General features: G+C 42.6%; 7 protein-coding genes across 9 annotated transcripts in view; 3 read left to right on the plus strand and 4 right to left on the minus strand.

The window, feature by feature from the left end:
* Positions 1 to 9,203, minus strand: part of mylk4a (myosin light chain kinase family, member 4a) — a 16,423-nt gene extending 7,220 nt beyond the window's left edge. The window contains exons 1-5 of one of the 3 annotated variants that reach the window (XM_080837197.1): positions 7,722 to 9,202; positions 4,280 to 6,699; positions 1,232 to 1,369; positions 522 to 618; positions 1 to 189 (exon numbers count right to left, since the gene is read on the minus strand). The exon at positions 1 to 189 is cut by the window's left edge and continues 295 nt beyond it. In XM_080837197.1, the coding sequence (XP_080693323.1) occupies positions 1 to 189; positions 522 to 618; positions 1,232 to 1,369; positions 4,280 to 4,780 (925 nt within the window). In that variant the 5' untranslated portion in view covers positions 4,781 to 6,699; positions 7,722 to 9,202. Of the gene's footprint in view, positions 190 to 521; positions 619 to 1,231; positions 1,370 to 4,279 lie in introns of all 3 variants that reach the window. The other 2 variants (XM_080837198.1, XM_080837199.1) reach the window with 2 other exon arrangements.
* Positions 9,204 to 18,952: 9,749 nt separating this feature from the next.
* On the plus strand, positions 18,953 to 30,201 carry wrnip1 (WRN helicase interacting protein 1; the record flags this gene model as incomplete). Its single annotated transcript, XM_080837201.1, has 7 exons — positions 18,953 to 19,492; positions 20,895 to 21,089; positions 22,893 to 23,134; positions 27,580 to 27,803; positions 29,118 to 29,273; positions 29,641 to 29,720; positions 29,912 to 30,201. The coding sequence occupies 7 exons, from the start codon at positions 18,953 to 18,955 to the stop codon at positions 30,191 to 30,193; spliced, it is 1,719 nt and encodes a 572-aa protein (XP_080693327.1). The 3' UTR covers positions 30,194 to 30,201.
* Positions 30,202 to 30,419: 218 nt separating this feature from the next.
* On the minus strand, positions 30,420 to 33,613 carry LOC308364187 (chymotrypsin-like elastase family member 3B; the record flags this gene model as incomplete). The annotated part of the gene is made up of 7 exons (XM_080837209.1): positions 30,420 to 30,804; positions 31,019 to 31,161; positions 31,564 to 31,700; positions 32,013 to 32,138; positions 32,385 to 32,467; positions 33,226 to 33,314; positions 33,577 to 33,613. The coding sequence occupies 7 exons, from the start codon at positions 33,611 to 33,613 to the stop codon at positions 30,457 to 30,459; spliced, it is 963 nt and encodes a 320-aa protein (XP_080693335.1). The 3' UTR covers positions 30,420 to 30,456.
* An 860-nt stretch (positions 33,614 to 34,473) lies between these two features.
* dhx30 (DEAH (Asp-Glu-Ala-His) box helicase 30) lies at positions 34,474 to 43,343 on the plus strand (the record flags this gene model as incomplete). The annotated part of the gene is made up of 20 exons (XM_080837211.1): positions 34,474 to 34,642; positions 34,968 to 35,095; positions 35,271 to 35,381; positions 35,510 to 35,682; positions 35,794 to 35,902; positions 36,207 to 36,356; positions 36,676 to 36,828; positions 36,967 to 37,449; positions 38,008 to 38,388; positions 38,921 to 39,005; positions 39,176 to 39,280; positions 39,558 to 39,733; positions 40,399 to 40,605; positions 40,743 to 40,824; positions 40,998 to 41,191; positions 41,389 to 41,539; positions 41,672 to 41,829; positions 41,975 to 42,075; positions 42,179 to 42,318; positions 42,538 to 43,343. The coding sequence occupies 20 exons, from the start codon at positions 34,474 to 34,476 to the stop codon at positions 42,777 to 42,779; spliced, it is 3,498 nt and encodes a 1,165-aa protein (XP_080693337.1). The 3' UTR covers positions 42,780 to 43,343.
* Positions 43,344 to 43,615: 272 nt separating this feature from the next.
* LOC308364183 (alanine aminotransferase 2) lies at positions 43,616 to 48,579 on the minus strand (the record flags this gene model as incomplete). Its single annotated transcript, XM_080837205.1, has 11 exons — positions 43,616 to 43,706; positions 43,999 to 44,111; positions 44,382 to 44,537; positions 44,722 to 44,896; positions 45,073 to 45,209; positions 45,413 to 45,492; positions 46,800 to 47,043; positions 47,392 to 47,525; positions 47,635 to 47,743; positions 48,295 to 48,384; positions 48,475 to 48,579. The coding sequence occupies 11 exons, from the start codon at positions 48,577 to 48,579 to the stop codon at positions 43,616 to 43,618; spliced, it is 1,434 nt and encodes a 477-aa protein (XP_080693331.1).
* A 2,443-nt stretch (positions 48,580 to 51,022) lies between these two features.
* On the plus strand, positions 51,023 to 60,178 carry LOC308364180 (uncharacterized protein). Its single transcript, XM_080837202.1, has 12 exons — positions 51,023 to 51,305; positions 52,271 to 52,404; positions 54,896 to 55,005; positions 55,195 to 55,281; positions 55,369 to 55,418; positions 55,522 to 55,676; positions 55,786 to 55,870; positions 55,997 to 56,116; positions 56,335 to 56,424; positions 57,691 to 57,762; positions 58,100 to 58,301; positions 59,116 to 60,178. The coding sequence occupies exons 1-12, from the start codon at positions 51,184 to 51,186 to the stop codon at positions 59,350 to 59,352; spliced, it is 1,464 nt and encodes a 487-aa protein (XP_080693328.1). The 5' UTR covers positions 51,023 to 51,183; the 3' UTR covers positions 59,353 to 60,178.
* Positions 60,179 to 61,861: 1,683 nt separating this feature from the next.
* Positions 61,862 to 64,693, minus strand: part of LOC308363907 (ankyrin repeat domain-containing protein 13C-like) — a 9,461-nt gene continuing 6,629 nt past the window's right edge. Inside the window, exons 6-13 of the mRNA XM_080836818.1 lie at positions 64,401 to 64,467; positions 64,153 to 64,297; positions 63,841 to 63,972; positions 63,214 to 63,375; positions 62,929 to 63,008; positions 62,398 to 62,496; positions 62,187 to 62,287; positions 61,862 to 62,021 (exon numbers count right to left, since the gene is read on the minus strand). Of these exons, the coding sequence (XP_080692944.1) occupies positions 61,891 to 62,021; positions 62,187 to 62,287; positions 62,398 to 62,496; positions 62,929 to 63,008; positions 63,214 to 63,375; positions 63,841 to 63,972; positions 64,153 to 64,297; positions 64,401 to 64,467 (917 nt within the window). The 3' untranslated portion in view covers positions 61,862 to 61,890. The remainder of the gene's footprint in view (positions 62,022 to 62,186; positions 62,288 to 62,397; positions 62,497 to 62,928; positions 63,009 to 63,213; positions 63,376 to 63,840; positions 63,973 to 64,152; positions 64,298 to 64,400; positions 64,468 to 64,693) is intronic.

Here is a 64,693-nt window from a genome sequence, read left to right on the forward strand (position 1 = left end):
CCTGCTCAGCCACAGGTGGCTTGGGCACCTCCAGGATGAAGTCCACTGTGCTTGGTGGCAGAGGCACCTCCACCACTGTTCCAACCTCCAGGTGCAAGGTTGCCAGGATACCTGACCGTTCTGCATTCTCTCTGTTCAGTTTCTGGACCTCTTCAAGCAGTAGTGCCTGCTTCCTCACAGAAATGGTGTCTGCCATGGAAATATAATTAGGTCATTAATTCAGCATGAATGTATAAAGAATCACCAAAACATTCTGACATATCTATTGTCATTCAGCATTTTAATATTAGAATTGTCCTTAATATTCTGTATTACACAGGTAGAACTAATGAGCTTATAAGCACCTATATCTTCAATATTGGGCAAGGGTGGCATCATATTGGCAAGGGTGGCATCATATTGACTGTCTTGAGACCATTGTGACAAAAGCCTGTACTAGTACGCATATTCAAACTGACTATTTGTTTGGCTGTTAGGTGTCTTGTAAACAATGACCAGATACATTTTTCACTCTCTCATACCTTGACTTTCTGGAGGCTTCTTCTTCTTCTGTGTTTTCTGATCCTTTAGGCTCAAATGGGATTTCTCTTTTCCATCTTTGCCTTTATGATCTTTCAACTTCAAGATAAAGAAACACAAAGAAAGTGAGAAGATGTACTATAAAGACTTGATTAGCCAATAGTATCTGGATTAAGCTACAGGATTTTATCAAATCAGCTAATGGTTTAATCAAGTGCTTGAAAACGCATGGTTCACAAATTATTAATTTCACAACAACAATGTATGTTTGGGCTGGGTGATATGACCTCAGATTATTTGAATATTTCAAGGTTACCTCACTAATAATGAACTATTATTTCCAACCATAATTGTTGAATAGTCTGTAAATAGTCTGAAAGTAATTGTATAGGTTGATTTATGTTTCAGTAGTTTACTAATCTGCTTCTTATTGCAAAGATATTCAGTCCAAAAAAGTTGAAAGTGGATACTGGTTACATATTGGTAAAACTGACAACTGACATTTTGTAGTTTAGTAATCTGCTACCTTTTTCAGTATTACCGAAATGACAATTGTTGCAATAGATGGTTCAAGTTTCAGGACGTGAACATGACAATGTACCAAACATATTACTAGAAGCAAAATGAAGACTAAATGAAGACGATTGCCTGCACACATCTGCACATCGCCCAGCCCAAGTAAGTATGCAGTGGACAATAGCAATTAACCTACAAAGTCTCCATATTTGCGTGAAAAAAGCGTATGTTTTGGTCCGTGGAGCCTAGACTTGTGTGTTGACTCCGAGATGCTCACTTCCCATGCTGTGCTTGTGTCTTGAGTCTCTTTAGTGGCTTTAGTAGAGGTAGCTTTCTATTAAAAACACAAACAAATGGCAATTTGTAACAGACAAACATGCACATGGGATGGATGTGTTACATGTTAACAGTTAGAGCTGAAGCATTTAAAGTGCTTACTCACACATACTTTGAATGATGGGACAAATGACGAATTAGTGACAAGATGACAAAACACACATTTGAAGTTGTTAGTTCCTCAAAGAAGATAATTTTAAGATGGAGGATAGCAAAAAAAAAATGAGTGTGCCAAACTGAGTTTCACAAGCTGATGTACACAGACAGGTTCACAGATGGCATGCTGTTGATGGTTCATCATGGATGAATGGGCTCTGCTGATGATGTGAATTTATAGCCAACCCTATAGATGCTATGGAATCCGATGCCAACCCTGCTTGGAAAATGTGTCCCTATTCACGCTCTGTTTGTTCCAAATGGAGACAGCTCTAGTAAACAGTCCATTTAGGACCAAAGCGATATGCATCGGGCACCTCCCGTGTGGCCACCAAGGCCTTCTCACATTCACTGAGCTGTATTGTGAGGCAGTGGCCTTTCCATGCTGAGGTAGGAAGGATATTTCAAGCGCAAGGTGTCCATATCGACGGTTGTTTTTTGAAGGACAAATGGTGAGCAGAAAGAAAGAGGCGGGGGGTTGTGTGACGCCAGTTGGCAGGCAGACCTCTCACAGCTCTGGGAGGCTGTGCGGCAACAGACACGGTCCGACGCGAGACCTGACGACAACAGGCTTTCTTGAACATTTGGGGCATGCTTCTGCTAATCATCACTGTGATGAAGTATGAACCGTTAAATAGTCCAAGCCACAGAAGTCAAAACTGTCACACTTTCAACCACTTGAATCTTATCATACATTACTTTTTATCATAGATATGTTAACAACACACTTCTTCTGTAGATTTCCTCTGTCCTATTCATAGCATGTACCCCATTCCAGAGCAAGCTGGTAACAGAAGGTGATGACGAGTGGAGTTGAGCTACCAGTAAACCCTACTGAATTGTGCCCAGATGAAGGGCATTGAGTATGAATGACCCCACACCACAACTGCCAAAATACTGATCACCTCATAGGCATTGTATGCAATGGCCTTTCTGTCAGTCTGAGGTTCAGTGAGATTCTGTTGGGATGAACAGCTCTAAAACTGGGTGGACTGACTTTAGGTGAAGGTTTAACTGAGGAGTGCATACAATTTAAAAGGGTATTGGGAGAAGTTGTCTGGTCGCAGTAGTATTCACAACAGGGATCTGCGACTGAGAATGAATCAAAATCTGGAGACTGAAGAGTTGTCTGAGTTGTAAAACATAGATCAGTATTTAGGTTAATACAGAGACACTGCCTTAAGTTAGATGGCATTGAAAAGCCATTTTAACACCACTTGCGCCAAGATTGCCCACCTAGTACCTATTTTAAGCTGCTCAGATGCGAGCCACTAGAGTACACACTGTAACATTAGCATGCAGCAGACGGCAGTGACATTTTACAACACAGTATAAATCATTAGCTGTTAGACACTGAAACCATGGTGACACTCATTATTCAAGTTGCGTAAAGTTCTGTTTAGATGTGGGAGTTCAAATGCTGCCAATGAGTAGAAGTCCTTGCAGGAAGATCAGTTTGTTTGTTTTCAATCACTCCAAAAGATGAGGAAAATGGGGATAGAGAATTAAGATGTGAAGAGAAAGCAGGAGACACAAACAGAGAGAGTGTACAAGGGACAGACAGAAAGCCTGACTCATTAATATCTCCAGACAATTTTGAGGGAGTTCAGGCTCCCCAATTCCAGCATGTCACAAGCTCCAAAGACGCAGCACTCCCAAAAACCGTCTTTCTAGGTTCCAGTGCTCGTCCTCAGACTGGATCATTCATGCCTTTAAGAGGGCTCTGGGGGTTTTTCTGTGGAGACCAGATGCCTCAGTGATGACCCTATTTAAAGGAGGATGTGTGAAACTGGGGGCAAAGGTCTTAAGCATGTTTGGAATGCTTCTGTCAAAAGGGTTTGCTGTAGTGCAAAGTCATGTTAGCAGTGTCACCCTTTCAAATGAGTGGGCATGTGGTTACCAACCATGTTCACTTTCAAAGGTCTTGATATTTAGACTGTAGTGTCCATGAAGTAAATTGCCGTGACTCGAAAACATGAAATATGCCTCCGTTTCACCAGTCAGAATATCATGTTAACATGGACAGATGATTCTGGAGCTTTATCTACCAGTGAAGGCATTCCTTACATGGAACCTCAAAGGTAATATATACCCAGTAATACATTATGGAAATGTTGGGTCAGCAGTATATTCCATCTGAGGCTGACAGGACCAATCCACGGTCACATGTTTTGAAAGGTGAGAGGTATGCAATAGTGACTTTGATATGCCATGACATGCTGCCTTGCTTTAGATGTTAATGGAAACACTGAATGAAAACAGTGCAGTGTTTACTCTTACTCTTAAGGCTGTCTCCATTTCAGGTATGGCAGCACCATCGTTAGCCTAGTGGTTGCTTTGCTTTTCAAAGTATTTTCAAGAGTATTTAATGGACAGCCTAATGATTTGAAAGATATCCTGTCTTTCCACTCTTCAGCCGAGGGATTCATGAAACAAAATAAAAAAAGACTAAAACCCCCTCTAAGACGTTGTGAAAGTGGCCACAGTTAAGCTGTTACAGGAAGCATCACATCAAGCTAGTAAAACTCCCTATTCATAGTGAAGATACTCCAATCTTACACAGAGCTCAAGGTTACAATGTTCACCACTGTCACCAACTTTCACCCTCATTCTGGAATGTTTCAAAGAGAGTGCTGGCAGAAATGGGCATCATTTTATCGAAAACAAACACAGAAATCTCTTAACAGTGAGACAGATGAGCACTTACAGCTCCCTTGTGAGAAGAACATGCTGTTTTCGCTGCCTGACTCACCTTGTCAGCCTTCTTAGTGGAGGTGGCCTGTTTGCTCTTGCTTTCCTTGCATTTGGGGACGGGAGTGGAGATCACTTTGTTCTTGCGCGCTGCCGGCTTTTTGAACATGACCTCCATAATTTTGGACTTCTTCACCGTCTCACCGATAACACTGATCACTTGTTGGATGCTAAGCACCAGCTTTTCCATCCCCTCCAGCTTCTGGGTCTGCTGCTCCGACCTCTGGCTCACCACCGACATGATGCTGCTCATCTCCTGGCACATCTCCTTCATGGCTGGCACCTGAGATTGGACTCGTGGTGGAGGAGGCAAGTGGATCTCCTCTTTGTCCACCTTCAGAGTCTCGACATCCTTCTCAATGCCATCGATGTCCTGAGACATGCCATCCAGCCGGCTGAGGACTTTCTCCTGAATGGTGATGAGATGGTCCATTTTACCGCTCAAGGACTCAATCCGGGCCTGGATAAAGTCAATGCCCTTGTCGGCTTTGGTGGAACTCATGGTGATGGCTGACGGATCACAAGTATCAAACTGTCGAAAGTGTGACAACGAAAAAAACTTGACAAATGTCCGCAGTAAACGACGGACACACCTCCTGGACAACTGCCGCCAGCTCTATGTATTCACAAAATCCAACTCCAAATGGTGGTTTAAGATCCAGATAAAGAATGTATATGTTTCCTGTCGCACAACAAGCTCCTCTTTCTTTCTCCCTCCATTTAATAGTCCTGCACCTCTCCAAAGGGGAGATGGCATTAAGAATAGAAGAGGCCGGCCTCCCTAAATGTAACTGGGGGCCCCTGCGTCAGCACAGGAATGGCAGAGGCGGTGGGAAGGGGGGTTTGGCAGGCGAGTTTGCGTGACATATGAGACACCTCAAATGCTAACCCCATGGCAGACACCCACCGGCCAGGTGTCAAAGGGTCTTGGTGACACACACACACACACACACACACACACACACACACACACAGTTTCCAATAAAGTTCATTATATGTAACTATGGAAAAAGAAACCTAAGAGTGACGCAGGCTTCTCTGAACATGCAACCTTATATTGAAGGAGTACTAACAGTAAACATTCTTACAGAAGTTCTGCTGGCATGTCTCCTGGCTGCATAGTGTTTTTTTCATCTGGAAAGGAACAAACAGGTGCTGATATGTTGGGGAAAGGACTGTAGAGGAAAGGTCAACAAGTTCTTAAATAATAATTCATCTTTGATATGTCCAGGTCTGCTCAAAATATCAAACAACTACCACCAATGAGGAACTTGGAAACAGCTGCAGCTACAGAGCAAAGGATTGCCTGTCAACAGACAGAAAGGCCGTCACAGACAGGACACTGAACCAAATAACCTCCCGATATTTGTGTCCTCTCTGTGATTGTGGACTGCCACCTTGCTGTAGAAATCCCCTCACTGTCACGTGTACTTGCTGCACCCGGTTATGACACAGGGAAACTAGTTCCACTCAATACCTTATCGACCCGGCCAAGGATCTTTAAGCTCTCGGCAGAAACTTGAGAAAGATGACAGCGATGATTTATTTGGTGTCACACTACTTACAAACACATTCACTGAAATCCCTAGTAGAAGCTAGCTCATCTGCAGTTAAGACAGTTACGGATCAATTTTAACTTAGCTCCTGAAATTTGAGCTGTGGCACTCTTCACAGAACCATGTTAATATGCTTCACTTGACATAGAAGGCCACTGTGACATGTGCAGTTCTAATCAGCACAACCCTCAGATGCAAACTGCATACAAACAGACAGCCGCTGAAACACAATCAGGCTAATACATAATACATACTGTACATACATACATAATAGTATGTGTCTGAGAGTGTGTAGGCATACGAGTGCCTGTGTGTAGTTGTGTGTTTGTTTGCGTAGAATATCACCGTTCCTCTTCTCCTCAATGATTTCTTAAAATCCATCTCTACTGTTTGTATGGTCCGGCCTTGCTGTGCCCCCAAGTAAAGCCGAGGCCATCTTGAAATATGTCGTTGACAAAGGGGCCAGTGCTTGCAACCTGAGCCGCGACCACTTGGCCAAGAATAGCACAGGACTCTGCACACTCTTACTGATCTAAGCCAAGTACCATTGGTCACGTGAGACGGTGAGGTGCCACAGCCACAGCAAGGGGTGCTCCCTGCTCAATTCGTGGTCCACTGCTAACCTCTCTCACATCCATGAAGAAAACCTAACCAAAAAAATGGAGTAAAAAAGGCTGGATTTGTTCCCTTTTTTTAAGCGATGCCAGGAAGTGAAGTGACAGGTGACTCAGTCAAGGTATCGTGACACATGGGACAGAGACGAGGAGTTTACTGACAGGGCGATCCGTCACACCTGTCCCCGGACGCCAGCAGATGAGAGAGCAGCAATGTGGACAATGCAGGTCATTCCATTCTGCCCGTGTCACTTTGGAACACACACAGTTGCAATATACAGTACATGTCAGTTCTTTCAGGGGTTGGAAAGCCAGATAAGCTGTCTTTGTCACACAGAAAATGGAAAGTACAATATGTGCCCTGCCATGGTATAAATACTGGATATGGTGTGAATTTCGTAAATATTTGTGCTTTTAAATTATTATAAATATTAGGGGTGGGAATCTCTTGGCACCTAACGATTCGATTCGATTCCGATTCAGAGGTCAAAGATTCGATTCTCAACCGATTATCGATTCTAAACCAATTATCGATTGTAAACCGATTATCGATTATCGATTCTAAACCGATTATCGATTATCAATTTTTAACCGATTATCGATTATCAATTCTAAACTGATAAAACGATTATCGATGCATTTTGACTTTTAAAACATTCAAGTCTAAAATCACTTCCTACTTTGTGTTTGAAAATTAAAGAAAATCAACAGATGAATTACCTCTATTTTTTTATTAGAGAAAAAGCTTTTCCTTGTCACAATTTTGACTTTCTATGAACAATGAAATAATCGATGCAGCTTGCATTTCAACATAAAATGGATGTGTAAAAAAATTATGAACATTTATGAATCGAGACAGAATCGTTTTAAAGAGAATCGAGAAAAATCGAATAATCTATTTTTTTCCCCACCCCTAATAAATATATTCATATTTATAACACAAAAGTACAGCGATGCCAGTATTTTCCTCAGCCTTGGTATTCATTAAATTATAACAGTACTTTGTATACACCATGACTTGTTTATACCTACGCCTACAGCTATAACTATGAAAAGTCCAAAGCTGGGCCATGTACCTTTAACACAGGGGTGGCTAACCAGTCCAGCTCAAAGAGCCACAACAAAACCCAACACCGTTTGGAAGAGCCACACTGTTACCCAGTGAAGCTTAATACCTAAGTAAAAGTACAAATACCCGGCAAAATATTTACTTAAGTAAAAGTAAAAGTGCTACATAAACAATCCTACTTAAGTAAAAGTCATAAATACTTACTTTTAAATTTAGTACACAACAAAACATGAGGCAAACACACATCTTGGCATACGCTAATATTAGCTAAAACCCACATTCATTTTATATCACTGGAGGTTTACAAGGAAACCTGAGCAATCACAGCCTGTGAGCATATACAAGACTTGCAGCCAGTCTTGGTATACAGCTTTCACCTGCCAAGTGGGCCCTTGTTGCCCGTCACAGCCACATAGTGCAATGACAGCCGTGAAAACCCTGTCCCCAGCTGACACCAAACACCAAACACACTGGAAGCACTTCTGCGCCTGAAGGAGGGAGCTGAGCTGACCACTGATTCCCCCATAAAATACAGGCACTGTTTCATCACCAACAGCACACCTCCCGGAGAGCACATTTAAAATCGATCAAAAGTAAGCAATTTATGAACGGATCAATCCACAAACTGAGCATAAAATATGACAAATCCTGCACAGCCAGACTGGTGCGTACAGCATACTGTAGCATGGATGTAGTTAAAGCCTAAAATATATATACTCTATGATCATACATGCTGGCCTTAGCATTCTAAAATGTCTGTATCTTGTCCTCCGTGGACTGTTACTATTGAAACCATAAGTGCTGATTGCTCAGAACACACTGTTCTTTGGCAAGCCTTGGGATTGTAGTTAGTTACAGATATGCACAGGAGGACTATCACTACAGAAATAGAAACAGTTCAGGGGGAGCCACTGGAAAGAATAAAACACCCGGGATGGGCCAGATTGATTTCAAGGTGCGGTCAGGGTGCTGTGTGTGTGCATGTGTGTGTGTGTGTGTGTGTGTGTGTGTGTGTGTGTGTGTGTGTGTGTGTGTGCGGTCAGGGTGCATTTGTCTTGAATTAATGTCCTTTCAGGTGCACGTCAAAAAAAAATTTTTTTTTGGTAGTTTTAGACAGAATTTTTAATTTGGCATACATGCCTGGCTCCCCTTACCTGTGCCAAAAGACACCCCCCCCCCACCCCATCTCCCAACCCCACCTCGCACAGCACCTTAATGGAACACTCTGTCCTCAGTTGGTCTGGGGTCGTGTGCCCCCGCGTTGTGTTCCGCCTATTTTCAGTGCCAATCCGGCTGCCAGGTCATGCCACTCTCCTGAGAACAAGAGAGGGGGCCTGTGCTGCACTACAGCCAGGAAACAAGACACGGCTGGCTGCATCTGCTCCTCTGGCTCCCCCACTCTTCCACCCGCCAGCAGCACTGCTGTGGCTCGGCTCCAGGGCTCCAGGCACAGAAAGCTAACATGCTGGATGCAGTAAAACAAACAGAGGGACAACTTGTTTACAGTCTTCCGAAGCAATGCTTAGGAGCAAACTACATTGCAAAACTACATTGACCATCATCATTTGGCTGCCAGCAGAGCCATGGATGTAGAGGATTGACTTCAAGTAATACTTCAGTTGAAAACCACGGATACAATGTATTATTATATCCTGCTAAAAGACTGTCCGGGTACAACGCTGTTGTGTCCTATTTAGCTACGAGAAACCTAATATATTAGACTGTGCCTGTGACGTCACAGGGGGCGGGTTGGGGCCTGGGGGGAGCGGTGTAGACATTCAACCTGTCCACATTCACTTGCAGACATCGAACAGCAGGTGGCACTGTGCCCCAAACCTTGAGAGGGTCCACGTCGCACAATATGATGGCATCACGTGGTGGCAAAGTGTAATATAGTAGTAGTTAGGAGGTTTGCTCAATAATGTCCCTTTGTTACAGAAGGGGAAAAAAAGATTTTGTCAAATGGAACAATTTTGCTTTGTGCCCCAACTAAATGATTATGGGCCTGTGTGTATTCTGGACTAAGGAATTTCATGGGTTAAAAATCATCTCTCATATTACATAAACATGAAAGGACAAATGGTTACTAGTACACTGTAAACATGCTATTTATTTACTGCAAATCTCTCTATCTCTGTCTATCAACCTATTTTTTTTGACAATGATAGATGTTCAGGATCAGGTGGTTTAGGCTGCATACATACATACTGCAGTCAGGGCGAAGAGAGAAGATGTGTCATGTTCCATAGGGGAAAGCTTAGTCACATATATTAATAGTGCCAGACTGACATGTGCCATGTGTGGAATGGCAAAAGGAGAGGGTGAGAGAACCCCTGTGCCGTCTGACAGCCGTACAGGATGAATAACGACACCTCATCAGCGCCGCTCTAATAAGGAACTCATACCTGCCTCTACAGTTTTATTTGCTGGACTGTTTTGATTTACATTAGGTCTGCTGCAACTGTCACTGACATGTATTTCTGAGATAATGTTTACTTTTGGTGATAATGACTGTGTTCAAGTAGAGCTCCAAAGACATATGATATTACATGACTGTAACAGAGTCCACATTATAACTCTATCTTAAGCTAAATGGAATTCAATAAGTATCATTAATGAAGATTTACGCGCGTCTTGGAGTTCTTTGCCCCGCAGCGTCCATTAATTTGTAGAACTGCAAAGCTCGTCGGCCGTTATCCCTTACTTAATGAAGATTTACACACATTCACTGTCAGCATTCTCAAAAACAGATACTGTCTAGTTTTCAGTTTTCAGGAAAGAAATCAATCTTCCTCTAGAGGGCAGCACAAGACTTTGCCTTTGGCTTAGCTGAGTACTGTCAGATATGGCACTTATCCCATAATGCCCCATTAACATTCATTCCCAAATCAGACACAGGACAGATGGGACAGTGGATCGAAACATCTGCGTCGTCTGCTCTGGGTCCCCCAAGGGGAAAAGTGTGTTCCCTAAACAAATTCAGCACTTAAATGTGTGAACCATCTTCTTCTTTCTCGTCATGTTTGGGTGACTTTTCTTTCAGAAATCAGACACCAGTCTGGTATGCACGGAAACCTCTAAGGGGTTTTCATAAGTTCATCGCCATATAATCAAGTCTGAAAACACAATGTAAAACATCAACAACTCTGATTGTTATATTAGTATCATGTGTGACATCTGAGAGTGTGTTACAGATACGTGCTTGTGGAACCACCACATCATGGCCACCATATAACACTGGAGGATTTGTATCAACAATCAAGTGTTTGGCATTGTGGGTCTGTGGGTTAAAATGGCAATAAACTCTTTTAATCTTTTAATCAAATCAAATGACTAGCTAGAGAGAAGTCCTGTGCTAAGCCCTTTCTCTCTGCCCCTCTCGCAGAGGGCATAAATATACACCCTCATCACAGTACTTCTGTCCTCACTGGTACCCTTTAACACCCGAGCCTTCCACAGCCTGTTCCCTGCAATCCCTGACAATCACGAAGATGCGTGCCAAGAACAAGGCCCGCCATTATTGTGCAATGTGATTGATAGCTCACCAAAGGCATTACACAACCATTAAATCTCCATGGGCCTCAGTGATTGCCATAGAGAAATAGAGCAAAGATTGTGGATTTATTTATGGGTGAACACTCAAGCATGCTTCAGACATAATGATGTATGCAGGCAAGAATTCACACGGACAGACCCAAGCCCAGACAGTAACTCTCTCCTGCCCAGTAACAGATCAGTATTACACAAGAGCACTGCTCCTAAAAATGCTTTGGGAATGCCTAGGATTTACTCTGGGAAAGCCATAGGAATACCAATAAGCCATGACCACTGTCTACAGGATGTCAGGGAGTATTAACTTTATGAATGTCAACTCATGGTGGACAATTAATGACAATGTCTACATATATCACAAAACATAATGGAGGTTCCAACGCAGATGACAGTAAAGACCATTAGAGACGCCATGGCCGGGATGCGAGTATTCTCATGTGGGGGTTCATCAAATGATTATGAGATTATTTGTGGTGTAGTGTTACTGTATCAGCCAGAGGTAGTCTTTGCTGGCTTATTCAATTAGGTTTGACATTCATCTTTTGTACCAAATGTCCTGATAGACATGCTGATAGCTTAACTCTTGTGAGATGATGGGGGCCATGTCTGTTTATACGGTGAGAAGCTCCTTGCAAAAAGGAACATGTAAATGACCTTCCAAGAACTAATGTCCACCTTATGGTTCTTATTGTCCAATAGAGACAGGGAATAGTCCAGAAACAGGGCGTCCAACATAAAGACACACACACACACACACACAGAGTGCACTGTCCATACAGGGATGATTTTGGCAGATGCGTGTACTGTATGTAACGGCTGCCTGGCATGCAGGTAACATCAAGTAGAGAAGCCACTGGTCGACGATTGGAGCATAGGACTGTATACTGCAGATAGATAAGACAGCACAGGGAAACAGGTGATAACAGGAGTATACAGATGTACCCGGGTGGAAGAGGGCCCGCATGGGATTAAGTCTGGTACTTTTGTGCTCACAGTATCAAGATACCTGGTGACAGATACCCGATAGCACCCGAAGAGCACTGGATCCTGTCTCTCACCAGAGTTTACTCTTCCCAGGAGGACTGGTCGATCTGTTCTCATGTTTAAATGCAACCAGAACAAAGTCAGTGCATTAATACATAATAGTGAACACAACAGTAACATTAAATTCCTCCAATGTGCTCAAACCATGGCTAGATTTGTGCCAATAATGTTTCAAATTTACAGACATGGATATTTACACATAATTCATATAACCACTAGAACCTGCCAGAAATTATTCAGTCAGACGCTCTCTTTTGCATCTACAGTATGTTGAGGCAATCACTCAGATTTGCCACTCTGAACTCAAACAACCTTTTTGACCTTCCTAACATACAGTATGCTACTGTGACAATGGGGGGAACGAATGCAAAGAGATACGTGGGCTACCACAAGTGTCTCTGTCCAGACTAAATATAGAGCAATAATGACACAAGTGCCTCTTAAAAAAAAACAACCACGAGGCATAGGCAGAGGCAGGTGTTATATAATCACAAGGTGCTTTTAAGCTCGTCATTAAAAAATCACTTCAGCTGAATGAAGTACTGAGGTTCGTTATAATTTGATAAATGTGTCTCTCAGCATAGCCCTTGTCAGTGTGTTGTAAAAGTGTAAAGCTGTGTGATATGGCATGTCAAGTACAGACAGCTGCTCATCTACCTGACTGACATTAACTACTCGCCAGCAGAGTGCACGGGAATTAATGAGGTGAATAGAGGGGATTCAATTTACAGGAACTGAAGCCAAATGTTTCTGTTTGAATGTGTGATTAATGAAAATGTGATCAATGGCAAATTATGATGTGGACAGATGTTCCCAAAGGTTTCTGAAAGGCAGGATTATAGATGATGTGGTTTTGCAGAGAGCCTCAGCTTTTTGGACCAATCAGGTCATGGATTGGGTCTTCAGGATGTCAGTCAGACATGAGAACACAGGTGATTGGTGGACGGAGGAGGTTTGTTTTCAGAACAATGGCAAGCTTAGCAGGTTGCACATATTGTAAATATACATCCTTCAAATGAGGGAAAATCTTCATTGGCCAATGTGACCAACATGTTGATTATAGATCGATTATAATAATTTACAAATCCAACTAAATTCAACTGAATTTAGACTAAAACCTCCTTATGTTCATCTAGCTGTACATCCAGTGTGTGCGCTCAATAACAACTCCAGTGTCTGGGTACTGACTGGGAAACCGGGAAACCACCAAGGTGGCCTGGAATAGCAAAATAGCAATACACTTTTCCAGCCAATCAATCACAAGGGGCAGTTGTGCTCCAACGTGGCCTCTGAAGCACTGAAGGGAGGAGTAAATTTGATTGGCTGTGGAGTTCAAATGTCAATACTCTCTCTTCAGGATCAAGGACTGAATGAGAGGAATCATGTAGTAGAATATTTCAGGCTGATATATTATCATGAATATACTCTGCACTGTAAACCCAAACAGTTCTACTAACTTATTAACATTATGTATTCAGTACTTAAAACCTGGTATCTAATTGACCCAACTTTAAATGTATTAGTTTTCTGAGCAAGTGAACGTTTTAATTCTATTGGAAAGTATTTGTTTAAGAAAACATTGCCTGATAACTCATATTTTTTTAGTATCTGACGTCATCAACGTCGTTGAGAACACCATTGCAGATATCTTGTGATGAGAGACAGAGACAGCAGACTTAAGGTAGAGTCGTTTAGTAATCGAGAGGTTTGAAGGTTGCTAGTTCAATTCCCCACTCCTCCTTACCAAGTGATTAAGTGTGAACCCCTAAACTGCTCCTGATCTATAAATACATACAGTTCCTTGTAAATCGCTTTGGATAAAAGCGTGTGCTAAATCACAGATGTAAATGTAAATGTACATCTGGCAACACTGGGAAGGCGGTCGACAGTTCTCTCTACAGTAAGAGCTTGCGCAAGAAGTTGGAACGTAAGGGAGATACCCTTTCAAAAACTTGTAAGGGCGTAATAACTTGTTTGTGAAAGACCCAGAGAAACACAAATATCCGACGAGGCAAAATCCTGGACGATTTTGGAATAATATGATTTCAGAGAACTTAAAAATTATGAAAATGATAAATAATTAAATCAGTATAGCCGATGTATAATTTTTAAGTTAAGTTTACTTATTATGTTATATTATCTGTAGGAATGTACCATCAATGTACTGTATGGTATGTATGATCAAAGAAAGATCTCTCAAACCATCCTGCTACTCCATAAATTAAATGTCATCTGACTGTCCCGAAGGGGACATCCCATCAAAACACTGCCGTGCAATTTGCCTCTCCTGGCGGGTATTACATCACAGGAGTGCAATCCTCCGACAATCCGCACGCCACTCACATTATTTCCATCATTCCAGTAGAAGTCCTGCACGAACCAAACGCATGACGTACATCGCTGTCTTTTACACCAAGGGGACTTTACAACTGTCTTCAACCTCTTGTGAAGCTCTTTAAGTGAGGTTCAGAGATGGAGAAAACATGGGTGTGTGTGGTGTTTGGGGAAATAAAATAAGGCTGCTGAAACATCTCACTGTCAGATTTAGCTTTGGGTTGCCGGGTCTCGTTTCTTGCACCCCTGCCATTCCCTTAGGCTCCTGGGGTGTTGACAGCTCCTACTTGCCTCATTCAGTAGAACATGGATCTCGTGGCCTCCTGCACCCTTGCAAAGACCTTAGAGGATTTTAGATCTTGGCTCGCAGTTAACGATTTAAACCATTTATTTTAGACCACACATAGCTTTGACCACAGACAAGTATGACTGCTTATCCCAAATGTATTTTGCGATCCTAAAATCTCCAAAACATGTTATAAAGTTTTGTCGAGCACGTGATTAAAAACAACACATCTAGTCCATCGCCCATCTGTTGTGCAAACAATGCGCTCGAGGACACCTCCATGTCCATGATACCATCTTTGTGAAGTACAAATAAATCATTCACTATTGTCAGCCTACCTTAGCATCAGCGGATGAGCCGCCTCTGCCTTTCCTCCGAAATGAGAGTAAATCCCAGAGCTGGTGCCAGAGGAAGGAGGCCACAAGACACACACTGCTCACTATCCAAATGTCCCTGCCCTTAAAGAAGCTCTCCATGACCGCAGGTTTCCCCGTGCCCTCTGCTAACTTTCAGAGTGGTCTGGTCTCTGGAGCAGCCCTGGGAGAGTCTACTCTCCGAGAGGCTGAGCCGAGTGCTGCTTGGTATCAGCATAGGTCAAGTGAAAGAGGGGGAGAGAGCGCGCGCGAGTGTGTGAAGGGTGGGTGTGTGTTTGCGTGTGTGTGTGTGTGTGTGTGTGTGTCTGCACGCGTACTTGCCAAACACACACGCTTGCTGACATCCACTCACACCCCCCACCTCTCTGAACGGCATTAGTGCAGAAGGACATGGGCACTTGTCCTCGTGACTGGAGTGACAGGTGTTAAACAAGGGGTGACTAAAAACCACAGGCGTCCTATCGCTCGCTCGCTCGCTCGCTCGCTCGCTCGCCTGCTCCAGCAGTCCAGTCCTGCAGTGGATGCTGGGTAGAGAGAAGTTCAAATGGTGCTCCTTCTCCTTAGAATCACGAAGACTTCTCACCTATTTGGCACCTGTGGTTAATATAATCATGGCTCCAGAGGAATTTCAGTGCAACTCAATGAGGAATTACAGGTGATGATGACGTGATACTTTCTGCTGATAGTACAAATGTAAAAAAATAAATAAAAATACTGACATGAAAAGAAAGACTGAGAAAAGACTTTCACAAATACTAAACGTAACTTCTCTGAGAGCTTTTGAGGGTACTATTTTAAGATCCCTGAAGTTCTAATGTTGAGGTAACTTAACAGGCAAACGATCAGTTAGCACCTGAGGGTCCCGTCAGCAGGGAAGGACAGTTAATGTTTGTTAATGCTGTCTGTGGTCTTTGATTACCATTTTACGTCACACAGAACTTTCCCTGTTCAATTAACCTCTGTTTTCACAGGTGATAACCTTTCTTCATTTGTCAGAAAGGGGCATGATATACCAAAAATGTTTCCCATACAATTTCACTCTCCAACTATTGTTGTTGGTATCAAAGTAAATACTCATGGACAAAATAGAGTGAACTGGCTGACACATAGCTAATTTTAGCTAATATGCAATAGCCATCTGTTAAAAAAGGAAACTGTCAATTGCTGTAAACACCTATGGTGAATTGCATCTTTAATCTTTAAAGGGTAAGAAATCAATTTGTCATCAGCCGGTCAACCTGGACTCTGGCACTGCACTGGGCACAGTATGTTATGTGATGGTGGTAAAAACAACCATAGCAATGTCAAGCAACCACAGCAAAGCCAATGTATTCTAGACACCAGTCTGTGGCTTGTGCCAGGCATAGTTTGACTACCAAATAGTTGCTCTTAAAAATATATATACAGATAAAAAAATGTTTACTCTAAATTATCTGTTAATATTATATAACATAAATATATGTTTCTATGTTTTGTTTATAAAATATGTCTATGGTTATGATACTGTAGAACAGGGGTCTTCAACGTTTTTCAGGCCAGGGACCCCCAAACTGATGGCGAGATGAGCAGGGACCCCCTACTATATAAATTGCATAACATTTTGTTTGTAATACTGGGCCTAGTGCCAAATAAACATGGCTACCCTGTTATTGTTTATTCAATACTAAGCTATTCAAATAATACAAAGGTTAACATATTCATTAACATTTTTATTTTTTAACATTGAATTTAACCTAACATTTTTTAACATTGAATTTAATTTAACATTTTTTAACGTTTAATTTAATTTAACATTTAACCACATGAAAGGTACAGGGTGGCCATGCCACTGCCATTTATAAACATACATCTTGCAAACAACTCTGAGCTATCAATTAATTACAACTTATTAAAATAATTCACAGATATATGTTTTTATTTCATCATACATAAAAAAGGGACAGTGAATCCTCAAGCATCTGTCAATGGTACACATCCTCCCACATTAGTGAGATGTATCTTCTTTTCAATAACTCCTGACTGACACGATCCAACGGATGAACGAGGAGGAGTCTGGCGCATGGAGTTGTGTTGACAACATAGATGTTATAGTGAGATTGGTTTGTTGACCTGTCAATCACACCGCTAGCAAGTTGTTAAGATTGTAGGTAGTAGCATCCTAACATTAGGTAGGGGGCTCATACACCTCGCAAATCCTCTCAGACTTATTTTTCAGTTACAATTAACGTTTTTTGACCTTGTACAGTGTCTATTTCTCTTTATTTATTTTTAAAAAATCTAAGCAAAAAAATGTCAAACTAACAATTTATAGGTACAAACAAGACCAGCTATGGCGTTTGGTCCGCCATCTTTTATTTTTGATCTTCAAGCTCTTTAGACTTGGGCAGAAACGCGATCTGATTGGCTAGTGCCTGTGCTGTCGTATTTGCATGAAAGGTGCTGTGAGTGAACCGGTGCCCAGCTTGAGAGAGCTCCTGTGGGTAGCTGAATGTGTCGATTTGACTGAAAGATAACGTCTTCTCGATCAATTTATACGTTCACTACAATATGTTGGATTCATGTTAATGTAAACTTAAAGGGCATAAATACAATTCTGATTCGGAAGACATTTAAATTTGTGGGGTAAAAAAATGGTTGAATTTTTTTTTTTTTTTTTTTTTTAAATATTAAAAATAATTTGTCTTATCAACCAAAGATTTCGCGACCCCCCTGCAGTACCTCCGCGGACCCCCTGGGGGTCGCGGACCCCCTGTTGAAGACCCCTGCTGTAGAACATTTTGTTTTCTGTTGCATATGACTTGTTCCATATGACTGGTTGTGTGGTTGCTGCTTCTGGTAAAGAGCTCCCCCTTGTGGAACAATCTTGTAATATCAGATGTTCTCTTTCTCCACAAGGTGGCATTACTACAACTTCGTAGGGACGCGTATGGTCAAGTGAATAATGGGCGTCATGGAAGAAGGCAATGTCCTGAAGTCTAAATTTTCTGTTGTATTTTATTCACTAAAGATTTAATTATGTGAGTTTCATTATTTACATACAAGGGAAACAGAGTTAGATATAGTAGCCTTAAACGATAGCCAAGATGTGGTTTCGCCTACCTCCTCAAAGCCTCCCTCAAAGCCTCCCTCAAGCTCGATATGCTTCAGCTCCCAGAAGCAGCGCATAGTTTCAACCCTCTCCAGGTAGTGGAAGAAAGCCAGTTTGCCGAGACTCACGGTGTCAGACCTCACTCGAGCCACCTTCTTGGGACTCCTGGACTTTTTCGGCGAGGTCACATGTACAAATTGTTCATGAAAAGGCTTCTTTTCTGACCTAAACAAGGGAGACAGGATGGAAAATAAACGGATTAGATCAGTGAAGAGCTTGAAGAAGACTTAAATCATTGTGTGGTGGTTGATTTATGCTGTCAGTGCACCTGTGTTTAACAGAAACATATTCAATTCAAACTATAGGCTACTTTACCCACTGATCTATGAATATAGTTGACTTAATAGTAGAGGTATTATAAGGACTTCGTTATTTCACAATCTGTATGCTACATGGAACTCCATCTCTTTCCCATATAGACCAGTAACAAAAAAAGAGATGGCCTGTAGGCGGACTAAAGCTGACAAGCCTGTAACACTGTAGTAGGACTACAAAACCCAGACTGCCATTTGGAACCCTTTGACCTCAAATATTCTTGTTTGATTATATTAAAAACGTGATTTATACATATCATAAGGGTTATATCCTTCTGTGAATAACAGAATTAAGTAAAATTATCAAAACGTTTGAACATTTATTTGTATTGTGTCGCATTACAATATCTGGGGTCAAAAGTTATACTGGCGCCAAATGAAACATGGCGGATTCAGAAGTGCCGGACAGCTTTGGTACAGTTCAGTGTCCCGTGTGTTCGGACAAGTTTCAGCCTGCGACTATCAACGCGCACCTGGACAATTGTCTGTCTGGAAAAGACAATCCGAAGTTATCGTCAACTGACAATGAACCACCCTCCAAAAAATCTCGCATTTCTAACGAGTATCCTCCTTGCACCTCAGCAGTCACGCCTGCGGGAACTGATACGAAGTCGAGTAGTACCTCATCAATGTTTTCAATGTTTCAGCATAAACAGAAAGTGTCTGCAAAGGAACGTGATGAAAACACTTCGAACACACAGATCAATGATGCCTCAACTTCAACGGACAAAAAATGTGTCTCTCTATCTGTGAGAGCGCTGCTTAACACTGACAAGCCATTGGCAGAGAAACTGCGACCTAACACGCTTGAGGAGTATTTCGGCCAAAACAAAGTTTTGGGGGAGCATACATTGCTTCGGTCACTCCTTCAATCTCAGGAGGTTCCATCACTCATACTTTGGGGACCACCTGGGTGTGGAAAGGTAACGAGCTTAAAAAAAGAAGAAGAAGTAAAAGAATCATAGAGCTGTAAAATGACAAGGTCTGTGATATGAGCTCCCACTGAGAACGTTTCATATGTGGTTGGTGTTACTCTCTGTCAAGACTAGTCTGCCTACCTGGACGTCCCAATCTTCTAGCCAACCAAGACTTGCATGAGCCGTCTTCTGGTGCAATGTCAAATGCCTACCCAAAGCCTAGACAAACTCTGAAAGTCCTTTGAATTATGTTGTTAGTAAAAGGTGTCTATCACATGTGCATTTGGAGCATGTGCTTATGTATTTTGTCCATGTAACTTTATTTTAATTATTATAATTATTATATTTTTGGTGACATGAAAATAGCCAAAGGTGCTGACATGACATTACGCCAGATTTAGCTACTCAGGCTACCTACCAGTGAAACTTAAAATATTTGTTGGGGTCTATAACAAAAAGGAGAAGCTCTGGTGTAGTGTGCAGCATGGATGTATGTTATTCGATTACAGCAACACAACTAAACGTGTCTCTTTCCCATGTTAGTTTGTTTATATTAAACCCCTGCCTTCACGCACTTAACTGGACTCTTGAGATCTGTGAAGGCCTTGGCATGCCAAACACCCCCCTAAGCATACTTTCTGAAACGCTAGCAGTGAGTGTTGACAGTTTGTGGGCATGTAGATCTTGCAGCTGCCCTGGAATATGTAACTCACCCGTACAACAAACTGGCATCACAAAGCAAGAGTCTTTTGATCCCACCGGTGCTTTAAGACATATACATAATTTTGGAGGAAATAACCAAGAAACTTCTCCTTGGTTGTCCTATATTTGTGCCATCTCAGTGCTTGCAGTTTTGTGGTCCATAATTGTTTGTGTGTGTGATTGGATCAACCTGAGATACTCCAGCTAGTAGGGTAAGTTGGCTTAATCTAGATATGCCAAGTGATGGGCTGCCTGTTTAAACAAGTTTCCTGTAGACCAACTTGTTGCTGCTTTTGCCAGTTGGTTTGTTGCTTGGAAGCAAATATTTTAAGCCTTTTCCAAGTACAGGTTAACTCAGTTTTGTAGTTCTTGTGTTAGATATGCTCTACTACAGAATTGCAAGTTTGCACACAAAAAAAAAAAACCTTCACTGCATACTGAAGTTTGGATCAAATCAGCACGCTGATGTCCATAGAATCACACCCAACCCTCATCCTCTCTGGTTTGGCTGCCTCATATGGTCCTCATAAATCTACAGTGGATGAGATATTAATGATTGATTGATTATGATTGGCCTTGGTACTTAGGCAAAATATATATGATCCAGTTCCCACAGGTTGGCAATGTAGTCTGTTCCATAGTGGCATCTGACATGTGGCATCCAGCTTTGTTGTTTAATATCATTTCTGATTTTGTCTCTTTACAGACCACCCTAGCTCATATTATTGCCAGCTCCAGTAAAAAGAATGGCACTGCACGCTTCGTGGCCCTTTCTGCCACTAGTTCGTCCACCAATGAGGTGCGGGAGGTCATCAAGCAGGCCCAAAATGAGCTCCGCCTCTTCAAGAGGAAGACGATCCTCTTCATCGATGAGATCCATCGTTTCAATAAGTCCCAGCAGGTATGTGAATGTAACTCAGCTCAGTGAAGCCATCTTAACTGCATACCCAAGGCACTAACCTGGGAGAAGGCGTTCTAAGTAGAGGTACACCATTTTGTGAACACATAGATCAGCATCCATGTATCTGATTAACTACAACTACAGACATTTATTGATATCATAAGCCTGATTTTGCATTGAAGATTTTCACCTTTTCTCAATTTTACCACCACTACTACCGAACTTTGAAAAATAGGTTCATGTCACGTTGTTAGCAGATATTCAGCTGTAATATTTTTAATTGGTTAACACTTATTCTGAGCTAGTGTCAGAGAGCCTTCAGTGGCCTTCAAAACTATGAACTATTACATCAAAACTGCATTCCGCTACCTGGCATCTGTATGATCTCCTTTTTATTTATTGATTAGTGGAGACAAAACATCGTCTTTAGAAGTGCTTAAAATGTGAGATGAGTCCAATGATTGTATTTAATAGCTGACCAGCTGGTTAGCTGATTTCTGATTTCTCCTTGAGCTCACTTCAGAGTACTAGTCAGACTACTAAAAATGTAATAAACATATCACTGGCTTCTCATCCAAAGGATGCTTTATTTAGTTCTTGTCATTGTAGATGGATGAACTTCCTAGGATTCACCCCAGGCATTCTGGACTGTGTGTCTGCCAAGTTAAAGCCATTGTTAAAATGCTGTCCTGAAATACATGTGGACAATGCCTGAAACGATGCACTATGTGTTGCTGGCTTTCCATACAGTATGCATCTTGCTAGTTTTTTGGAATCTGAGCTAATATTTTTTGAGTAGGAGATAGAGAGAGTGGTTAAGGGAGATTCCCTTTGTTAGAATGGGAAAGCTCTGCAGGGCTCCCAAATACCTGCACTAATACAGGCTGTGGTAAAACCTAACCCAGTGGGGGGTATAAATAGACAGAGATACAGTATAGTGGGTGTAGAGAAACATGGCCCTACTGTAAACTTGAGCTTTAGAAAACACAAATAATCCTGCACCTGTCAATTACAGAAAAACATATAATTAAAAGTAATTGGTTTAGATTAGCAGGTTTGGTGAAAAAGAACACTTTGCTTTATTATCGTTATGCTCCTTGACTGTCACAGCAGTTTGCCCTAGTTGGTTCCCCTTTATAGTGTAGTATTGTGATATCTGACCACATTTATCACCCTGATTTGCTTTAAAATTTAAATGTCAATGTGTTCAGCAAAGTTTTAGCTTTTTAAGTGTGTGAACAAAGTGATAATGTAGTCTATTGTTATAGTATAATTGGCAATAATTCTCTCTCAGCTGAACAGTGAAATGGTTTAACACTACACAGGTATAACAAGACAACATTTGACCTTCATGCACCTGCAGATCAGTATCAGAACAGTTATCATTCACAGCAGCTGGGCCACGTTTGTGTGAAGGCTCATTCATTCATTTACTAATGTGATTGGGATTGGCTGCATGATTTTTGTCCTTTCATTGAAAGCCCAGGCATCCACAATCACAGATATAGCAGAGAAAAATGTGCAATATATACAATGTTCACCATTATTAAATTAAAGTGTAGCATACAGTCTCTCTCTCATATTTTCAGCCTTGCACTTTAATAACCACATGCACTCAGTGTCCTTTGATCTCCACAATTGAGTTTGTCCTTTGAGGATGGCACACTTACCCCTGATATTTTGCCACTTTGGGCATGCTCAACGCCTTCTTCTCTTTTCCGCCCATCGCTGACCTCTTGTCTCTTCTCTTAATTTCTCTCTTCTCTTGTGTCTCTTGTGGGTACTCCTCCTCCCTCTGCCCAGGACACCTTCCTCCCTCACGTGGAGTGCGGGACGGTCACGCTGATCGGGGCGACCACCGAGAACCCCTCCTTCCAGGTGAACAGTGCCCTACTGAGCCGCTGTCGGGTGATCGTGCTGGAGCGCCTGTCCGTGGAGGCAATGGGCTCGATCCTGAAGCGAGCAGTGGATGCTCTGGGGATACAACTTGTACCAGTTGTCGATTCAGGGGATGGTTGCTCAGCCTCTGCTGCACTCCCATCTGAGTAAGTGTGTTAGCATGCCCCCTTCCACCGGGAATGCGCTCTTGTTATTGTGGTGCGTGTGGAATTCCAGGCAGGCCGTATTGGCATGAGGATGCACGGTCTGAGTCCTGATTGGTCAAGAGGGGTTCCAGTGACTCCCTGGAGGGTACCCCCTACAATATATTTTGGTAATTTATTAGTCAGCTGGCGTTGTGATTGGCTGTGTCAGCTGTCTTAACATCTGTACCTAACTGTCCATAAGTAGGCCATGCTGGGGGAGGCGGGAGAAGAGGGTAACTGAGAAAGCAGTTAAGTGTTGGCAGGAGGTGGATCTAGGTCTTGAGAGTCACATTCATGGAAACGCAGGTCATTGGAGCTGCTGTGGAGTTTCAGACGAAAGGGACTGACTGATTGTTTCACAACATTTTAAGATGGGAAAACCATATAAGATTCCCTAAATCCATTTCTTTGGTTTGATGCCGTCCAGGTTTGTTGTTTTTACATCAATTTTAATTGAGCGACTAATGTGTCTACGGCCCAACTCTTTTTGTTGAATTTGGTTTGCTTTTAGGTTCTGCACTCGTAACATACAAGTTTTTTCTCTGACTTTTTCCTGACTCATTAATTTTGACATAATAACCACTAAAAGGTCAGTCCACAGAGCAGGAGTAGCAAGGTCACTCCATCACACAGGTTTGACAAGTTGAAGCCGCATGGAAACGTGGGTCACCATGTACTTTCCCTCTGGTGTTGCCTCTAGCTGTCAGCTCTCAGCAGGCTATCAGCAGGTGATTCTATATTTCCATCATCATCCTACAGTGGGAAAGTATTGGGGCCCATATGTCTTTCATTTGTACTGGTAAGCTCAAAACGGCTGCCATTGTACATTGTGTCTCAAGCGATTAAGCTCTTTACAACAGGGTATTTGATTTGTGGTCTCTGTAATGCCATTTATCATCACTGACCAATAGGATGTCACGATGGCCAAGTTTGTGCAGGTACCAGGTAGATATGATTTTTGCCCATGGTTAGGGGCCGGTGATTTCCCGTTTACCAGACATTTTTTAACCAAAGAAGCTGACAGGCAAGGCTGACATTTTATCAGTGTATGTGCTTCCTGGAAATTGAATTCATGACCTTAATGTTATGTTGATCTACCAGTTGTAGAAGCGCAACATATAGATGACATACATAGATGAATCCCTCCTGAACACCTAATTGTTGTACAATTTGACTCTTAAACCCTCTTTGCATTCGACAAATGTGCTCACATGCTCAAAGAAACAACTCTAACAGATGTGGGGCACAAGATTACAATTTATAGAACCAAACACAACAGGGCTAACAGATTTTCCACTGGACATCAGCAAGAAACGGCGGCTCTTGGCAGCACTTCAGCTTCCCTATCAGATTTTACAGTCCTATCAACTGTCACCGGAGCTAGATGGATGGTGTCTAAAAAGGCGCCAGGCATTTTGGCTCACGCAGGTTCACATCAGAGCCCAACTGGGACAGTGAGATTAGTTTCCTCTGTGTACGCGTCCCCAATACATACTCCACCACCCTCTACCCTGGCACCACTTACCACCAGTCTGAGGTCCTATCTGTGATATGGATGCTTGGAACTTAATGGGGTGTGGGTGCGGATCACTTCAAGGCATTAACTGCAGAGATGACGCTCAGCATGTTCAATGTAATCAGTTCCTCATCCTGTTCTTCTCACACCTCTCTGCTCTTCACATTATGCCATTGTTGCATAAGGCTTATTATTTGTTGGATAGGGAGATGAAAGTTGAAGAGGTGTGTGTTGTGAAAAACATCTAAATGCTTCCAGACAATAGTGATGTATTTCAAATGGTGTTTTCTATACAGCTTCATTCTTTTAGGTATTTCTATGCATTTGTTGACTATTTAGGAAGCCCTAAAATGTAAACAAATTCTTTAAAAAAGTTCAGACTTACATTGTTAAGTCCATAAGCATTTTAATGTTCTACAAGAAAGAAAAAAAACCTTACTGCACTTTTAGAGATAAGTTGCAAATAGGGCTTTTGAGAAATACAGTGTTTGGTCAGGGTATTACCATTTGAATGTTAGTTAAAAAACATATTGATGCAGCTTTAAGTGAGGAAATTGTTGCTTGTTTCATGTGTGTTATTACTCGTAACCTACTGTATCTGCAGCAACAGCATCTAAATGCCTTACCATACTGACTGCCAGTTATCCATTGATTCATGTTAGCAGTCAATCAGAGAAGTTGTTTGAAATGTCCAGCTATGATACTGAATGATGGTAAAATGAGATCAAAGGTATATTTTTATATATTTAGCCTAGTAAAGGGATTGATGGAGTAGTCACAAGAATAGCACACAGAAGGGTCATAAGGCATATGTGTGTTTCATGTTGGGTGATCTTTCGGTGTAAATCAGAGGTGATATTACCATTGGGTTCTATTTATGTTATATGTATTTACTGTGCATGTATCTGGTGATAACACAGCTGCTTATGCATGTCTGGGAAAACCTGATGCTCAAGTCAGGATCACCTTGAGTGTTCATGGAATCCCAGGTTCATGAGATAGTAAATATCAATCTGACTGTAAAACCAACCTATTAAACCGGAAGTAGACTGTGTTATTATGTGGACGACAGGGACTAGCCTATTTTCATCTGTGTATGCACAGGCTTTGCTGATTTGATGAAAACACAAGGTGAATATAACTCATATAGCCTCGTATTAGGTTATTAATTAGATGACAGCTAAACACCCACCAATAGTGAAAGTATGTCCTATTCTGGGTATGAAGAGGCATTGCACTCTCCACTTTGCAGTGAAGAGATTAATTATTGTCTTTAAACAGCCAGTCAGTCTCTGTTTTCAGGAATTCAGACTATGGGTGACCCTAGCACTAAGAATGTCCCGGGAAATGTGACAGTTGTGTTTATCTCGGCTGTAAATGCGAAAGCCTTTCAATTAGTCTTGACTAATGAGAACCAGAGAAGGACAGTGGAGAACGTGTCATGGTGACCCTTATGATCCGGGGGAAAGAGTTCCAGATTGTGGAACGAGCACCAAGGGCTAATTTGACACCTGGCAGGACATCCTGTTCTCCTCACCCCTCTCTGCCTTTATTCTGTCATGCCCGTGCTGGCAGGGTCCACTTAACCCGAGCTCCGTTGCAGGAAGAATCCGCTGAGCGGGGTGAGTTGTTTTTTTGTCGGCAAAGGACTTTTAGATCATCTTCCACGAATCACACCTAGATGATACTGGATACTCAATGATACTGGCCTCACACGATTTCATATCTAGGCTGCTGCCCTACATTTGTTAGATCTGGAATAAAGTTTATAAAGACTTTGAGCTCAATACGTCTGACTCCTCATCAAGGCATGTTATTGAGATGTACTCAGGTTCCAATTGGAGAGACGGCATAGTCTGAGTATGACCTTGTTAGCCAGGCCCTTTTGTTTTCATAGACCCTGAGGGTTAGCATAGCTCTTTAAACCGTGGTATTGATGGCAGTTAAAGAGGTTTAGGTGGCAATAAATCCATCAAAACACAAATAGCAGTCTTCTGTATGGACACCAGACTTGAAACACTAGCCATGTCAAATGGGGATGAACTTGTGAGCCTCAAACCATTCACTTACGGAAGCCTCGTCATATCCAAAATTAAAAATCACAAACAGTTTTTTTTTTCTGCTTTTGTAGGTTAGGGGTTGGGGGTTTGATTCATCTCTGTATTTGGATTATTGACCCAGATCAATAAGATCCAGTTTCTGTCCATGTGCAAGAGTTTGGAAGGGAGCAAAAGCGACAGGTGTTGAGTCATTGGCCTGTGCTAACACAGGGTGTGGACACAGTTTCAAATTATCAGTGCTTAAGCAGCGAAACTGAAGAGATCCCACAAGGCCCATGCCAAGGCGATTAACCTACAAGCGAAGGAAAGCAATAGAAGTCTAAATAGGGCGTGTTGATAAGGGTGTCTGCTTTTTATTAGGTGTATCTTATTTTTTATATATTTTTTGGAAGGGTGATTGATGGTGTGGTGACCACGTGGTGAAGACGTGACCTATATTTTCTGTTGTGAGATGTACTGGATCTAGTCAGCTTTGCTGATGTAGCCGTTATGGTCGGTGTCCCTGGCCGAGGTATGTGCGCGCCTAACACGGCAACGATCTGCTAGCGTTCTTTTTGCAGATGGCCCAACTCGTGTTTTATGGATAAAGTGAAGTCGTTAACTTCAAACTTTTCAGAGAAAATGGTTTCTGCTATTGTTCAGGGAAAATGGTTTGGAAACTTTCACTACTGAATTTTAATATCATGTTTCAGTGAGCTGTTATACTGACTCTCCAAAGCCTTCAAATAGGAAATTCTCATTTCTTCTGCACTCTCATGTATCCGTTTAACCACATACACTATACAAAAGAGCAGATCAAGCCAGTAAAGCAGTCTTGTTTTGGTCTGCAGGCCTGAGGTTTACATTGAGCAGAAGGCCCTGGACACAATTGCCCACCTGTGTGATGGCGATGCTCGTGCTGGACTGAACGGACTCCAGCTGGCAGTGCAGGCCCGAGTGGCTTCCCATAGGGCGGGCATGTCTGAGCCCAGTGGCGTCGCCATGCGTGTCCTCATCCAAGAGGAGCATGTCAAAGAGGGACTCCAGAGATCTCACATCCTCTATGACAAAGCTGGTGAGCTGGTTGAAAAAAAACGTAGTTGTGTTCCTTGTTTTTTTTTTTTTTTTTTTTTTGTCCATTTTGTTAGTTTAAATTATTGCTGTTTGTTTTCACCCTGTCTGTACATCACATCTGATTGGTGTGGTTTCTTTCGCCCTCATGCACAGTAATTCCAGTTCAGTGTTGCCCATCTGGAAATGTTACTTTGAATACAATCCCCTAGACTGGGGTGGCAGCCACATGTTCACAAGGTTTGGGATTGACGTTGTTGTTCTATTCCGTAGTCCCTCCTTGTAGGTCAGTGGTTCACCTTAGTTAAGTGATAAGTATTGTTGGACAGTGCATACTTTGTGCATTGAGTACTCATTCAGAGTACTGTCTTTCAGAGTTCTTATTTTGTTAACCCAGTTTTACTCTTCTCACCACTTGTGCACAAGACACTTTAATGATCTGTCATTCCTTTGACAATTTTCCTTATAAATGACTTGCAGAGGAAGATTTTTCCCTGACTTTCATTTGACTTTTTCAACAGTATTTTTTTTTTTTATTTAATTTTTTTATGTATGCGTTTTTACAAAGATGAAAAAAAAATAAAAATGGGTATAGCCTTTGAAGATCTCTGAAGTGCACTCTAGGCCTTTCCATAAGGCTATGTGTCATCTCCGACATCAAACTATTCGAGTTTGCCGGCATACTGTGAGAGGGTCTGCCTTACCGTTCATCCCTCTGCGGATCACTGCTTGTCAGACCACGAGCCCCGGGAGATGACAAACAACCACATTATATAAGGAGTTCAGCTGTGCCTTGTGAAGGGAGATTTACTGTACCCCAAAGCCATGTCCCCCCCCCCCCCCCCCCTCACAGACGCCGCTTCAACATCCCTTTAAGGATGACTAATGAATTAGGGATGCGTTTGTAATATTTAAAGACCCCCTTGAAGAACATTCAGCGTTCATTATTCATCTCTGTGTCAACACTCCCGGTATGTAAGCGTATCTACATTGTAACCTTACAAGGCGTGTGAATTCAAGTTCATCTTTGCAGTTTTAAAGGGGAAAGGAAGGGAAGCACCTTTCCATCCTGAGGAGTCTGAAGTATTAAGGACTCTTTCAGTTAGTCTTTAACCTGTGATACAGTTGATGGTCTTCTCATGGATACTTTTCCAAACAGATATGGCAGTCACCTTCCCAGGAGCATGACTCCATGCTTGGATCCATAAGCATAGCTTTGTACTGAATTATGGCAGTGTGTCATCTTTGCTTTAACGTGCGTGTGTGTGTGTGTGTGTGTGTGTGTGTGTGTGTGTGTGTGTGTGTGTTTTATGTACAGGTGAGGAGCACTACAACGCCATCTCTGCACTCCACAAGTCTATGCGGGGTTCTCACGAGAACGCTGCCCTCTACTGGTTGGGCCGGATGTTGGAGGGAGGGGAGGACCCACTGTACGTGGCACGCAGGCTTGTCCGCTTTGCCAGCGAAGACGTTGGTGTGTGTGCGCTCCCTGTCTTGTCATTTGCTTGTGTCCTTAATACCCACTTTACTTTGTGGCAGTACAAAATGGTGAATCAGTTCTACTTGTTCAGCCATTTTTAAAAACAGTATATATTGTACTGATACTGAGTGGCATGGCTCTCCAGTTTAAGTGGATGGTGAAACTCCAGTCAGACCTTGACTGAGTGATAGCCACACTATCACTGTTTTGCCCTTGACTTTAAGCTGTGTGAGCACACCATATCCCCAGGTGTTTGTTCCCATGACTCTCTCTCTCCCTATTCCCATTCTCTATTCCTTTCATTCTGTTCTGTTCTTTTCCTTTCTGTCTGTCTTATTGCTACTCTTCGTCTGACCCTCAGGTTTGGTTGACCCTGCCGCCTTGCCTCAGGCTGTGGCTGCCTTCCAGGCTGCCCACTTCATCGGTATGCCTGAGTGTGAGGTGAGACTGACTCAGCTTGGCTTTGAACGCACACACAACCTAATGTTCAAACAGGTTCTGAAAGCTTTATGTCTCTCTTATACCTGTGCTTTCCTTTTCACAATTCCCCTGTTTTCCGTTCTTACCTACCTTTCCCCTAATCTCCTCTCATCATCTCTCCTCTACTCACTCTCATACTCTCACATTCCCAGGTGATTCTAGCCCAGTGCGTGGTGTACTTGGCCCGGGCGCCTAAGTCAGTGGAGGTCTATAAGGCCTACAGTAACGTGAAGGCCTGCCTGAGGAACCACCGTGGTCCATTGCCCCCAGTCCCACTCCACCTACGCAACGCACCCACCCGTCTTATGAAGAACCTGGGCTACGCTAAAGGCTACAAGTACAACCCTGCCTTCAGCTCTCCTGTGGATCAGGATTACCTGCCTGAGGAGCTACGTGGACTGGACTTCTTTACCTGGACTCCCACCGACCAATAATGCCCTTTCTGGCTAGTGAGGTGTTCCTCTGGAGGGCTCTGTTTCAACTTAAAGTGGAATGTCAGAGGATTGCTAGATGTTGCTAGCTTATTGAATGCAATGGAAATGAAATGGCTTTGCAAAAAAGATAAGGAATGCAGATAATGTTTGATTATACATTTTATCCTGTGACCAAAATGCTCCCGATGAAAGGTGTCTCTTTTACCACCATCATCATATATGCAATAAATGTTTCCCCAAACCATCTTCATTAGCTTTGTAGTCTAAGATAAATGGTGTGGGTATAAGAGTTCCACCCTGGGTAGCTGTAGTCTATCCTCAGTTGTTGGCCATTGTCTAGTAGGAGGAAAACAGTGGGTTATTATAATAATAATCTGAACATAGTGATACTTCCATGTCATTCCCTGTTTGTCTGCAATGATACAATATAGTACTGATTCCAGTCTGCCCACACTGACCTCTTTGATCCAGGGGATGAAGGATGCCACTCTGGTAAACACACTAGGCTTCATAGGAGTATTACAGCCTTTGCCGCTTACAAAGCTACTGACTCCCTGAAGGTACCACTTTCCATCACGACCTTTACAGTTCAAAGGCCCGCCAGAGTCCCCCTGAAAACAATATGGAAATATTGTAAGAAACTGGGAGAAAACATTAAATATTTTCCCTGATAGCCCCAGAAGCCCCACAAAAATGTCTGCAGTGCTGAGAATGGCTTGTATACTCGCTCTCTTCATTGTTCTGGACATGTGCTGTACATTTTCTGTAAGTCATCGAGCTCCCTCTGTGGGAGGTCACAGTTCACTGGAGAATGTTTGTACTCACATGGCAGGTTGATACAGTGTCCCCCCCTACACAGACCATGGTGGGTTTCACGCTGGAGCCCCACCAGTCATTCTGGCGGCACACGTCATAATCCACCACAGGCACCAGGCCCTGCTGCAGCTTGTCAGGACGGGGACCACCAGCTAAGAGACAGAGAGGAAAGCGATTTACTAACAGATGCTGAGAGTTAACACAGATTCATGATTGCAGTTACTTAAAAACAAATAATTTCCCCTTATTGTATGAATGTAACAGATAAGGTGATGTAATGTAACAGCGTGTAATTGACGTCTTCATTAAACGAAAGCATTGATGTTTGTGAGGTGGGTCAAACAACCTCTGGCTCAACCTGCACTTAAGCAGCAACAGGCCCGCACTTCTTTTTTTTTTATTCTTTCTATGTCGTTTTATAAGCAATATTTATTGTTACACCAGGTTTTTTAATGCTCTTAGCTTGATTGTTCTCCCTTGTACGTCGCTTTGGACAAAAGCGTCTGCTAAATGACTAAATGTAAATGTAAATGTAAACAAGGCTTCAGGCTTACTGTAGAGTCTGCCCCAGCCAGTGGCATAGCAGGCCTCGTTGTGAGCGAGGGCAGAGTCAGGCTCTGGCAGGCAAGCCAGCTGCACTTTGTCATTCAAGGTGGCACTTCTTTGCAGTTTAAGGAGGGCAATGTCATTCCTGAATGTGGCACAACTCTAAGAGATTAATCTTGAAAACACTGTATTTAAAAATAATGTCTAAAACAGCTGCTATCCAATAATCCAATCAGGTAATATTCTACCATATATTGAATCTTGTCAAGTAGTAAGGATGATTTAGTACATGTCTGATCCATTTAAGCTGTGTATTGGTTTGGCTCAGGACTCGGTAATCATATTTTGATCAGAATCTTAACAGGATTTTGCCTGAATGTCACACTGTTATATTCCCTGGAAGTAAAGATACATGGGTCACCTTGACTTGCCTGAGGCGGGAAGAAAAAAGCCTTACCCACAGGACACACAATTGTCATTCCATTTTGGATGTAAGAACATTTTATCCACCATGATGGACTGCTCTGGTCCCTCCTGTTTGTTCTGATTGTGATCGCCGAGGACTACCCTGAATGTGTGAAAGCTAAGCAGAGACAAGGGAGCTCAGCATTCAGGTCACATCTTCATGCAAATGCGCCCTGAAACACTTTGCAGCTTTGTGGAAAAAAGTCTCATTAACAAAAGCCAGAGTTTTTTTATTTAAAAAAAAAATACCTGGAGCACTAGATAAAACATACACTGCACTTATGACAGTGCCACATCATTCATATTTAAATATATTACTCAAGAAGGCATTCGTGTTAGTGGTTACTATGGTTGAGGCACTTACTTGATGCAGTGTGCTGCTGTCAGGACCCAGTCAGGGGCAATTAGTGTGGCACCACAAACAGGAAAAAATGTCTCCAGCAAGGCCTTAAAACGATAACAAATCCTTACTGGCTTTAGTTTGAAGTATAGTTAGTTTGTTGTATAAAATCCCAGTTAATAACATCTATGTATACATGTAGAAACATCTGTTGATATGTTCATGTGGATAGCCCTGGTTTTATTTATGTCAGGTGTGTTGAAACACCAGTTTTATATAATACCCTGCCCTTGTAAACACTTGCACTCAGATGTCCCCTGACACACCAAGCCAACGATCGGCCGCCAGCCAATGTTTGGCCGTCTGTGAACGTCAGCACCATTAGAGGCACAGTGGCTTCCAAGTGAAAGTAAAGCATATTATCCCTGATCACCCAGGTCACCTGTGCATCAGAGTTAATTTAATACTGGTGCATCTACTTGATACGAGGCTACTTAATCCAGATAGTGTGATAAATATAACTGACTTATAGTTTATAATCTAGTTTTAGTTAGCATCATAAAGTCAGAAAGGAGAGCTATCGGTCCATGCGCCTGAACACTATTCGTCCCCCCATCAGTATGGTGTTAAATTGTTCAAAATGATTTTTGCCGGGGGGCACTGTGGCTTGACACTCAAGGAGGTCACAGGTTTGAATCTGGCCCGATGCCATTTCTCCTGTCCACTCCCCACATCTTCTCCCTCTCATGTCCTGTCACAATCTTCACTGCTCTGTCAATAAAAGGCATAAAAAGCCCAAAAACAAATCTTAAAATAAAAAAAATAAAAAAGATTTTTATCATTTAGAGTTGTCCTATTTACTCACCTGCCAGGGCCAGCTGTGGGGCAGAGCCTCCTCCCCGTTAACCACCCTGCTGAGGTTTGGAGGGTAGGTGGGAGTACCACAGCCAGACACTGAGAAACAGCATACGATATAAAGATTTGTGGCAGCGTCATTTCTTGTTAAAGCTAGTCATACTTTAGGCAACTCTACTTGAGCTTTTTCAAGCTGTAAACGTGTTAAAAATGTGCTGAATTCATTGTTAGTTAAAACAAATTTAAAACAACATTTCGCAAGTTAATGCCTGAAATGTGTGGGGAAACATTGATAAATATGAATTGCTTCATTGCACCCTCTTGTTTACCTATCTATATATTTATTCTCATTATTTCTTACCTGTGGAGACAAGTAGCAGAACCAACATTAATTCCATCTTCCCTCTCTCTGTGTGCACTGGAGTCTAAAGCATGAGTTGGCTTTATAGGCTATTCTTCTTATCTGCGACCTGAGAAAGGACTACCCACGGGGCAGGTGGCATATTCCAGTGCAACACTTAGATGATGCATAATAGTTTAAACTGATACATTCACATATTCACAGACAAGTATTTTGTGTGCTTGAATTCTTCCTGTCCTGGATCCTTCTTGAATTCACAATAAAACACACCAATGAAGTCTTTTGGCACCTCTTCAGTGGTCCATCAACTTTGTGCATCCAATGGTTTAACCCAATAATAATATATATGTAATATATATATTTAATATCAAGCACAACTTTAATAGCCTATCACTAAACTTTAATCTTTGTGAAATGGGTTGAGGATTTAAAAAGTAAGTTTAGGTAGCTTTTGTTATTAAAAATAAACAGGACTATTTTGTATTTCTTCTTCCAGGAACCTGTTTCTTTGTAAACCTGAACCTAGTGGGGGGTTATGTGTTGTTGTTTTTTTTCCTCCAAACAATGATGTCGTTGTCTCCTGTTTTAGAATGTAAATAAATACAATTAATTAATAAGGTAGCCAAGTAAAGTAATTGTGCATAGTTTTCAGTCTAGAAGCATTTTATTTATGACCACAGAAACTGCTCAAACTAGCCTAGTATTACTTGTGTATGACTTTACCTGAAGAACAGGCTGTAAGACTGCAATTTATTGGCACTGCCAGCTATGGTTCTGCGAATTTTCTAAAAATACAGCAAATTCCTCCGACGCAACAGATGGCGCTCAAGGTATTCAATACGAACCGTCTGCATCAACAAGGAACAACAAGGAAGCCCTGCACACTTTAAACCAAACATGGCGCTGCCCGGTGTTTCACTCGTGAGGCTCCGTGCGTTGTGCAACCTTGGAATAAAATCGTTTGAAATAGGGAATAGAGTGGGAATAAATTGTACCTGGGCCAGTCGATACAAGACCAAAGTAGGGCTAGCTGGTGATATCGAAGGAGCAGCTGAAACAACAAAAGGTGCGGTTTGACATCCTCTGAACATTTGATAACTAGGAGTTGTAGTTAGCTAACGTCCCCCTTCAGTGTGGATTCTAAATGGTCAGAGCAGCCATAGACACTTAAATGGCAGTGGAAGTGCCGCTGAAATGATGTTGGTTTTCTGCTTTCTGCGCTTCTGTTAATTACATTAATGGTACATAGCTATCCTGGCGTTTACTGTCATGTAAGCCAGTGGCTGGGCTGCGGGGAAGGTCATGCATATGCTGGGATGCAGATGGTCTGTCGCATAGTAAAAACGATGTGACCAGAAAGAGTAACGTTAATCTTGTGTTTCCGTGCCCAGGTCATCCCAGCCTTTTGAATGAGTTTCCAGAACCAAAAGATCTCCTTTATCGTACCTTGGCCCGTTCTCTAGGGACATCAGATCTTTCTCATCTCATCCAGTACAACTGCACCGATGGAGATGTCAAGGTCAGAGCCAAAACCCCCATCTACCCCCATCTACCCCAGAGCTTTCAATTTGTGTGTGTGTGTGTTAAACAGGCCTAAAAAAAAATAATATGTAGACTCGTGGAAAGGCTATATGAAGGCCACACATTCAGTTTGTGTCTAGACAAATCACTGTCCATTTCTTATCTTTCTGAAGAGGGCCACTGTGACAGTGATGTGGCCCCAAAGGATCGAGGCTGTGGGCTTTGGCTCCAGGAAGTTGCTAGCCGAGCGCTATGCTGCAGCAGCAGCTTGTCAGAAGCTGAAGGCAAGTACTGCCAGTGGCACTGGCACGACCACCATTCCCCATCCAGTGCTGTAAGAGAGGCTGTGAAGTTGTGTAAAACTGGGAGTATTTTTTCTGTTGCTGCCACTTAGAAGCCCCTCTCTTTGTAGGAACTGGGTGTCTTGGAACCAGATAACATTCCCAAGAGGAAGAAGGGCCAGGGACAACTTTCTCCTACGACTGTGTGGCGGGATGAGGATGAGGAGTATGCAGCCCCGCCGTATCCAACTGAATTTCTTGAGAGACTACAGAGCAGGACGAAAAGGTCTATTCCTGTCTCTAGGTAAGAGAGGTTGATTTTCTAGATTTGAGTGAATATATGTGATGTAGGATTTGTTAGAAATTATATTCTTTTCATGCCAGTTCATCAGAATAAAGCATGTATATTCTTTAGGATACCAGAGGATGACCCAAGACTTCTGGAAGCTATGTCAACATTCACTCAGCCAAAAGCACTTTTGGTGAAGGTCATTCAGATGGCGTTGTCTCCTCACAAAATCAGAGTAAGTCTCCATTATCTTTACACTAATTTATCTGATCAGTGCAGTGGTTCACAAAGTGTGGGGTGGGCCGTCCAGGGGAGGCACAGAGTTACAGTAAGGGGGACGGGTTGAGGGCAATTGAAATAAGAAACAGGTAAAAGGCTTTATGAGCATCTCAATTCAGTTTTTTATCACTGTGAAAGGGGGGTCTGCCATGACAAGTTAGGGAACTACTGGATTTGTGTGTGTAATCTCGGTGCTATGGTCCCACTGTTGTACTACTTTTTGTGTCCGACTGTCCTTATACAAACTTCTCTCTCCACAGGAAATTGTTCAATTCCACACAGCGGGCGGGAAGTTTAAGACCGCTAAACTGACCCTGCAGTGGCCTGAGAAGGTGACATTCGAGGCTTGTGGACGTAAAAAAGTAGAAGCTGAGAAGAAAGCTTCTGCTCTGGCTTGTCTCAGACTAAAGGTTCGCTCTCGGTGGGACTTTGAATACCTCAAGCCCACATTCTCAAACAGTGCTAGTACATGAAATATTAGTCCACCTTAGTTGTTTGTAGAGTACATGCTCATCTATGAAGTATTTTTTATGTTAATATCTCGTGTGTGTCTGTGTCTGTGTCTGTGTCTGTGTCTGTGTCTATCTCTGTCTCTGTCTCTGTCTGTCTGTGTGTGTGTGTGTGTGTGTGTGTGTGTGTGTGTGTGTGTGTGTGTGTGTGTGTGTGTGTGTGTGTGGGTGTGTCTGTGTGTGGGTGTGTCTGTGTGTGTCTGTGTGTTTTTATGTTCAGGAACTGGGGTTGCTTGATGAGAACAATCAACCTCTGACCCACGCCCAGTACCATAAGGAAGAGGTGCAAGAGGCAGGAAAAAGAATGAGACGGCCCTGTAGCCTGGAGATCCCTGAGGAGCTGAAGGATAAGATGAGCGTTTACCTCACTCAGGTCTGCTGCCCTCTCCCTTCACTTCTGCTTACAGTTGTATGGCTGGTTCAAACTCGGTTGTTGTCATTGAAATGCCTCACTTTAAACTTGCATTGCCCAGTGGAGCATTTACATGTAACACCATAACTTTGTGTCCAGTACCCCATTCAGACTGAGATGCAGAAACTTTGGGCTGAAGAGGACGAGCGTGTCGCAAGGCAACAGGCCAACGAGGAGGAGGAGGAAGATGAGGGCGAGGAAGAGGATATAATCTCGGATGCAATCACAGGCCGGCCGTACCGCCCCCTTGAGCCTGCCAACGAGCAGCGTCTGAGTGACAGGCTGCTAGAGCAGTGGGAGAGTGCCGGTACTGGCCTGGGGACGAGCCTGCCCGTGGACGCTCACCGAGAGCGGGTGGTGGCGACGGTGGAGGGGGCCCGTGTGGTGGTGCTCGCCGGGGAGACAGGGTGCGGGAAGACCACACGCGTGCCGCGGTTCCTGCTGGAGGGCCGCGTAAGGGCTGGCGAGGGCGCGCGATGCAACATCCTGGTCACGCAGCCACGGCGAATCAGCGCTGTGTCTGTGGCCCAGCGGGTCGCCCTTGAGATGGGTCCCGACCTCAAAAACAACGTGGGCTACCAGGTGAGGGACAGCCATCCTATTGTGCTAGACCAAAGGAAGCGGCATCAGTACGTGCTAGTCTACCAGATGAAACCGCTTTAACACACACTGCATTCAGTTAGACCAGGGGTTTTCAACTGGGGGTCCCTGGCCTTCTGGTGGTCCGTGGCAGCATTGCAGGGGGTCCGCGAGCTGAGCTGATGTTGAGCTGATGTTCATCAGTTCCCCATTGACTTTATTTATTTTTATAAAATCGCTTTGATATTTCAACACATTTACAGTTTACGCTTGAATATCGTGAAAAATATCTAAAATAAGAAAATTATGTCAAACTTGATAGTCTGAATAGCCAAGTCGCACTGGCTGAAAAGTTCTGATGTAGACCCATATCCAGAGAAGAAATTACTCTGACAAGTGCTACAGGTGGAATATGTGCATGTTAAAATTTTGCCAATTCACCTTCAATTATGCACCTCAGCATTGCATGTTCTCCTGTCCTACCCATGCCTCAGCACCACAGTAGCTACTGGGTAACTTACGCCCATAAAAATGTTTCCCCATCACCCCTCTGGTCCTCAGGTGCGTTTGCAGTCACAGCCTCCCAAGGCGAGCGGAGGGGCGCTGCTCTTCCTCACGGTGGGCGTGCTGCTGAGGAAGCTGCAGAGCAACCCCACGCTGGAAGGCATCAGTCACGTGGTGGTGGACGAGGTGCACGAGCGCGACGTCAACACCGACCTGCTGCTGGCGTTGCTGCGCTCACTGCTTCCCCAGAACCCCGAGCTGCACATCGTGCTCATGAGCGCCACCGGAGACACCCAGCGCCTGGTGCAGTACTTCGGGGGCTGCCCCGTGGTGCACGTGCCTGGCTTCATGCACCCAGTGCGGGAGAGGTACCTGGAGGAGGTGCTGAGGGAGATGGGGCGCCGGCCGCGGAAATCTGTCCCGCAGGACAGGGCACGAGTGAGTCTTGAAATGAGTGAAATGATTCCAAAGCATCCCATACTGAATGAAATGTCTGTTCTTCTAAAGACTTTTTCTGTTTATATGAGATGCATGAGAACATTCCCAGCATGAACAGTATAAATGTGACATAGGAAACATTACCACTAAACAGGCTTGGGAAGGTTTTGAAATGTAATAGGTTACACATTGCTAGTTACCCGGTTAAAATGTAATAAGTAATTTAACTATTTGGATTTCTTCATCAAAGTAATTTGACATTTCTTTACTTTTGATAACTTTTTTGGCAATGAATGGAGTTTGTCTAGATGGCAAAAATCAGAATTTTTACAGAGAATTTTATTTTTAAATGTAACCCAGATGTTTGTGAATACTTTTGATTAGTAGCTGTAATTTAATTACATTAGTAATTGTAATTCAATTATGTAACTCTGATCCTGGTTGTTTAAGAGTCGCCTCTAATGTTTTGAGATATTTGTGAAGAATGTTCAGTCTCTTGTCCCCTTATTTCTGCTCTATTAACCATCTACAGAAAGGAGATGATGTTGATGATGCCACCCCAGACCTCAGTATGGTTGCTGATGTCATCAACCACATTCATACAACAGGGGAGCCAGGTACTTCTATAACACACACACACACACACACACACACACAAAATAAGTTCAAGACAAATAGTATATGAATGCAGCTCTCTCTTCCATATAGACATGGATCAAAAGATACATACAGTCAAAATTGCTTCTGCATTCCCATTGTATAAAGCTGCTCCTGTGTGCTGTTGCAGGCGCTGTGTTGTGTTTCCTGCCTGGTTGGCAGGACATTAAAGCTGTGCAGCAGAGGCTGGAGGAGACCACGGCATTCAGATCGGGCTCTCAAATGATCCTGCCATGTAAGAGTCTTGTTTGTGTGTCTGTGGAGCCTGACTGACTGACATGGGGGCATGAAGTTGTCCTGTCTTAGTCTGTCTATCCATTAAAATACCCCCCCCCCCTTTCTACTTGATCTGTATTCTACTGTAGTTAAGACATCACTTTGAGTCAATAAGGGTGACTTTGTTTTAAGACTTCAAATGTGGGCAATGCTTAAATGCTAGTTAGACTGTAACTGTATTCAAGTTTCACCTGGGGGAGAAAAAAAACAACAACATCTGTCCCCTCTTCTGTCAGTGCACTCTAGCATGTCTGTGGCAGACCAGCAGACTGTGTTTCAGCGCCCCCCGGAGGACCAGCGCAAGATTGTCCTGGCCACCAACATCGCTGAGACGTCAATCACCATAGATGATATTGTTCATGTGGTGGATGTCGGATCCCAGAAGGAGACGAACTACGACCCCAAGACAAAGGTGAAATGCTTGAACTCATTATATCTGTAGTGGATTCTACACTTCTGGCAGGTTTCCTGTAGCCTGGCCATTACCAGCCTGTGACTCCATTTCATTCCGTCTTTCAGTCTGGGCCAACCCAATGCATTTTGGTTTCCGAGATCGGCGGGTGCTTATCTTGAGGTTTAAAATCATTGGAGTTCCCTTAACCAATCAGCAACGTTTAGTAAGCATTCGGCAGATTAAACTCTTCCCAAAGCCAGTTGGGAGAAGAGCTACGACGTCCTTACTCTTGTTCTCCTTTTAATTTTCTGATGTTCTCGAGAGTTGAGACAACTTTTCCGATAGCTTTTCGTGTCTTTTCCTCCAAGGCGAGTTTTGCGTCACAGCTCTGAACTGTTCGCTGATTGGTCCTGCAAAATGTTGAGTTCTGGAGACGATTGTCAATGGGGTTGGGCCAGACTGAGTATGAGCTTGAAATCAATTCAGGCGGAAATACGTAGGCTGGTGTCACCAGGCTAGGTTTCCTGAGTAGTAAGCATGAATGCAATTAGATGTGAAATAGGCTCTTGTTCTATGGCTTTGTTGATGATTTATTTATAAATATAATTAATATTATTATATTACATACATGAAATGCATTCTTGGTTTGAAGAGTTAAGACAGTTTTGTTCTCTACACTGTAGGTCTCCTGTCTGGACACAGTCTGGGTGTCACGATCTAACGTCACCCAGCGTAAAGGCAGAGCGGGAAGGTGTCAGCCTGGGCATTCTTACCACCTGTTTCCCCGTACACGCCTGGACTCCATGATCCAGTTCCCCGTCCCAGAGATCCTTCGCACCCCGCTGGAGAGTCTGGTGCTCCAGGCCAAGATTCACAGCCCACAGAGCAAGGTGAGCTCTTTCTTCCTCTGTTCCCTCTGTGTGTATAGACACACAGTACTGTTTCTACTGGGTTAATCATACAAATGAAGGATGTTTTATACCAGATGTTGTAGCAGCAAGTTTCTTTCTTTTTTCCCCTCTCTCAGGCAGTAGAATTCTTATCTCAGGTGCTGGATTCTCCGGATCGTGCTGCCATTGAGGATGCCGTGAGGGTCTTGCAGGAAATTGGTAACACTGCTTGATTCTTCCCTTGAAACATTTAGTTAAATAATGTCTGAATTTATAAATATCTTGGTACTTTATCGCATTGGTGTGGATTGCGTGCTCTATGAAGGGTGTCCAACACTTTAAGCCGGTGGTGTTGTGTGTGAGTGCTATTGATCCCATTGATCTGCCCTCAGGCGTGCTGGACAAATTGGAGTGTCTGACCCCTCTGGGAAAGCGAGTGTCCTGCATGTCGTGTGACCCACGCCTGGGGAAGGTTCTGGTACTGGCTGCTCTCTTCCGCTGTGCCTCCCCCCTCATCTCAGTGGCCGCCTGCCTGACCAGAGACCCCTTCCACAACAGCATGGAGAACAGAGGCCTCATCCAAAAGGTCAGATCATTTCACCTGCATCCATTCCAGTCTATTTTATAATGATATAGCCATGTGCATAATCATAACTCACCTGTTCTTTCTTGACATGCCAGTATCAATGCACCGAATTTAATAAATTAAGGTTTCTGTGAAAGATACGTAATTATTGAGTTTGCATGTAACGATATCTTTTTCCTCTCCCTGTTTCTGTGCAGGCCAAAGATGTGCTGGGAGGCACCACCGGCAGTGACTTCTTGGTCTTCAGTCGTGCCGTGCAGGGCTGGAGGGATACACATGACAGGGAGACTAAGAATGAGTACATGTACCAGTACAGTCTGTCTGGGGCCGGCCTGCGCTTCATTCAGGGTGAGGCCCTCCATGGTCACCTGAACTGCTAATGGTTGATAATGATTCTGCTGCAAGTCTGGTTGAAAGTACAAGGTTTAATTCACTTTGGTGAGGGTTTCATGGTTTTGACTGGCTATCTTCCCTGTGTAGGCCTGTCTCGTCAGTTCAGTGACAACTTCTACGAGGCTGAACTGGTGTCCAACCCCAATGACTGCCTTCGTCTTACCTCCACCTACAACCAGTTCAGCCAAGAGGACGAGCTGCTCAAAGCTGTGCTGATGGCTGGTCTCTACCCAAACCTCATACAGGTACGTTCACCCCCATCGTAGGTGTGCGCTATGAACACGTACATGAAAGACAAGTTGGAATGCATTCCGAGCATGCATCTTGTAGCCACATTTTAGCAGGCTTTGACTGACTATTTGTGGCCATTTTGCTTTTATGTCTATTCAGGTGAAGAGAGGCATTGTCAACAAAGGTAGATTTCGGCCTGACGGCATCTCCTACCGCACCAACACTGGTCCAGTGTTAATGCACCGGTCTACCGTCAACAGGTAACAACCGATAGGCCAAAGGCTTTCATATAAGTAAAGGGATGGAATAGAATGAAGTGAAAGAAACCTTCTGTGTGTGTTTGTGCTTTCTTTCTCCAATCAGAGGTAAAACCAAGCTTCCCAGCCGTTGGATGACGTTCTTCAGTGCGGTCCAGTCAAATGGGCAGGTGTTCATCAGAGACACATCCTTAGTCCATCCACTAGCCCTGCTCCTGATGACTGACTGCGACCTTACAGAGAGAGGTAAACCATCTGGCTATTAGCGAATGCCATTAAAACCACGACACTCGCACGGAGGAGAAGGATTAAGGAGTATAAAACGAAACTATACAACTAAATCAGCAACCATTGCATTATCGTTTGCTTTTTCATCCACCCTGCTGACGGTCTTGTGTTTAGCAGGTTTAAGAGTTTAAGTATGATTTAAAGCGTGACTTCTGTGTCCTCTTCTTTCTGTATCAGTTACTGGTGACCGTGTTGAGGTATCCCTGCTTGAACGTCCTTTCGTGCGCTGGGAACTGTCTACGGACACGTGGAACTTGCTGTGGGAGTTGCGCACGTCCCTGCAGGCAATGATGCATCGAAACCTGCGTCCTGATCCCGAGACTGGCAGCTCTCAGGACACAGAGCTCCTCTCCCTGCTAGTGGACCTTCTGAACAACACAAGCCAGCAGGGTGATGCTGGCTCCAGTGATGCGGAGTGAACACCAGCAGTGCACCACAGACCTGCTGCTGCCGTGGATCTGGAGGCATCTCAACATGAATGTTCTCTTCTTTACTCAGTGTACAATGCAGGACAGTCAGAACTCATTTGAAGCCAAGCTAAATGGTGTGCACACAGACCTATGATTTATTGAGGCGACTGCATTTGGTCGGTGAGGGATATCTTTCATTGAGGTTCCTCCTCATGTTCTGTTCTCAATGTGACCACTCTAAATCTTACCATAGAACATGAATCCAAAAACACAGAAATGGTATATCTGTGTGTGGGTTCATGTGTAATAGTGTCATTGTTTGTGGAGATGCCGTGTCTCAGTTTTACAGGGAGAACCTTTACCAAATGAGTTTTTGAAACTGTGCATTTGGCTTTATGTTAAGTGGCTAAACCTTCTTTTTTGAAGAGTGTCAAGTCATGAAAGATATGATGGTTTTGCCATAGTGTCTTTGGATTCCAGCATTTTGCATGAATAAATGCATGGCACAGAGTTATTATTTAACTCACACAAAAGATTATTTATGTAAAATTGTTTAATATGTAAATATTTGATGTTGAAACAAATACCATAAAGATATTTCCATAAATCCTAAAAGGTGTTCTTTATTCTTTAATGAGTTAAAGGTTCTTGGGTGTTGGAAGGTAGACTGAATTGAACTTGTTTAAACCTTTCAGATTAAACGGTTTTCGCACATTCGAGAAGAAGCAACCAATAAGATCAGTGAATAGGCCATCTCAATGCTCCCCTTTGCAAATACTAGTCTAAGAATGTCATCAGGTCGTGCGGCGAATGGGTGAGTTGCAGGAGCACTGTCCTCAAACTGGTCAGGAAAGCCGGCTCATGAAACTGAGGTGGAAAGTAGACAGTCTGTTCAGCACCTCCTCCATGTTCTCTTCTGGGGTTGCAATGCACAATCTAGGAGATTGAAGCAACAAGGATTTCATAAATTGGCCCCTGAAGGAGCAGAGTTTGATCAGGAAGTAAAGGCATATGTCTGAAGCAATGGCAGCTTGGTCTTTAATTTGTTTTATCTAACAAGTGATGGTCTTCAAAGCCACATCTTTTAAAGTAGCTAGGTGATTTTTACCTGCATTTTGTCTATTTATTAATTGGTTTAAGAAAATAAATTGAAGGGCGCTGCTCATCTCATACACTGTCCATGCTAAAGCAAACAGGTTTCTATGAGACTGGTGTTTGAGGAATCTACCTGATGTGGTGGGTCCCCTCTTTCTGACCATGCTCACAGCCTGCTCCCACACACAACCCTGTCTCTTCCAGAAGAAGACTAGAGTAGAGCACATCAGGCTTCATACCAGCCTCCTGAGCAGGATTAAAAACACCATTGTGAGACATTAAAATGTAGTTATTGGTGTGTATTTGAGATATTCACCATATAATTGTGATAGCTGTATATGATTTAGATCAGAGAGTTACTGCAAAATCCTGCAATAATGAAAAAAACATGTAAGAGTTTGTATTAATTTGAGTTGAGAAGATTTAGTTACCACCCATTCAATATTTTGTGTTGACATTTAAGTAGTTTTGACTTAAAGTAAGAAAGTGTGCTGCTGACTAAATGTATTTTCTCACCTTAGCCTCCTGTACTACACATGGCGGGAGATGGAGCTGAGGGAAAGCAAACATGCCCCCTTTGATTGGCTGGGAACTGATCCCAGGAAGGTCACCAAGAACATCGTGGACCCTGTGCACATTACTGGCCAGTGTATCCTTTATGCTTCTGATTTCCTAATAGAAATGGGCAAAATGATAGTCAGACCAAGCCCGGATTAAGCCTGTGTAAAAGCATTATGATCACTATTACAAATTGAATTTCATCTAAGGCCCTCAACATTTTTTAAACATCTCATCAATTACATAAGAAAATTGTATTCAGTGAACAAATAGGTTGCCATGTGCTCCATCTACTGACCTCAGAGAATGTTGGGTAGGAAGGATCTCCAGGCTGTGGTGGATGAGCCATAATATCCAGAGTGATCTGCCCTAGGATTGCTGAATTGGTGTCCAAGGAAAACAAGTTGTACACGTATCCCACGACTGTAGGGTCCAGATTCACAAACTCCACATAGCCACCACGCAAACCAGACCTGCAACAGGATTTACAGGAGATCAAGATTGGACTATCGTTTTGTGGCATACAGCAAATCTAGTCTAAAGTTAGCTACAGGGCACGAGGCATACAAGAGCCTGATAATCTAAACCTATACCTAATGCCAGGAGTATTCTGTCATAAAGAATTTCTAAGAAGCAGTTGAACACTTACTCGCCAAAGTATCCTTTAGAGATGGAGTTGAAGGAGGCCAGCTCAACCGAGTTGGAATATGGTGGGCCCATTTCAAAAAGCACTTTCTTATAAGACACAAACTCACAACTTGGATCATGCACACTATCCTGGTATACCTAGAGAATATGAGAAATACACATTCTGCTTGAAATAAAATTGACTTTTCCTTATTCTCTACATTTTATTACATCTACCCATGACACACGAGAGAGAAATTGAGCTGGTGAATACATAAAGGGTTAAAATATTAATTAGATTTGTCCACACTGAGGTTCAAATCGCCTCACCCACTGATTGCACAACATGGGAAAACCATCACCTCATCAGCCAGCAGAAAAAGCTTTTCTTCAGCAGCAAATCGAATCACATCCTCGATAGACTTCCTGTTCTGGACATGACCTTGTAGAAGAACAGAGAGAAAACATCTGAGACCCATGAGACCCTGAGATCATGACGTGAAAGTTAAATCATGAGTTATGGATCTCAGCAGTTAAAACCTAGAGCCTGAAAAAGGTATTAACTCTGTTATGGCTAAATTTTCCTTTTTCTTTACTGCATCGGTCACTTTTTAATACATTGCCTATAGTTAATGATCAGCTTAATTGTTTGTTAGAGCAACAAAAACTAAAAAGTTGCTCGGTAGCTCTACAATTTTGAAGGCCACGCGATTTCCGCATTTATCACACATAAGAAGTGACCATATATTAACTCAGTTATAGCATGTGGAATCACATCTGTTAGGTGTTCAAAGGTAGGCAGTTTTGTTTCTGTAGAATACTGTAGAAAACACACCAGTCAAGGTCATATTGGTAAAGAAAGCTTTAGTAAACCCGACAATTTTATGAAATCAAAGGTTTCATGGGTCACACTTTCTACAGATGCTCAGATTATAAACACTTTATTTGTATAGTCCTCCATTAACTATCTGCAGATATAGAAAGCAAGATATTCTATGATCAAAACCACTGATTTAGATATGTTTAGATTTTAGTACCTCGTTTTCATCTAGCCTGTCTGGTGATGGTGACTGCACATCATTAGTAGCCACTCAAATATAGACCTTTGCAATAAGATTAGCATTAGTGTGTTGGTGTTCCCATTATTTATCCGATTGCTCATCTTTATTATATTAGCATGTGAGGTTCTTACCATTGCATTTCTATTTACTTTATGATTTTTTTGACAATAACAAAAATTGCAATAGAGATCGCATGAGAAGATCAGTGGAGGCTCTAGTTCAGCTTATGCATGGTGTTGGCCTATGCAAGAGGACAACCTATCAGAGGTGGAAAAATAGCTAATAAAATAAAGGGGAGCTTGGGTATGTAGGGATAGGCGGAGGCAAACAACTAGGCTATGATGTAGTCATTCTAGCCAAGCATCAACATTTGACACTTTACCAGGTTTAAATTGGACGTAATTTGCCTACACTGGCTGGGCGTTATTTTCCCATAAATACACATCCCATTGTGTGGACCATTCCTTACATAATAATTGTTCATGTTCAATAAAAATAACTTTGTTTGAAAATAGGTCATTTTTGTCAATATCAATATGATCAATCCATGCAAAATGTTAATAACTGACTTTTACCATTAACCCAAGAATCATCTATTTGAGATAGAAAAAGATAGGTGCATATACCATTAATACTTATACTTGTATTATAAATACTTGTATTGCAAAAACTGCATTTCATTCCCTACCTGTTGGGTTGCCAGGGTTAATAACATAAAGTGCCATGGGATTGCAGTGCCCCCTGGCAACATGGAGGGCTCTGCGCAACTCATCCACTTTTAATTTCCAGCCCTGTTCCTCGCACAGATGGTAAGGCACCATGGTACCTCCTAGTGCTGACAGTGCCTTGTTGAAGTAGGGGTATGAAGGCACAGGTGTAAGCACACCTGTCTGTAAAAAGCCTTCACTCTGGACAAACAGCTCCAGCACCATCTATCATATAGATTCAAATGAGAATGTGATTAATTAAGGTACATTAACGTGCTTGTTGCCAAGTAATTAGCGATAGCAGAAAGTCATAGTTAAGACGAAGACATGATTTTTGCAATACATGGTAACTGAGAGCACAGCTATCACAATGAAGCTTGGATTGTCCTAAGATGTTCATCCTGTGTACGCAGGTTGTAAAATGACAATGGGTCTGATTACATAAAAAAATCTAAATACCAGTTGCACCATCAACTATTTTCAAAGTAAATTATTGATTGTACAATACAATAATAGATAACTTAATAGCCTAACCCTATTATACATTCCATGAAAATCATTTCTCAGACTAACCATAAGGGATCGTTGAGAACCAGAGGTGATAAAAATGTTCTCAGGTGAGGACTGCACACCCCCATCTCTCCGGGAAATGAATTCAGACACACTCTGTACAATTTTAGGGATTCCACGAGTAGAGGTGTATGAGCCTGTCAATACACACAGAACAACAGTCAGACATCATAGATCAGTAAGTTAAAAATAATATACACTGTGAAAATGTAACAAGTCTTTTGAACAGGCTTGTTAAATTCTTACCCACACTTCCACCGTCACACTCCCCTAACAAGCTTTTGGCTCTCTGTTGCACATCAACTGGCAGTGCCTCACTGTTTAGCAAAGAGGGGTACAAACATGTAGCAACAACCTAGAACACAACACAGAGTGTGAGAAACAGAAGGTGATATTAGAGACAATGTGCCGGGCCGAGCCGGTCCAATGCAAATTCAGTTTAGACTATTGACTAAACTATAATGTACACAGGGGCACTGACTTCATATTTTACCAAGTCTGACAAACTGCCTGACATATAAGATACATTTTCATATTCATATAGCCAGGCAGAGCCGCTCAGTCAGACAGACAGGCAGGCTCAAAGGACAGTGTTATGTCCAGTAAAGTAAACATACTGGCTGACTTAAAGCTAATGTAAAACCAAGACCCAGACACAGCAAGTGGCTGATAAGTAATAGTCTAAGCACACTCAGGAGCAGAGACAGGAATGGAAAACTACATATGCTATATTAGGATATCTAAGTTGGTTACTACTGAATCCCAGTTAGGAAATATTTGGTAAGCAATTCAGACATGGAACAACATACTATACCAAATGTCAGTATCATCAAATAGAAAGTATAAGGATGGGGGCTATCTTGTTTAAGAACAAAGGCAGTTCAAGCATATTTCAGAAGTGGCTACCTGACGGACAAAAGTCAAGGGCTTTAGTCCTCCTCTGTGCGGGTCACCCCAAGAAACATCAATTACATTCTTGTAAGGCTTTTTCACTCCCTAAAAGGTAAACAAAAAAAACTGATAGACAAACCATGTCAAAGTGACTAGTTATCACAATTGTGCCTTCACACCAAAAACCTGGCTTACCTGTTGAAGCTCTGTTGTGATCTGTGCAGCTCTTTTTGCCAGAGCCACCTGCTCAGAGCTGCTGATACTCCACAGCCTTGGGCTGACATCTCTCAAAAGGGACATCCTGACTGGGCAAGTCCTCTTTCAGGTCTCCCTAACGCTCTTTTACCCCTTTCCCTTCAAAGTTGTTATGGCTCGTGCTTCTTTTAAATTTTAGATTACCCTGACATTGTTTTCACAGAAATATAATATTGCTGTGTTCAGTTCAGTCATATCCAATCCTCCAATTCCAACTCCAATGCAAGTAAAATGAAATGCTGGACAGGTGACATTTAGGTAACATCTGAATCCTACAGCACTTCAGAATAAAAAAAAAACAGTGGGTGTGGGCTTTTCCACTTTAAGCCCTCCCCTATGTGTGACTGTCATTGTATTACTACAAATATGGCACACTTCAGCCTTGTTTAGGCTGATTTGGAAACAGAATTACTTCAAATGCGAGTAAGATTGCAGTTTATTACATAAAATCCATTATTGTTTTAGACATGAATGTCACAGTTTTGTAGATAACTGTAAGTGTACTATTGCAACAATGTCTCAGAACTTGAGGCTTGTGTAATAAATTACAAAATGTCCGTGCAAACAGTCACATATTGCATGGACTTTGTGATGATCTTCTGATTAATTTTCTATCCTTTCTTATAATGTAATGCCAAAGACATTTAAAGGACTTCCCGAGTGATATTTGTTGTCTGTCAAAATAAACCCTGAGTGTTTTTCTTAATGTGTGCGTGCGTGTACCTACTGTTGGGATTACAGCTCTTTTAAGCAAAATACAGAAGGAAAATTAAATAAGCCAATACTCTGTAATTGTTATTGCCCTTCTGAAAAGTAATAGTCTAAGCACACTCAGAGCAGAGACATGAATGAAAAACTACATATGCAATATTAGGATATCTAAGTTAGTTACTACTGAATCCCAGACATATTTGGTAAGCAATTCAGACATGGAACAACATACTATACCAAATGTCAGTTTTATTAAATAGAACGTATACGGATGGGGGTTATCGTTTGATTAGGAACAAAGGCAATTCAAGCAAATTTCAGAAGTGTAGGCTACCTGACGGACAAAAGTCAAGGGCTTTAGTCCTCCTCTGTGTGGGTCACCCCAAGAAACATCAATTACATTCTTGTAAGGCTTTTTCACTCCCTAAAAGGTGAAAAAAAATGATAGATAAACCATGCATGTCAAGTAGTTCTCACTATTGTGTTTTCACACGAAAGTCCTGGCTTACCTGTTGAAGCTCTGTTGTGATCTGTGCAGCTCTTTTTGCCAGAGCCACTTGCTCGGACCTCCTGATACTCCACAGCCTTGGGCTGACATCTCTCAAAATGGACATCCTGACTGGGCAAGTCCTCTTTCAGGTGTCCCTACCACTCTTCTACCCCTTTCCCTTCAAAGTTGTTATGGCCCTTGCTTCTTTCAAAGTTCAGATTTCCCTGACATTGTTTTCACAGAAATATAATATTGCTGTGTTCAGTTCAGTCATATTCAATCCTGCAATTCCAACTCCAATGCAAGTAAAATGAAATGCTGGACAAGGGACATTTAGGTCACATCTGATTCCTACAGGCTTTTCCCACTTTAAGCCCTCCCCTATATGTAACTGTACAAATATTGCACACTTCAGCCCTGATTTCGGCTGATTTGCAAACAGAAATACTTCAAAAGCGAGTGAGATTGCAGTTTATTACATAATATCCATTATTGTTTTAGACATGAATGTCACAGTTTTGTAGATAACGGTAAGTGTACTATTGCAACAATGACTCAGAATTTAAGGCTTGTGTAATAAATTACAAAATGTCCGTGCAAACAGTCACATATTGCATGGACTTTGTGCTGACCTTCTGATTCATTTTCTGGCCTTTCTTATAAGGTAATGCTGAAGACATTAAAATTACTTTAGTGATATTAGTTGTCTGTCAAAATAAACCTTTTCTTAATGTGTGTGTGTTTGAACCTACTGTCGGGATTACAGCTCTTTTAAGAAAAATATAAAAGAAAACATAAATAAACCAATACTTTATAATTGTTATTGCCCTTCTTTCTAAACCCAAACAGATTTAGTTTATGTAACACCATACAGGGTGCCTTGATACATGTTTAATTATTTAAAGTGATTAATCAAATGGACACAAATATGTTAGTCCCTTTTTACATTAATACACACACTGGAGTAAAGGAAGTCAGTGTTCTTTAATTTTGTCTAACAGATATTGAAACCCTGACAATTCTCACATGGGATAAATATAAACGACAACTTGAAATAGTTATCTACACTTATCACAAAATAGCCCATCATCGCATAAGTAAATCTGGATTATTCACTTTTTAGGGTTAGGCTTTAAATGTAGTGGAGTACACGATAGATTTTTTTCATTTAGGCTATTTATTTTTTTACTTTACAGCATATCCGTTGACCTTTTCATTATTCTAATGTACGTCGATTGCTGCCTGGCGGGATCTCTGCATAGTAATACTGCGCATGTGCGCAAGCAAGAAAGGGACAACGAACTGTGGTTGTGTCATGGCGGCGAAGCGTAGAGGAAATTGATGTTGACTTAACAAACTATCAGCATCAAATTGTAAACTTCGATACTGAGACCACAGTATAACTGCTATATTTTTCCTTTTGTTGTTTTTAATCGATATATTTCACGATGAATTGCAGTACAAACGTAGTTCAAGTGACCAACGTGTCACCAAGTACAACATCGGAGCAGATGCGGACGCTGTTCGGATTCCTTGGAACCATTGAGGAGCTGAAATTGTTTCCGCCTGAGTAAGTGTTCTTAACGAAAGCCAGCAATGTTATACTAACTGGCAGGGCATGGTGCGGAGTCGTATTGCTGTATATAAATATGGTAGCGAACACAACTTCATCCGATTAATACATCGACTGTTTGAACAGTTTGCGCTAGCTAACGTGATATGTTCGCTAGCTCATGGTAATCTAGCTAGCTACCGTGAATACAAGCACCACTAGGCCTGCTTTTTGGGGCATTTTCTTAACGGTAGACAAGGACGGAAGCCATGAAGTGTTGTTCAGAGAATATTTGTATTAAGGATTAGAGCCGAGAGTCAACAAGGTTGGATTGAATTGTTAGCTTCTGCGTTGCATAGCCACTCAGTCAGCTAAGTACCATTTCAGAGAGCGTGCTCACCCTCTAGCCAAGCTAGCAGCTAGCGAACAGTACACAGACATTTTTGAGCCAGCTAGTTAACGTAAGCTAATGTAGGTTAGTACGCGCTGGACTCACTTCCTATAACTTACTGAATGAGCTAGGTTGTTCATTTTAGCCGTTTAAAACTAGATTTTACATAGGAAATGCCAATAAATAAATCATTGGGTGTGTATTAAGGTGGTTAATACGCGTAAGAAAGATCACACATAATCACCTCTGCGGTGATGATGGTTGGCTATCGTTAGTCATCACAGCTATTGTTAACTCGCTGGAACTACCGTAGCTACTGATGTCGTAAATTGGCTAACCTGTTAATTCATTTAACTAGCTAATCTTTCCATCGATATAAGTACCCTCACATCAAATCTACAATTAATTGTTTTTGTGTTTCCATACGGCCCGTAATTGAAATTCATATAAGCTCCTCTGCCTGGCTGGATTCATTTGTTCCCTGAACAAAATCTACCCAATATTGGTGAAGTTTGTGTCCATTTTAGAAAAATATGGAAAAGTGTCTTTCAGTAACATCTGTCTCGTGTGTTTTTTTTTGTTTTTTTTTCAGCGAATCTCCGCTACCAGTAACGTCGCGGGTATGCTTTGTGAAGTTTCGTGAGGCAGAATCTGTGGGAGTGTCTCAACATCTGACCAACACAGTGTTTGTGGACCGTGCACTGATAGTTGTTCCCTTTGCTGAAGGTTGGTGTGCAATATATTTTGTTGTGTGTCTGTTGTGAACCATTCTTATATGACCTGACTGTTGGGAGAGTGAGGCCATCCCAAAGCACTGTGGCTGGAAGGAATCCTCTGCCATCTTAATTTAAAGACTGCTGGCAAATTAACCAGCAGGGTCGCATATCATATCTCTCCCCTTTCCATCTTGGGGTGTGTTGAGGGAGCGTCACTCTCCCAATACTGGATCTGTGCCACTCCTCCTCAGATTCCAGGTCCAGATTTTAATAAAGTGATCTAGCTGGGTTCTTCTTAAAGACCTTTGGTACACTATAAGAATTAAGGCAAAATAAACCGCTGTCTAGGATCAGTTGCATGGACTGCTTGTTAACATGGAACTGACAAGAACACACCCAGTAGATGGGGTCAGTGACCTTGCTTCACTGGTCATCGTCTTTTACAGCATAACTCAAGTCTATCAAAGGTCTGTTGTAGGGTCCCTGGACAGAGAGCCACGCGGGGCCAGAGGCTTCCCAGATGACAGATGAAGTATTTGTGCTAAAAGCATAACCATGTCTTTGAAATAATTTATTTTCTCTCTCCTCCCACACCAGACGTATCGTCTATTAAACTTCTCTCTGTTATTTGTGTGTGTGTGATTTTTGTAGTGGAGAAGGCAAAAGCAGAGCCCGCTCCTTGATGGCTGAAAGTGGTCTTCTGCCTGCCAACAGGGGGATTGTAGAAAGTTACAAAAAGGCCAGCAAGCATTTCAAGCCCCCCCCCCCTCTCTCTCTCCAGTTTTCATCTGCTCTCTCTGTTCTCTTTCTCTAATTCTCTTCTTCCGATGCATCATGCATTTAAGATGAACAACAACAATAATTGCATTTCAGTTTAGCATTGAAAAACAATATCTGCAGTCAAATCGATTCTGCTTCATCCTATCTAAAGATTGTGATTCAAAAAATGCTGTGCCTTTATCAGGTGTCTTAGCTCTGAATGATGTCACATTAATTGGAAATGATTGACAGAAGCACTGCGTCCTTTAATGGTCAGACTGCACCTTAACTGTGCAGGAGACAATACAATTCCCAAACAACCTCCTGTGTCTTTTTCCTCTCTCATTCCAACAGATTCTGATGTTTAAATTGTTTAGCTGTTATACCATTTGCCTTTAAAACTGGTCTGTAGTTATTACAATCTGAAATACAGACTCTCACCGCGTGATTGGACAGTCAGATGATGATGATGCTTTTGCACACCTGTATTATTAGTGATATGAGAAAGGTAACTGATGTGAATGAGCCACTCCACATGTAATGCGTGCCTGGTGCAGTGCCCTCTCTTTAACGGTGGTCTTTCTGTTTTTGTTGTTGTGTTTTACAGTTCTTTTTCCTGGCTCTGCCAGCCCTGTTTACCAGACCCCTGCTGAAAATGCCACCCAACAGTTTTGTCTCCTGCAGCACAGTCTTCTTTCTCATATTGCCTGTTTTTATATGTGTTTTTATATGTGTTCTCTGTCCGTATGAACCCGGTTTATATTGAAGTCATGCACACAGCACACATACACACATGTAGCATTTTGCATCGCTCTCGATAAATTGTGACGTTCTTTGGATTCGTTTTCTCTCCCATCCCCCTCCCCAGCAACAAGGCTATGATGTAGTTCAGTGGTAACATTGACGGGCTTTTGTTGGCTGTGAAACCTGAGAGCTTCCAGTTTTCTGAGCTCTCCCCCTTTGGCCCGTATCCGGTGTCCCATAGATAGAAAACGTTAGTGACTATATCTAAAGTTTGCTAAAAAGGGCCGGGCTATTTTGATACGATCCCATTCTCTTGTCAGGTAAGGATGGTTTCCAGCAAAAGCCCCGAAACTAGAATTACGATTCCTACATGTCACTCAATTCTTAATTTACGTGATGCATAAGAGTCATTGTGTTGCTGGTAAGTCACACCATGAAGAAAAAAATGTACCATGTTAATGTATATCTCCGAAATCTCTTAAACTCTTTTTGTTTTGTGTATCTCGATTTTTCTTCTGTGTGCTTTTTTAGCGATGCAGCCAACGTGAGTCGCTTGTTCATTAAACACCTATATGAAAGTTGAGAGCACATCCGCAGTGGAGAACCGACTGTGCTCGCTAACGTTTGGTTCATGACTTAAAAAACGAGTTCAGGTGATCACATCTTGGCAGTCTCAACTGCAGTAGTGTGTATTTGTGACAATTTTTTTTTTGTTTTCCCCATCTTAAGTCATTTAACATTGTTAGAAAAAAAAAATAGAGGGACCAGTCAAAGCCACATAGCAAAGACTGAAGGAACCTGTACTCAAAGAAAAGTACAAGAGCTTGTTATGAAACTTGTGGCTAGCTGTTGATCTCAGGTACTGACTTAATAAGATGTCTTTATTTTTGTGCTTTTTCTTTGTCCGTCTTTTTTTTTTTCTTCCTTTCTCTCTTTTGTGTGTCTTTTGGATGCCTACCTTTTTGTTTGTGTTTAATGCTGGTGTGTTTTTTATGTAGGAGTTATTCCTGACGAGGCAAAAGCTTTGTCTCTACTGGCGCCAGCAAATGCAGTGGCAGGGATTCTTCCTGGTGGAGGTCTGCTGCCCACCCCCAACCCTCTGGCATCGGTGAGCACACAATCCCATACAATCATTCTCCCACACGGTGGTATATTCATCTCTGTTACCGCTGGGAGAAATGGCCAGGGTGGCTGGAGTTAATTTCATTGTTTCCACTACCCTGCAGTCTGCCTCAAAATAAATGATTGGGCAAAAGGGTGGTTGTTGATGAAATGTGTCGTCGTTCTTGTTTTACAGATGGGAAATGTTCAGATGGGTGGCATGGGAGCACCCAACATGGACATGGGAGCCTTCGGCCTGCCTGGAGCGAACATGAATCCTCAGGTTTGTTTTTTTCTTGGGATAAATGGAGTCAATTAATATTTGTTTTTGGTATTTCAAAATGTAACCTCAACATTTACATTTTTTTAGTCTCTCACTGCTGAACAACTGCTGAAGATCATGTCCTCCGTCGATCCAAAGTAAGTTACTTATCTTTGTCTCCTAATGACTTTTAAAGAAATAGGAAAGGAAGTCTTAAAAAGTTTATTTGTTCGTTATGTCATGAATTCATTTTTATTTCAGAATGAATCACATGGCCGCTGGGATGGGGATGAACATGAACATGAGCATGAACCCAATGACCATGAAGGCAGATGCGGCCAGCAAAGAGATCGAGGAGGCCATGAAACGGGTGCGAGAGGCCCAGTCGCTCATCTCGGCTGCCATCGAACCTGGCAGTAAGTGCAAAAGCCCTTCTGATCTGAAACTCCTATTCAAAACTCTTACTGACAGATGTGCTATCAAATGAGAGTTGTCCCGAGTTTCCTGACCGGAATCTCTTTTCAGACAAGAAGGAAAGCAAGCGCAGCAAGCACTCCCGCTCCAGGTCCCGGTCCAGACGGAGGAGATCCCGCTCCAGGTCCAGACACAGGTAGAGTCCCTTCACAGGATCCATGTGGCAGCGACCGAAAGGCTTGTGTCTCTGTTCTGATGGTCGCAGTTCATTGAGTGGTGCACTCAGTTCTGTCTTTCTTTTCCTGCTTGAACTGTGTGTCAGGCGCTCAAGGAGCAGGTCTAGGCGGCGCTCACGTTCCAAGAGTAGACGGCGTTCAAAGAGTCCCCGCAGGAAGAGGTCCCACTCCAGAGAACGAGGCAGACGATCACAGAGCAAGTCCAGGTTTGGCACCTCCTACTGTTTCCCTCAACACCCCCATAGTGCCTCTACCTCTCTTCAGAAGCCCATGTTGATGCCAGTGCTGTCTCTGTGTCCACAGGACTCCCACAGTTTTTATTTTGTTTAAAAATATATATATAAAAATAAAAAAAGCCATCTGGACACACGTTTTCCTTTTTGTTGTTGTTACTTGATGTTTTCTGATGATGTTTCCAACACAGGGAGAGGAGGAAGGATGACCGAGACAAGAAACGCTCCAAAACACCACCCAAGAGCTACAGCACTGCCAGGAGGTCTCGCAGCACCAGCCGGTGAGTGATGACATTACTGTAATGGACATCTGTTTTTCCTTTTAATCAGAACATGTGTATTGAAATAATATTTTCATTACTCTCAAAGCCAGTGGCGGTCCGTGCATTTCACGATTCGCCTTCAGCGATGTCCTACACGAAAGTTAAACTGAGTGAATCCACCTCTTAATACCATCATTATGACGCCATGGCTCTCGAACCATATATTTATACAGAAAGCCGGTATAAGTGAGCATTGGATCACCTTAACATAGTCGAGTACAACAGACTTTATTAATATTTCCGGAGCATTTAAAATCAATACACCCGTATTAACAATTCATTAAGAGTGATAAACTCTCAGTTATATGATCGCTTGGATATTACTGTCACAACTTAAAAATAAAAGGCGATTTTCAGGGATAAGTTTTATTAAGTCCACCGAAAGTAGCCTATGTGAGCTTTAACAAGTTTGTCCACTTAACATCGCATTGTCCCACCTGCAAAGCAGTTTCATTAAACCTACCCGATCCTCACGATATCCATTTTTTCTTGAAAGTTCCGTCTTGAAAATGGCGTTGTAATTGTATCAAAAACTGGAATTATCAAGTTGGTGTAAACTAGTTTATTTGAGTTGGTTAATGTAATTATATTTAGTCTTACCAACGTTTTCGCTATGTGAACGTTTTCGCATTCGCCAACTAAACTGAGCACTGATGCAATGCGTCAGTCTGCCTCAGTATCCAATCAAAGGTCGTTTACGTGTCACATTCAACGCGGGCCTGCTAGCTGGCCCAATGTCGCCAACTCAAAATTTGATTGGTTATCACAACTGTCTGTTTCAGTTCATTCAACTTAAACGAACTGAAACAGCCAGTTGTGATAACCAAACAGATGTACACGGGCCTTCACTGTGAATTCTGAAGGCCTCAGGGAAGATTTCTTGGAGCCTGGCAACACTACAGGCGCCCTCACTGTTGTCGGAAGATTTCTCGGAGCCTGGCAACAGATGATAGCTGAAATATGATTGGATGAAGGCTCTAACATAAATAAACAATATGTATGAAAGAAAATATTAAATTTAAATGTATTTTATTACATTTATTTTCTGATGTTTAGGCCAGCAGAGAAGGCCTTGCTGGCCCTGACGGACCACCACTGCTCAAAGCTGTTGAGTCTGTTATTACTTGGGGTCCTTTTGGTAATTTTTTTTGACAAGTATACAAAGTATCTGCCTGAATGTGAGGGATGATTGGTGTGTTCTTGCTACGCTGTGTCATGCTGCAGGAGGAGGAGGAGAAGCCGCAGTGCTACTCGGAGTCCCAAGAGGATTGTGTCAAGGTCTCCATCACCCAGAAGGTGAGTGTCGGATCACACACACACACAATACCTGGAACCTTAAGTGGGGTTCGCAGGCTTCCTAGCTGAGGGTAACTCACTGTAGTGGCTCTCGACTGACTTGGAAGTGTATAGACGTATCCTTTTTTCACGCCCTCGTATAAATACATAAATAATAATAATTTGTAGGGTAGCATAAATATTTAACTTTTTCTATGGCATAACTGGTAATTCTGCATATAGCGTGTGATTTTAATTTCTGCAGGTTGATTGTTTCAGTGCCTAACGTACAGTGATCGCTGCAGGGCTCTAACATGCTTTTGCTTTTAACATCAACTGCACTGCATTGCCCCCGTAGACACAAGAAGGAGAAGAAGAAGGAACGCGGGCGAGAGAAGGACCGGGAGCGCGACCGTGACAGGAAGGCGGAGAAGGAGCGCAGCCGGGACAACAGGGAACGCTCCAGCAGCAAGAAGAAAAGGTCCAAAGACAAGGACAAGGAGAAGGACAAGGAGCGGGATCGTGACAGGAAGTCCGACAGCGAGAAAGGAGATGTCAAGGTACTTCAGCAGTGAATGAAGAGTCTGAGCCATGCAGAAAAGGCTGGTCTAGTTTGCACACTACCCAAAAGTAGCCTGGTTTGAAAAAGAAAATGCCTTTTGACTTGCATAGAAAGACCATGCTCAGACGACTGCAGTTTATCTTCAAGTAAAATAAGTCTGTAAAAGTAAGAATAAGAAGAAAATTGCCTCAATTTCTTCAGTAAACAAGTAGATGTGATAGAAAAAGTAGTTTGTTATTAACAGCCCAGGTATATACTTCTGCGGATGCAGCTACTTTTTAAGGTCCGTGCACGGTGCAGTTTTCATCGTCACGGCCCGTGTGGCACCGAAATTTCGTGTCCGCACAGACTTGTGGACATTGACTGCACATGTGCATGCAAGTTTTAAAGCATTAGTTCAGGGTCAGGAGAAAACGATCCATTTACGTCCCCTTTATTCATTTAAAGTTTTTATCCAAAGTGTCTTACAGTACATATCTACGTTTTATATCAGTATGTTTGCTCTGTGGAAATAAAACTACTGGAAACATGTTGATAAAATGAGTTTCGTTTATTTCATGCGAATCGTAGCCAATTAGGTAGAGGAGTTAAGTCATGAAGAGAGGCAGAAAAAAACTAGGCCTGTTCAAATTATCAGTCTTTGCTGTAGATTTATACAACACTTAGACACTTAGACGCGTGTCTGCAACAGCAAAGCTAGTATGCTTTGGAGTCACCCATGCACACATTTTGTAGTATACATGGGCTGTTCGAGTACTTGACTTGCCTTCTGCTCTGAGAAGAAGCTCATGAAGATGTGTCATCTCCCTCAGGTCACACGTGACTATGACGAAGAGGAGCAGGGCTACGATAGCGAGAAGGAGCGAGAGGAGAAGAAGAAGCAACAACAGCAGCAGCAGCAGGAGAAGGAGGAGGAGGAGGAGTCGGACGACTCCGGAGCCTCTCCCGTCCACGCCAAGGGCAACGGTAACGGCGTGGGGGTAACCAAGGAGGCCAAGCTCAACGGCGACGAGCACCACGAGGAGGAGGACATGGAAGTCAGCGACTAAGCAGGCCGAGCCAATATTACTGTTCTCTCAATAACTCCCCACCCCTTGTCCACATTCACTCCCAAATCCAGTCAGTACTCGGAGCTAGGTCACACACCTATGGTCTGATAAGTGAACATGGCAAGTCATACCCACTAGGACGCATTTATTTTAGTTACAATTTTAGTTAAGGTGTATAGTTGTTTTCCCCCTAAGCGTAGACAGACAGGAAGCAAATCAGTTGGTAATGTTTGGGAGGATTGCTCTGTAGGCGAGATGTATTGTCAGGTTTTTTGTTTTGCTTTCCCCTGTTCTGGTTTTGGAAACGAGAAGGACCTTTAAGAGTTGAATGGCTGTCATTTTTTTTTGTGGACCTGGGTCTGTGACGTGGTAACGGTGAGACCCATGTCACTTTTTTTTTTTTGTATGCTTTGAACTTACTGGATGAATATTTACGCTTATTAATTATTTGAAGTCATGTAAGCTTAAAACGTTACTTTTTAGTCCTGCTCTGCTTTCAGGGGAATTCATAATCAGAGGTGGTAATTTTTTTTCTCTCCACATCTTCATTTCATGTCCACAGCTGTTTTTAATCTACCAGTCATTCTCCTCTGGTGATCTTTCAGAAGTATATATTCAAAGTGTGCCGTCACTCTTGTAAATGGCAACGTGATGTTGTTTCCCATCGAGAATCAATGGCTAATGTACAGAATAGTCCTCTGATGCTTGAGATCCCAGTAGCCAATATTCAATAGAGATGATTGCTGACCATTTTGTTTGAGTTTGTGATGTGTTTTACTGTTGTCTCTTTTTATACTATATAAATAAACCGACATGGTTGGAAAAATGCATTTGTTGTTAATATTTGATTAGGCTGAACTATTTCTATGGCAGAACCTTGTCATTGGATGGTAGACAAAGACAAACCACACGCAATAGCTTTTTGACTTATGTATGTTTTTATTCCTGCTTGGATTCTTATGAAAATATTGTAGCATGTGTTAACTGTACAGTTTGTAGTTTTCTAAGGTGATGTTTCAATAGAGTATACTTAAAGATTCCTCTGACTTTTGAAGAAGAAAAAAAACATGCTTCAAGCTCTCTGATTTACAGTACAAAATTGGGATGAACTACTGTCTGTGAATGGAATAAACTAAAAATATTTCATGGGTTAAACAGCTTTACAATAGAGCCACACCACAGCTGTACATGAAGTCCTTAGCACAAAACCTGGCTGTGTAGTCGGTCACTGCTGATGTTTTTATTAAGGTGTGACACATTGTGGAGGTGACTTTCCAAGCTCTAGTAAGGCTCTCCAATGACTGTAATAGTGTTACAGAAATGCATATGGACTCAAGGACCCACAAATCAGCAACACCGTTAAACCACAGTATACTTACAGAATGCCAAAAAAAATCAAAAGAAATGGGAATAACTGGAAAATAAACTACATAGTTTTCTGGTCAACAATGAGCTGCTGTAGTGCTGGTGCATTACTTAAGGAGTTCTGCACTCCTTAAGTCAGATGGGAGGTGAAATGATTGCAGCAAAGTGCTCGACTGCTACATAGGGCTTCCTTTGGTACAATACTGCAACTAATTCAGGATGAAAGGCCGGAGGTTACGGGACGCTGGCGAGAAACGGTTACCTCCGCACTGTTGTGTTTACATTTCAGAGCTACACATCACAAGTCCTCTGCCTAGGAGACTCGCTGTGCAGTCGCAGCAATGAAGAACTGGTGGGTCGGGAGGTCTGTTGATTTATTAGGAAGGGGGGGTGTATGGGGGGAGGGGGAGGGGCATGAGCTATTTATAGTGTCTTGTGCACACCATGCTTCAAGCACACCTGGTGCAGGGTAACTACAGACATACACACTGAATATAACCTGGCATCTCATACAACCAGAAGAACACACTGTGAGGACAGACTGACAGCGACACTGGCGAGCCACGTAAAAAACACTGGAGTGCACAGACAAGTGGAAACAGATTAAGGGTTAAATGTATGCCTGTCAAAATGCCCTCTATGGTTTTTAGTTGGCTTCAATAGCCTAAAATGTCCCTTACAGCACAGGCATCAGTTTCAATAAGTATACTGTTACATCACTTGAAATCAAAAAGCAAATTCAATTTAAAATGGAGGCTACATCACATAGAATGAATTAAGAATTTCTACAAAGGGTCTCTTTCTTCCTCCACATTTCACAGGGTTACAAATTCAGTGCACTCCCCAAAGAGGAAGGATATGATGTGCGATTTCATCCAAGGAACACAGTCCACATTGACGTTAACATTGCTAATGGTAAAGACTGATGGTAACTTGAAGGTAAAGCAACTGAAAATGAGAATGGCTTCTTTATAACATTAATACTCAAAAGCCATCTCAATGTAAATTTCAGACAATATCCCAACTCAATTGGTTTCACCTCTTTAAAATAGCCAGTGGTTATGTAGGTGTCTTTATGTGTGTAGGGGGTGGATGGGTGGTGTGAGTGGGTTCTTGGGGGGGGGGGGGGGGGGGGCGGGGGGGCGGCATCTCCCTTTTTCGTATGATCTTGGTTTAGAGGTCAGGAAAGCGGCTTGGGTCCTCTTTGTAGCTGGCTGGGATAGTGAAGAGGGACTCCTCAAACTCACGGTAGCAGAACTCTTGGAACGTCACAGTAGCTGTGATGGTGGGAAAGACTGGAATGTCTGTAACCCAGAATAACAAGCAAATCAAAGTCATACAATTTATATATGCCTCACTGCATCGGTCAATAATTCAGTCAATGACATTCACTTCCGCCAAGGATTTCACTATACATTTCAAGAGTGGGTGTCAGTCAGAACAGTGTTTGATGTGTTTAACAGTCTTACCCAGTTTGACAGGAAACCCTGGAGGAAGCTTCATCTGAACAAACTCTCGGAGCTTGTTGAAGTGTTTAAAGGGAGCGACGACCTCCAAAACATTCAGTAACCTGTCGGGCAGACAGGAAAGAAGTATGAAATATTCAAAAAGTCGGAGCAGTTAAACAGCCAACTCTAAATGTCATGAGGGCACTTAAATGGAGGAGACGAGGATACGTACGACTCAATGCCCAGGGGAAAGTCCTGGCTCATGGCTACAGTGGCCTTGAAATTCTTCTTGCTCTCTTTACACACCAAGTCACGGCCAAGATGGGGGGGCCTGGATGAGGAGACACACACACACACACACACACACACACACACACACACACACACACACACACACACACACAAAATCACTATTTGAGTCCCACAGGGACACCAGTACGATCCTAATGAGAACATGTTTTCATGACTGCTGCCTCCTTTTTTTTTTTTCAGTGCAAAGCCATGTAGCTTCTGAATAATGCTATCAAAGCCAATGTCATGTAATTTAATTTGTCACAGCACAACTGCAGATGCGCACAGCAATGTGTGTGTGTGTGTGTGTGCTGTGTTGTGCTGTGCTGTGCTGTAATGCACTGTGCTGGGATGTGCTGTGCTTGGCCATACAAAGCCCCTGACAGAAGTGTTATCCATGTGCTGATGTGTAATGAGGTGCAAGCTGAAACGAGTGGAGCACTGAGTGGAGCCCATGGGCAGCGGTGCTTACTTTCCCTGCTCAGCACTGATGTACTCCTCCCAGGAGATGGTGTTGGCCTCGGGCGCACTCACAGACTGCCTTCGGACAGGCTGCAGTGGACAAGGAGCAGGAGGAAGTGCTATGTTAGCATTGATTCATTACGTTTCACATTAAAAAAAAAAAAAAAAACATGCACCGGTTGCCAAACAAGAAACTTGCTTGCTTCGGCAGCACTCAGACAAAAGAACACGGTAGCCCTCAAAAAGATTAACAAAAAAAAGAAGAGGTTAAGAAAAATAAAAATTCCGCACTCACCTCGAAGTTCTGCTCGACGAGGCTGCCGCCCTTGCTGAGGCTCTCCATGATGGCCTTGTTCCTGAGGATGTCCTCCTCGCTCAGGTGCTCGCGCCTCTTGCGTGACTCCAGCATCAGGCCGTTAACAGAGTAGAAGTCAGCCAGGAAATTTCCCACCCTTTCCTGAGAAAGAGAGAGAGACGGGTAGAGAGGGAGAAAGAGAGAGAGACAGAGAAAGAGTCAGAGAGGCAGAGAGTGCATCACAGACAAACAACACAGGTGAAACACGAGGCCGCTGGACTGAGAAAGTGCGCTGAATGGCAAAATGGCTGAATAAAGAACACAGAGAAAATATCAGTATTAGCACTGCATATGGCAGTGTGCTGGAACACTACTGATTCATTTGTCAGGCGAAGTCCTAGCAAACTTCTGAATGGTAGTTGGTAATGGCCAGGGTCATGGGTTCAACTCTCAGGGAGCCCAGACACTGATGAAATATGTACACTCTATCTGCCATGAGGTTAGTTGCTCTGGATAAAAGCTTCAGTCAATAAATATTAACAAAATAAATAAATATATAAAGTAAATGCAAGATTGATTGTGTGTGTGTGTGTGTGTGTGTGTGTAAGTGTGTAAGAGGGGTCTAACCGTCTTGTCCTCCCTGAAGAGCCAGCCGATCTGGCTGCGGGAGAAGCTGATGGACTTGGTGGAGAGCGTGGCGGAGTAAATATCACTGCTCATCAGGATGTCCACCTCCTCCTCAGTCTCCATCTCAGACTCCTGGAATGAAGAACCCAATTCAGCACGGCACGGCAACAGTGATCAGACCACAGCAGCGCAGAGGCTGTACCTGGGGCCAATACGCGTGGTGGCGCTCATAGGAAAATCACAGATCTTAAAGTGAAGCGTTTTATTTGGGGCAGACACTTTCTGAAGAAGAGAAAACAGGTGATCACTCACCTCATGGTGAATGCGCTGGTACACCTTCTGCTCGTTGTCGAGGACGACGAAGGCCTCGGCAGGTGGAGCCTCGCCGTTGAAGATGAAGCTGAGGTCACCACGTTGGCACTTCATGTCACTGAAGTCAATCAGTGTGGTGTCCAGTCTGACAGACAGAGAGAGAATACAAATGTTTATCTTTTATGTATTTTTATATATACGTATGTAAATAAATATAATAAAATAATCTGTGTTGAAAAATCCTGTACCTGATATTGAGCCCTTGCTTATAAATCTTGCAAGCATCAGATGGCAAAATCCGTGACAGAAGAGGCACTGATGGGGTTAAATAATAAAGGTCAAATATCAGCACCACAGCAACAGCTGTTTGAATAGTGAGCACAATGAAACCAGCAACAGAACAGTCTAGCGGGGCAAATAGGCTACACAGAACATTAGCACTCCAGATAATCCGTTGCACCACAAGTGCAACATGACCTCAAAGCAATTAATACACTGTGATGGCAAATAAGAATAGACTGTGCTAATTAGCTGGGTGATT

The sequence above is a fragment of the Sprattus sprattus genome, assembly GCF_963457725.1.
Source record: "Sprattus sprattus genome assembly, chromosome: 4".
Taxonomy (NCBI): Eukaryota; Metazoa; Chordata; class Actinopteri; order Clupeiformes; family Clupeidae; genus Sprattus; species Sprattus sprattus.

Excerpts from the sequence above, each read along its gene's own strand:
- LOC308364180 (XM_080837202.1), top strand. The coding sequence starts at position 51,184 with ATGAATTGCAGTACAAACGTAGTTCAAGTGACCAACGTGTCACCAAGT. Across the intron at positions 56,425-57,690 it reads AGGTCTCGCAGCACCAGCCG|GAGGAGGAGGAGAAGCCGCA; the intron begins GTGAGTGATGAC and ends GTCATGCTGCAG. Across the intron at positions 57,763-58,099 it reads AGGTCTCCATCACCCAGAAG|ACACAAGAAGGAGAAGAAGA; the intron begins GTGAGTGTCGGA and ends TTGCCCCCGTAG.